Here is a 72,089-nt window from a genome sequence, read left to right as displayed (position 1 = left end):
CTATATACAGAAGAATGAAACTCGACCATTCTCTTACACCATACACAAAGATAAACTTAAAATGGATGAAAGACCTCATTGTGAGACAGGAATCCATCAATATCCTAGAGGGGAACATAGGCAATAACCTCTTCGATATTGGCCACAGCAACTTTTTCAAGACACGTCTCCAAAGGCAAGGGAAACAAAAACGAAAATGAACTTTTATTTTATAATTTTTAAAGAAGTATTGCCCTAAAAGACTTCAGAGTATCTTAAAATAGAGTGCACATTTTAAAGTGTCTGATCATTTGCTCAGTACCTAATTTATTCTGCAGAAGACATTTGGCATATGAAATTACAGAAAAATAGAATAGATATAAAAATCTTGTTGTAAATGGAACCATTAAACAGTGCTTGCTTTGTCACATTTCGTTGTGACTGGTTAGAGATGTGACATCAGGTAATATATTTCAGAGTGATGAGACAAGGAAATTAGATACTGAATGCTTTGTAGTTGTCTCAATATATAAAACTTTTAAATCTCATTTAAGGAACAACACATCCTAAAAGTGCAACCAACCAAAGCTTCTCAAATTGACAATAACCAGAAAATTTGATTTTTTTTTTTTAAGAAAAGTACTTTGTTCACTAGGATCTGAATCACTACAAAAAGCCTTTGTTAGAATTACTGCCAAGCATGACCTATGTATTTATTGAAGATTGCATAATTTGCATTACTGTATTTAAAAATTTAAGGTAATTAATTATGTGTATGTATTTATAATAAAGTCTTTTAAAGTGTTCAGTATCAGACCCAATGAGTTGCTGTGTGTGCGATGTGATATTTTAATTTTTTTGAGACTTTTACTTCACTCATTTTTAGAATTAAATTTTATGGATCCCAAGGTAAGCATAAGGATACTGTCCTATGGATAACAAATACTGAATTACTGATGAATTGGTGGTGTTTTGGGGAGTTTATATCCAGTAGCATCAGGAAATTCAGAGCTAGTAAAGATAGAAATACTTTCAAAAGAGAGTTATAAGGGTGCCTGGGTGGCTCAGATGGTTAAGCGTCTGCCTTCGGCTCAGGTCATGATCCTGGAGTCCCGGGATCGAGTCCCGCATCGGGCTCCCTGCTCGGCAGGGAGTCTGCTTCTCCCTCTGACCCTCCTCCCTCTCCTGCTCTCTGTCTCTCGTTCTCTCTCTCTCAAATAAATAAATAAAATCTTTAAAAAAAAAAAAAAAAGAGAGTTATAATTATAACTGAAACACAAAGAACTTAGGTGGACAAGTTCAATCAGCTCTGTTTCCTAAGGAGAATAATTAAAACAAACAAACTGGGGCACTTAGGTGGCTCAGTCGGTGAAGCATCCAGCTCTTGATTTCAGCTCAGGTCATGATCTCAGGGTCTTAAGAAGGAGCCCTGCGTTAGGCTCCATGCTAAGTGTGTATCCTGCTTAAGATTCTCTGTCTCTCTTCCTCTGCTGCTCCCCCCGCTCTCTCTCTCAAAAATTAAAATAAAATAATTTTAAAAGGGCAGATAAAATTTTAAGTAATTATTCTCTATTTGCCAATTTGTATACTTTATGAAATAATTCCTAAAATTAATAAATTGAAATTTTAGACTATACTAGTATTCTGAAATTTAAAACATGCGAATATCTATGCAATGTGTATTCATTGAGTACCTTTCAGTTAAAGACCTTATGTTAGATGAAGTGAGGGATTAAAAATATGTCCTGAGAGTTTATTCCTTCACTAATGAAGCTGGCAATCTTGTGTAGGGGCAAGAAGGTGGGCAACTGATATAAGACATTCACTTTATACTTTTTGGAAAAAATTTTTTGTGTATTTCACAGAGGAGAGACGTTAATTCTATTCAAATTGAGCAATATATATTTTTTAAAGCTATAGGATTTAAACTGAGCCTCACTAGCATATGTATGATTTTAGCTGGCAAGTGTTTGGAAATAGTCTGAATTTAGAAAGTAAGACATAAAAATCATGGATGACAAAACATATAGGATATGTTCAAGAGACAGACAAGTCCCATCTATCAAGCTATCTATGATAGCTTGGTTTCAGGGAAGAGGACTGGGGATTTATAAGGTACACTGCACCAGAGAGGCAAGCATGAGTCTAATCATGGAATGCCATATATGAACCTCATTCTTTGAGAAGAGGAGAGTCAATGCAGATTGTTTACAATGGAAGGGCCATGACCAGAGGGGTCATATCTGGAAGAATGCAGTCCAGGGTAGTTAGTGTTCCAAGGGAAATGGCAACAATACTCTGAGCTACTGTATGTTGAGAGGAACAATGAATGAAGATATTTCTGAATTAGAATATTCATTGACTGTTTTAAAAAAGTATTTAATGCCAAATACATGCCATGCTCTGTCCTAGGACCTAGTAACAGAGATTTTCAAGGAAAAGAGAAGTTTCCTACTCTTGGGGATCTTGTGTTTTAAATGGTACTGGTCAGGGAAAGGTTCTCTAGGAAGATGACATTGGAGATGGAATGTGATGGTAAATAAGCAGCCAGCTATGCAACAATAAAAGGAAAGAGCATTCCAGATAGAGGGTACCATTATTAAAGCCTTACTGAGGAAGAAATGCAGAAGCTTGGTGCTTTCAAAGGACAGAAAGAAGCTTTCTATGCTTGCAGCTTGAATGGCAAGGGATAGAAGGGTAAAAGAAAGTGAAACAAGGTAGAGTAGAAGTTCATAAGCCACCATAAAAAATTCTGGTCCATTTTTAGTTGGAATTGGTGGACATTAAGTAGGAAAGAGATAGATTTTAGTTAGTGTATATAAAATCTTAGTCAAGTCTTATAAAAAATGGATCAAATGAGGTGGAATGAATAGCAGATGATGTCTCCAGTGTTTTGAGGCTGTCTGACCTGGATTGTGAATCCATTATGAAAAAAGAAAAAGGAAGAAAAACTTGGGAATGAAAATGCTGATTTTTTTTGTATGTGTAGGAGTGTAAAATTGTAACATTATAGATGCCTGGACTGGAAAATGTCACAGAGGACAAGGGCTGTGCTGACAAATACTGTATAGAAGTCAAGAGCGATAAAGACAGAGAAGATGCAAATTGATTTACCAATTACAAGGTCATTGTAAATAATCCAGACAGCATTTTGCCAGAGTGATGAGAAGCCACATTATTAAGGTTGAGAGTGCCGAATCCTAACCACTAGACCACCAGGGAGGCTACATTATTAAGGTTGAAATAGGAGGTGAGAGATGGAGATATCAAGTGAATTCTGTTATTAAAAAAAAAAAAATTAGCTGTGAAATGAAGCAAAAGATTCAGCAATTTCAGTTATTTTATAGCACTGAAAAAGAACTCTTTTCTCTATAATATGAAGCAAACATCTAAAGTTGATCTCTGGTTATTTTGATCAGCTTTCTGCATTTTCAGTTTTGGAAGTAATATGTCACCTGTTTCACAGTTACACATATTTTTAATTTAGCAACTTGCTCTGCATATTGGTCTGATTTTGTTTGATTGCTTAATAATGACAAGGAGTGAAAAATACTTAAAATATGGAAAGTAGTTTAATAGATATGAATTTGATTTATATGGTTTAATTTTATTTTTTAATATGCAGAGGTTCATTTGAGGACACTATTATAATTTAGTGGGGAAATGAAGTGAATGAAAATAACCCAAACTATATAGCTTTAAATACTGTTTCTAAGCCTTTGTTTCATACCATATAAAACAAAGGCAGTTGAGCTCAATTTAAAAAGGCAAACTTCTGGTCTAAAACACTATGCTAAACATTCCGAAGACCTTTTTAGAGCTCACATGACAGAAATAGAATTACCTATGACTCTAAAGCTTTTTTTGGTGTATTGGCTCATTTGATCTCCATGACAACTTTATGTGTTTTTATCCGCAAAGTTGAGCAAATTGAATCTTAATGAGAGTGAGTCGAATTTTATGGTTTGACTATACTAGAATTAAAATATTGGCTCTGGTTTTCTGATACTTAAATCAGAGCTCTTGCCAATAAGCAGTGTCCAAAATAGTCCAAGAAAGCTTGTAATAATCCAGTGAATTTATGATTTTTCCTGCCATGGTTTCTAGAAAGTTCAGAGATCAATTTTCCAATTATATGGGGTCTTTTTAATCCAGTTCTATATTATTTTAGTACATTGTAATTTTGCATTGCTTTATCACTATATATCTAGGCATTCTTACTTGTCATTCTTTGATAAGAAAGTTTATATTATATTTGAAACCAGACAGCACGATTACAAAGGATGAATAAATGGATGAATGAAAGTATAAAATAATTCCTTGACTTTTTTGCATATATTTGAAAAGATACTTATTCAGCTTAGATTTGCATTTTAGTAGCGTATTTGAATACAATTTATTGAGTAAATATTCACTGAATGCCTATTAAACATATTAATGTTTATAGAAGATTTTAAAGAACAGTGTAGTGTACAATATGAGCAGAGGGTTGTTGCCAAGGAAAAGTCATTCATCAAGAGATCTCACAATATGATTTTTACCTAAGTAACTTCACCTTAATCCAATGAGTAAACATCTAAGTTTTAGAATTAGAATCATGACTTTTATGCCCAGTAGCAATAGCTCCTTCTGTCCAGGGTGAATGCACGTAATAGCCATGTTCAAACTTAGCATATTTTATATAAACCAGAATTGCAGTGTATTAATTTAAAATAAAAATTATTTGCTGAAGGAAATATATTTGTATCATCTGTCAAATGCTTCTTATTACAAAACAGCATGGGAAAGCCAAATTATAATCAGAAATTTGTTTGGTGATTTTTTTTTGATGAGTAAGAATAAGACCCTCAAGGAGTAAAAATATTCCCTGTGAAATAGACAATATAAATAAAGTTAAAAGGCACATGGTAGATTGAAAAAAAATATTTTCCTAGTATGTAACATACAATGGATTGATAGAGGGACAATATAAAGCATTCTCACAAATCAAAAAGAAGGCAAAACTAATAGAATTAAAGGAAACATAATTTCAGAATAATTTAGAAGAATGTGCTGAAGATATATAAAGAACCAATAGATTAGTAAATATATGAAAGTCTACTCAATCTCATTGTAAATCAAAATTAAAATAGATATGATTGCTTGCATCACAGTGGCAAAGCGAGGAACTTAAACATTTTTACAATCCTACTGTTGGTTAAAGTCCTTTATTTTTATAAGATGGCTTTGTGAACTATTTCGACAAGTCTGCCACATTCTTTAGGCTAAGAAGTATTTCTACTAAACTAGATTTGGAAATCCCTTGCCTCAGTTACAGTCCTCATATATACCAGCAGGAACAGTACACTCAGTGGATTAACATATTTTAATTGATGCTACTATTTTATTCACTCTTGTTCTTGTAGGTATCCATGGTCTGTGTGTCATTCTTGTTGTTTAAAGTGATTTTTATATAGTTCTGCTATGATTAATTATGGAATGACTTTATAGTATTGGTCAAAGATCAACCTCATTTTTCTTATTTTCAAATTATTAGAGAGCATGTCTGTTTCCACCTATGAAAATTAATGTATATTTAAATGTAATATTAGAATTTTTACATTTTCTAAAAGTCCTATACTTTTTTATATGTATAAAAAGTAAGTAATACATAGGCAAAACAAAGAAGACAAACCCCATATCCCACATAGACTCTAATTCCAGTTATTTAGAAATCATTTATCCATTTTATTAATAAGATTAAAGTATAATTTTATTCTACTACCTTTCCTGATACTTTTTTTCTGTATTTGACATCAGTTATTAGAATTCATTTAGATAATTGTAACTTTTAAAGTGAAAAAAATTACTTCTAATCTGCTTAGGCAAATGATAATGCACCTGCTGTTTAAAATACTCAGTGTTAAAGAATATTGTTTAAATTGTAGTGACATGTCTGTTTTACCAATAAAATGCTTTAAATTTAGATTTATTCAAAACAAAATCACAAATGGAATCACTAAACTGATTACTATTTAACATTTTGGCATGCTTTTTCAATCTTTCCACACCTCTTATCACAGAGCATAACTGAACATATGGCTTTGTAGGATTCTCTGAAGACTGCAGAAGGAAGTGATTTTTTTTTTAAAGACATTGATTCTAGTGTGTGTTGAGCTTGTATGTCTGTGTGGATATGTGAGTGCCAGAGTATGCTGCACAATATGAAGCTGAGGGTTTCTGCCAAAGGAAAGCATGTGGCTATTCATCACAGGGGCAATCATTTACAGAATGCTCTTTCCCCTTTCCACAATTAAGTTGCCAAATGTGGAAAAGTTAACTGAATAGCCTGTTTAACTGAAAGGCTACTTATACAATGACTACATGAGTACAACTGTGCAAAGAATATATATACACACAAATGTATGAAGAACTTATGCTCTCAAGAAATAGTTTGTTTTAAATGTACATAGTTTTTATTTTTTTAATTTTTTTGAAATTTTTAAAAAATTTTATGTTATGTTAGTCACCATACATTACATCATTAGTTTTTGATGTAGTGTCATAGTTTTTATTTTAAAGTATAAAAATATATTAAGATAAAATTCTTTGGAAAAGTAAAATAGAAATACAAAACCTACAACTATGATTTCAACCAGCAATTTGAAATTTCTAATTGTCTAAGAAGGTATTTACATGGATATTTAAATAAATGGTGGTAGATGTTAAGTGGTTATAGTGTTTGCAGTTCATTGTTTACATTTAAGTTGTGTTGCAGCAGTTTTGATTTTAAAATATCAATCTTTAGGGCGCCTGGGTGGCTCAGATGGATAAGCGTTTGCTTTCGGCTCAGGTCATGATCCCAGGGTCCTGGGATCAAGTCCCGCATCGGGCTCCCTGCTCAGCAGGGAGCCTGCTTCTCCCTCTGCCTCTGCCTCTCTCTCTCTCTCTCCCTGTCTCTCATGAATAAATAAATAAAATCTTTAAAAAATATATCAATCTTTATAATTCAGAATTGTTGAAACGAGATGAACAATTTCATCTTTAAACTATGTGAGTATATACATTGCTTTTCACATTCTTTAAGGGAGTTTTGAGTAAGCAAATTGGAAGAATACTGTTCAATTATACAAACTGAGGAGATAGCATAGGTAATAGAATGACAATAAAAGAGTGCATGGAAGCATTTCATATTTGAAGAGAGAATTCAGTAAGACAGAATAAGTGATTGCCAGAAATAGGTTGACACTGAGCAAAGGACAAAGGTGTTAAATACAAAGCTAGGTTTAGTCTGAGATTGGAAGACTGGAAATGTTCCATCATAGGAGTTTTAGACTTTTCCTTGATTTTTATTTGGCATAATCCATCTAAATAGATTTTGGGACATGAATCAGTTAGATCTTCCTAACTCTTTAACCATTCCCTTATTCAGGTTTACTTAAGTACCAAGATATATCACTACTTAAAGATAGTTATTGCAGTTAGGAAAATAAAACACTGTACTTTCAACTAAATGTTTGAATTATCTAAATTTTTAATTCACAAGAACATACACTATTGTCAGCTAACTTACTATTGTCTTTATTCCATCTTTTCTGTTTTATTTTCATTGAAACTTTGGCAAATCATACTGGTTCACCACCATCACCCCTCCAACCCCTCAGTTTTTAAACTGAAATTGCCCATTTCCTCCTGTTCGTGTAGTTATACCTAACTAACACTACACACCCATACACCTCTAAATTCAGCTTCAGCAACTAGATTTATGTGCTCAGATTTACTACATTAAGTGCTAAAGAAAAAAAAAAGTATATATAAATAAGACATTATCCTGTCCCCAAGTTGTTCACAGACTAGTAGAAAGATAGACCTAGAACATAATTCAATAATGGGGTGATATAAAAAAAAATGATTGAATAAAGTTCAATGTATGGTGGCAGAGTGATCCTAGTGTGCAAGAAAGACGTGAGGAAAGGCTTCAGGACACCATGAAATCAGAGGGAGATTTTGAAGACTGAATAGGAGATTTGCAAAGGAATCCAAAGGAGGAGTATTTTGAGTAGAAGAAATGTCACGAAAGAATATGATATGTTTATATTACTGCTTAAAATGGAAGAAGTAACTCTGGAAAATAAAATGTCGGTATAGATGGATATGGTTGGGAGGAGAGATTGAGGAAGCAGTACCAGATGGTAGTGAGAAATCCTGCAGCTCCAAAAGAATGGACCCATCTGAATATGCTGGCTTAGCCTCAAGGTCTCTGCAGTCCTTCCACGACCCCTCCTGTACCCATCCCCAGGCTGTAAATTGGCTAGTGTCTACAATGAAAGGGAATTTAGGTGTATGCATCTCTATTATGTGCCAGCCACATTGACTCATGTAATCCTCCTACAAGCCTCCTTCATTAAGGAAGGAAAGATAAGCAGAAACCAGCAGGTCCTGAAGGCATCTGTACACAACACTAAAAAGTTAAGATTTTGTCCTATTTATGGTAGCAATTCAATATTTATAATAATAAAACAAAATGTTAGACATGTGTTTTGGAACCATCACTTAAGTAGCAGTATGGAGAATGCATTGGAGGGGCTTTGGTGGAAAAATGGAAGTATATAATTCAGGTATCCGTTGTGATATAGTTTTAATTCACTTAGTTGTTAGCAGATGATAGTTTGTTTAATTTTGTCATCGTGAATAAGAGCTGGTCACATATTAAAATAAAATAAATCAATTCTATTTTATTATTTACTTCAGGTAAGCCAGATGTTAATGTCACATATATAAGCATGGATTTTATAAACTACAAGGAAGAAATCTTTTTTTTTTTTTAACAAGGAAGAAATCTCATTGAGGAAAGCAGAAGATTTGAAATGAAAGATTTTCTGAAAATGTTCAAACTCACTTGAGGATTCTACTTTTTGTTCTTTTAAAAGCTATTACTCTCCTGTTACCCTACATTATGCTCAAGGAAACCACTAATAAACAGAAATAATAATGACATAGTAATTTGTCCCTGGTGGATTCTTCCACATTTTGGTAATGGCTTGTATAACAAGCTTAAAGTAGATAGGAAAGAATAATAGGGAAATATGTGCACATACTATACACTTTATTGCCTCATGTCATATTATTAAATGTTCATCCATTATGGGTGTAATACAAATCTACTCAAGACAATGCTATTAAAAAGAAACCCGTAATTATAGCAGAGAGAAGAAGCTTTGCAAGTGGGATCAATAGGTGAACTTCAAAGTATCTGTTAAAAAACAAACAAAAGCGGGATCAGGGCGCCTGGGTGGCTCAGTTGGTTAAGCGACTGCCTTTGGCTCAGGTCATGATCCTGGAGTCCTGGGATCGAGTCCCCCATCGGGCTCCCTGCTCAGCAAGGAACCTGCTCCTCCCTCTGACCCTCCCCCCTCTCATGTGCTCTCTCTCTCTCGTTCTCTCTGTCTCAAATAAATAAATTAAAAAAAAAATCTTTAAAAAAAAAAGCGGGATCATTTGGGGAATTTTTGAATATTTGTGATTCTATGCCCATGCACCTTAATTATTATGACCTACAAAGCTCTGGCATAATTTCACCACAGCTTGGTTTCTTGCACATCTGGATTTAGTTGGTGGCTTCAGTAACATGGGTTTCAGTAACAATCCACATTTAGTTTCAGGATTTTGTATTAAGAGCATTGGAGAAAATTTGTAAGGTTGGGGAATAATTCCTCGAAATGGAAGTTTTGGCAGGAAAGGTGACCGTAGATAGCCTTTCATATTTCCACACAGGAAAAACTATCAAAACATGAATAGTCAGATATTCATAAAGTCAGGAATATAAAAGTCAAGATACTTATTTGACCTTACAATCTGAACTTTAAAGGAAAGTGTTGTGAAGGATCAACCAAAGGGTAGCACTATAGTTGGTCTACATGTGTAGTCAGAGTTTGGATTCAAGTTGGACCTTATCTTAAAGTTGGAGAGATGAAGAACAAGTTAATGTGTAAATTGCTGAGAAACATTCCTGTGGCATTCCCAGTGGCATACATTGAAAACAAAGCTATACTGAATAATTAATATGGGCCAATTAGCATCACAATTTGATGTTCTATTTATAGCCTGAAATAGATCCCATACTGTATTATCATTTCTATTTTACAAGGGGGAAGGTTGAAGTATGGTGAATGTTATTGTTCTTATCAGTAATGGCATTCAGTATGTTTTGATATTTTAAAATATGTGCTTTCTTTGTCTTCTCTTCTAGAATCCATTTTCCATGTGGATAGGAATTGTCAAACAAAAATTGCACTGGAAAAGGTTATACAGGTAAGAAAGACTTTATTCAAGGCTATTCTGATAGGAGACAGAGACCCAAAACTGGTCTGAACTCAACTCCATGGGAAAAAAAGAATGCAAGAGTTTTTAGGAGAGGGAATCGATGGTTCTGGGTCATCAGTGCTTGCTAATAGAGAAAGGATTCTGAAATGTGTATAAATTTTGACTTAGTAATTCACCTTCTAAAACTACTTCTCAAAAACCATCTAAGAAGCAGAGAAACATATTTTTACGTATCAGTATATAATGTAGCATTAATTGCAATAGTGAACACTGGAAACAACCCAGATGGGTAATACAAGGAAATTAGTAAACAAACTGTTCTATCCAAATGAGGGCACACTATGTAACCACTAGACAATGTTTGAGGTGTATATTTATAAATATAGAAAGATATTTATGGTATTAATCAAATAAACTATACAGATCATACATATTTATGTGGAATATATATTGTTTTTTTAACAATACTGTACGTAATAGAAAATGTAGACTAATATGGAGTTTAGATTTAGCAGTTTTTATTTATCAATTGTGAAATTAAGGTGATATATTTTACCATTTTTGTATTTTTTAATTTTACCCAGAATGAAAACATCACTTGTATAATTAAAGAAATAAGGAAAATGGGAGAGAGAATTTAAAAAAGGGAGAGAGAGAATGTAAAGGGAATTTAAAAATAAGAAATGCATGACTTCAGCAAAATGAAGTTAAAATGATCACTGAATTCATAGAAAATTAGTATCATGGGGCACCTGGGCGGCTCAGTCAGTTGGGTGTCTGCCTTTGGCTCAGATCATGATCAGGGTCCTGGGATCAAGCCCCACGTCTGGCTCCCTGCTTGGCAGGGAGTCTGCTTCTCCCTCTCCCACTGCCTGCGACTCCCCCTGCTTGTGCTCTCTCTCTCTCTCTCTTTCTGACAAATAAATAAATAATATCTTAAAAAGAAAAGAAAAAATTAGTATCGTATTAGTAATGGATTGTATTTCATTAGGGGTTTTTTACTTGTGACAAATAGAAAAACTCAACTCTAGTTTATACAGATCATAACAATAACCCAATCATAGTATGTATATGTATGATATACAATTATAAACTAATTGTGGATTTAATTATAGTATATATGTATGTTAATATTTATTAGATGACGACGTGTTTGTGGCTTAGTTATGTGAAACATATATGAAGACATCTGGCTTTAGTCATGACTGAAATGGGATCATCAGGCCCAGCCTTTCTTCATTGCTTTGCTGTTTGTTTTTGTGCTGTGTCTCTGGTAGGACCCAGGCTCGCTGTACATAAAGTTATATGTTTTTGTATTTGTTAACAAATTAACACCCAAGTAGCTAGAGATGTGCCCTGCCATGGGGTGTATATATATATATATATATATATATATATACTCAAGGCCAGGAGATAGGTGCTCTGTAATTGGGCAAGTTCAGGTAAAGTTCTCAGTACTTCAATTACATGGAGTGAATAGAGAAAAGATGGCTCCCCAGCTGAAAATCCAGGTACTATTATATATGTGAAAGAGTTATGCACCTGAAAAAGATCTGGTGACCACTGAGAGTATGAATTGTAAAAGTTTAATTTGGAAATTGTAACCAGATAACCAGATAGTAAACTAGTATAATGACTATTATAATTACTGTACTAATCAACGAACAAGTAATATGGATATGGATTAATGCAGAAGCAGTAACAATATTATATATTACAAATGATATAAAACAAACTATGCATTATATTATCATACTGTAATATATCATACTATAATATAATAAATACATATATCCTATATGATGGAAATACATTAATTGAAGGCGAGTGTGATAACAGCACAGTAATTCTGAAATTAAAACACATTTTAAAAGATGTTTTTACATTAATTCACAAGACTTATGTGAATTTTGTGAAAAATTCTTTATTCCTCTAAAATCTAACCTTATCTCTTTAGAAAAGGGCTATAGAAAACAATGAATAAGCACAAATGCATAGAACTAAAAGAGAAAATTTTTTTTAAAGATTTTATTTATTTAATTGACAGAGAGAGAGAGACAGCGAGAGAGGGAACACGAGCAGGGGGAGTGGGAGAGGGAGAAGCAGGCTTCCCTCTGAGCAGAGAGCCTGATGTGGGGCTCGATCCCAGGACCCTGGGATCATGACCTGAGCTGAAGGCAGTTGCTTGAACAACTGAACCACCCAGGCACCCCTAAAGGAGAAAATTTTAAAAGACATGAAGTATAAGGAAAATTTCTGAGTCAAACCATTTATAAAACCCATTTAATTCTTAGCACATCACGTATTTTCAGCACCCTCTTGATAATTTATTAGGAGAAGCAAAGAAGCGGGATGGTGCTACTTTTAAGAATCCAAGCTCAGAGCAAGACTGAGCTTCAATCTCAGCTTTGTCATTTACCATTGGTGATTTAATCTCTGTGTGCCTCAGCTTCTTCATCTGAAAGCGGGCCTTAATTCAGAATTTAATTCAGGGATCAAATGAATATGCATACACACACATATATACAAATTAACAGAACAGTATCTGGCATGTAAGAAACATCAAAATTAATAGATGTTAATATCTAATATGATTGGGCGCCTAGGTGGCTCAGTTGGTTAAGCGACTGCCATCGGCTCAGGTCATGATCCTGGAGTCCTGGGATCGAGTCCCGCATCGGGCTCCCTGCTCGGCGGGGAGTCTGCTTCTCCCTCTGACCCTCCCCCCTCTCATGCTCTCTCTCTCTCACTCTCTCTCTCAAATAAATAAATAAAATCTTTAAAAAAAATAATATGATTGATTTTTATTATTTGCATTTAGAAGTACAACTATTTTCTAACAAAATATATTATGTTATATAAAAAATATTATACATTGCTACCTGCATTCCAAGTTATTTGTTGTTTACATGGAATTTATAATGTGAACAATTAAAATTGTCTTTGTTGGGAAAAATTAAATTTCCTTCTAAAATAATTCAGAAGACCACTATCATACACTGTAATTGAGCTGCAATCACAACAAAATTCTAACAGTCATAGACCAATTTAAAGTGATTTCTTATCATTACCATTGTTTAGAACAGAAAATATCTTCTATTTTTTCTAGGACATTTATATTTTACATCTATTTTTCACTACCTTATAATCTTTAAAATTTTTCATGTCATTATTCAAAAATTATCTCCTCTTGCCTTGAAAAACCAAGAATTTGCCTCTAAAAGGAGAAATGGAACTATTTCAAGCTCTATAAACATGAGAGGAAGACATGTACACATAGACACATCAAATGTATGCTCACAAAAAATTTTGGGAAACTATGAGAATGAGCAGAGAGTTTGATGGGGAAGTGGGAGAGAATAGAATTTTGGATAGAAAAACAAAAAGAAATCTGAAAAACAACCTAAGATATATAATTTGTCAGTTTCTTTTTTTTCCCCCCAAGGTTTGAAATAATTTTATTTTTTATTTTTTTTATTATTATGTTGTTAATCACCATACATTACATCATTAGTTTTTGATGTAGTGTTCCATGATTCATTGTTTGCGTATAACACCCAGTGCTCCATGCAGAACATGCCCTCCTTAATATCCATCACCAGGTTAACCCATCCCCCCAGCCCCCTCCCCTCCAGAACCTTCAGTTTCTTTTTCAGAGTCCATAGTCTCTCATGGTTCATCTCCCCCTCCAATTAACCCCCCTTCATTCTTCCCCTCCTGCTATCTTCTTCCTTTTTTTTTTTTTTTAACATATAATGTATTATTTGTTTCAGAGGTACAGGTCTGTGATTCAACAGTCTTACACAATTCACAGCACTCACCATAGCACATACCCTCCCCACTGTCTGTCACCCAGCCACCCCATCCCTCCCACCCCCCACCACTCCAGCAACCCTCGGTTTTCTTCCTGAGATTAAGAATTCCTCCTATCAGTGAGGTCATATGATACATGTCTTTCTCTGATTGACTTATTTTGCTTAGCATAATACCCTCCAGTTCCATCCACGTCGTTGCAAATGGCAAGATTTCATTCCTTTTGATGGCTGCATAATATTCCAGTGTGTATGTGTGTGTGTGTGTATATATATATATATATATATATATATATATATATATATACACACACACACACACACACACACATACCACCTCTTCTTTATCCATTCATCTGTCGATGGACATCTTGACTCTTCTTGACTCTTTCCACAGTTTGGCTGTTGTGGACGTTGCTGCTATAAACATCGGGGTGCACGTACCCCTTCGCATCCCCACATTTGTATCTTTGGGGTAAATACCCAGTAGTGCAATTGCTAGGTCATATGGTAGCTCTATTTTCAACTTTTTGAGGAACCTCCATACTGTTTTCCAGAGTGGCTGCACCAGCTTGCATTCCCACCAACAGTGTAGGAGGGTTCCCCTTTCTCCGCATCCCCGCCAACATCTGTCGTTTTCTGAATTGTTAATTTTAGCCATTCTGACTGGTGGGAGGTGATGTCTCATTGAGATTTTGATTTGGATTTCCCTGATGCCGAGCGATGTTGAGCACTTTTTCATGTGTCTCTTGGCCATTTGGATGTCTTCTTTGGAAAAATGTCTGTACATGTCTTCTGCCTATTTCTTGATTGGATCATTTGTTCTTTGGGTGTTGAGTTTAATAAGTTCTTTATAGACTTTGGATACTAGCCCTTTATCTGATATGTCATTTGCAAATATCTTCTCGCATTCTATCGGTTGTCTTGTGGTTTTGTTGACTCTTTCTTTTGCTGTGCAAAAGCTTTTTATCTTGATGAAGTCCCAATAGTTCATTTTTACCGTTGCTTCCCTTGCCTTTGGGGATGTCTCTAGGAAGAAGTTGCTGTGGCTGAGGTCGAAGAGGTTGCTGCCTGTGTTCTCCTTTAGGAATTTAATGGACTCCTGTCTCACATTTAGGTCTTTCAACCATTTTGAGTCTATTTTTGTGTGTGGTGTAAGGAAATGGTCCAGAAATTGTCAGTTTCTTTTATCTGCCCAATGATCAACATCAGATATTGAACACACTCTTCCTAGAGTCTCTTTACCAGAATCTTTTACTGATTATCATGTAAATGCAAATTGATCACTTAATTTATTGGTAAGTAATCATACAGTAAAACTAAATTTAAAAAATGGTGTCAACAGACTTTTGATATCAGCAAATTTAGTAGACTCGGATCAAAACAGATATTTTTCAATAATTGCAATCAGGTTCTGAGGAGTAGGTGATATCACATAACCATATGATAAATTTGGAAGTACTCAAAGTAATTTGATTTCATAGGTTTAAGTATGTTGATTGCAGTAATGCGCCTCTTAAAAAGCATTCCTTGGAACAAAGTGTCTTTAACAGAGTAAGTAATCAAAAAATAATACTTAATCAAATATATGATTTATAAGTTTATAAAGAAGCTTATCATCTACTCTCATATTTAGGGATGGCTCCCTATGCTGGAAATGAGTTCTGATTAATCATTAGGGAGATATAATGAAGTTGGACAACAGAGTATCTGCATATTTTGTGTCTCACAGTGGTGTGCTGGAGCCAATGTGTATTTTCCTTTGACAGAGATTTTTGTCCCAACTCCATGTTCAGTAACAACACATTGATAACTTGAAATTGGCTATGGTGGGAGTATCACCACCATGAAAATCAACAAATACTTTAGCTCAGCATTTTATTTATCTATTTTTTCCTCCAGAGAGTCTGATGATAAAACATTTACCCTCATACTCCTCCTATTATCTCCTCTAGTTGAAAAACGGCCTCACTTCTTTGAGGAAATTCAAGACACTGAGTCATTTCTCTCAAAAATATGGGTGATTTGAAGTATAGAGAAAGTAATCCAACTTTTGGAGATGTGACTAATGCACCTTGTATATGTGGGTGCCATTAATCTCCCCCAAAACAAAACAAACTAATAATCAAAAAGACAAATGCTATCAGCACTATAGTTCCAGGTTTTTACACTCATAAGGGAGAAATCTAGGTTTTTCCAACCAAATTTAGAGACACTAAGAGTACTACTTCTCAGAGAAGAAAACTATACTGAAAATGAGAACAGTATTGAAGTGGATGACTTCAGAAAGAGTAGAGATGATATCAGACTACATCTAAGACCTGTTTAAAAAGTGTAATACTTTGGTGTGGGTCTTCATTTTGCCTAAATCTGACAATAGTCCCAAAATGTCATTGTAAATATTTATCATTTCCCTGCACAATAAAATATAGGGATTCTGTATCCCAGGTCAAAGCAGTATATGGCACACAGAAAAGTGAGCTCTTAAAAATCATGTTAGGGTGAGACTGGCAAGACAGAGTGAAGGCATCTTTTAGTCATGTCGTAAGTAAAATATCAGAAAGATAAGGAGTTTACTTCTTATGTGAAAAATATTACCTGCAACAGTAAAATTGGTGAGTGGTATCGAGTTCCTTCTGCAGGCCAAGCCATCTGGTGTTTGACATCTGGTATCAACAGTCAATAGGTGACTGCATGAATATATGGAAAATGAGGAAGAACAACACCTGCAATATTTGATCACTAATCTGTTTCTAATGTGATTGGCTCAACCAGAAACTTAACACCAATGGGGACTTTTTGTTGTGGCTATGATAATGCTGTGTTGAGTCCTAAACTCCTGGAGGCAAATAGGCTTGTATTTCTACTCTGCCTCCCTTGACTTCCTTTCCAAAGTAATTCAAATTCCAAAGTGATTTTTGTATAGGGAGCAATTATGGGAGGGAAATCTCAACAGCAGGTCAGTACTGTAAAGAGGAACAGTACCAGCAAGGTCCAGCAGAAGACAGTACCACACCAGTTATTTTATTTTTTTTATTTTTTTATTTTTTTAAGATTTTATTTATTTATTCATGAGAGACAGAGAGAGAGAGAGAAGCAGAGGGAGAAGCAGGCTCCCAAGGAGCAGGGAGCCCGATGCGGGACTCGATCCCAGGACCCTGGGATCACGACCTGAGCCGAAGGCAGACGCTTAACCGTCTGAGCCACCCAGGCACCCAACACACCAGTTATTTTAATAGAGGATATTTACTGCAAAAGATTTTGTATAATTACTGAAATAAAAAAGCAAAATGGAATCACAAAGGTAGCCCTGAGAGAGTAACTGCAAATACCCACTACCACACTGAGAGAAGGGTCTGGAGTTATTGCTTCGTAGAAGCCTAGATGACAGGCAGCCTTGGAGCTCAGACCTCTGAGAAGTATGCATGGTTCAACTTGTGCTGAATCTTCGGGGTTATCGGAAGAGGCAAGAAGAAGCTGGTTTCACAGTTTGGAGTAAGCTGTGGCTCCCAGGATGAAGTGTTGCAGTGATGATACTGTCAAGAACGAGAAGCAAGCAGGTGGGAACAGTCTCTTCTTCCTCCAGACTTCCAGACTCCCTCTAGCATCCATTGGTCAGAGCCTAACAAAGAGCCAGCTGACCAAGCAGAATGTGGTTCACAGAACCCCAACCTTCCTATCCCAGAGGAGGGAAAAAAGAATGGATCTGAAGCAGAGACAAAGCTGGAACTTGGAACTGATCAGCAAAACAACTACTTTATCTACTTTATTACAGATTAACGAGCAATTGTTTTTGGTTGATATTTTAAGTTAGTAAGCTTTATAGTGGCTTGTTATATAGCAATAGATAAAGTAATGGTAAAAATGCTATTCTCAAACCTAAAGTACTTGGATTTTTTTTTTCCCTTCCATGAAATCTAATTGAACAAATGATTCGAGGATAAACTTCTTTACTACTGTGTGATAAATGGAGAAGATACAAAAAGTTTTGACTCCCGTGTAAATCAAAAATCTGTGAATTGTTGTTACGGAATAGAACATAAATACTTTAAACCATAAATATGTAGAATAATTATGTCTACTGCAACAGTGGAGGTAGAAGAGACTGCAATATATGTCTGTTGAATTTGCACTTATCACATCTGGCAAGACTGTGCTCAATATTTTTTGCGTGTCACATCTCGCTCTTTCTCATGCCATGGGAGAATTAATTCTGCTCTCAACTTCAAGAGTAACCACTGGTAGATTTATAGCTATCAGCGTATTCTTTTTCCCTCTTTGCAGTTATTGACTCAGATATAAACACACCATTCATTTTAGCCTAGGGTTTCTCAATGTTGACACTATTGACATTCTGAGCCTGATAATTCTTTGTGGGGAGGGCTGTCCTGCACACTGTAGAATGTTCACCAACATGCCTAACCTCTATTCATTACATTCCAGTAGCATCTATCCATCGCATCCCAGTTGTAACAAGCAGAAATGTGTCCAAATATTGCTAGATATTCTTATGGGTGCAAAATTTTCTCCAGTTGAAAACCACTGATTAATACAAAAAGAGATGCCAAGATTTATTTCTTTTAATTGTGGGCATATAGAAACTCTTTTAAAAATGAGATTATATATAAGTTGCAGAGTGGCTACAGCCATTTGGAAACCACAAGTAAGTTGGGAGATATGAAAAGGTCAACCTAATAAAAGCAGAAAGAAGAAATTGAGAAAGAAAATCCTAATCACATTAATTGAGCTCCCAATACCAACAGTAGCTGAGCTCAATACATCTTCTTTGTGATTCAGATTTTCTGTTTCATGCAACAGAAAAAAAGACCCCCGTAAAGACGGTAGGTAGGACGTTGTATAATGTGCTGCTTTCTTACATTTCGTGATATTTAACATATATGCATATGTATATGTGTGTGCATGTGTATGTCTGTGTATGCCTGTGATATGGGAGAAATAAAATTACCTCAGAGAGGCGTCTCTCCTTAAGCTCATGGTATTATAGCATCTCTTCATGTTGAAGGATTAAAAAAATCTTAAATTCACTTGAGTTAGTCTTGTTACAGAAGTAACTTATACAGTAGTAAAGTTTTTAATTAATTAAAATGATTAGAAGCTCTAATTGTAAACTACCATCAGACTTTAAGAAATGAACAAATAGAACAAATTATTTATTTACCTTTGAATAGATAAAACTGGTAAAAACAAAAAAAAAATAGAAAAATGACATTGATGTTCTTACCAAAATGAAGTCCATCAGATCTTAAAAATCTGTAGGTAGGAAAGTCGTCTTTCTCTTTAAATAGCTTCTGCTTTCTAAGTCAAATTCATATTTGAACTTTCTCCAAACAAAGGGCATTAATATTTAAAGTGCTAGGGAATACAAACAATAGTGGTTTAGAATGTTGCTTTAAACAAAAATCCCATCTAATAAATTTAAAATACTTAGGCCACATAGTATATTCTTCATTCTTAAATAACTCCCAAAGTATCCATGATGCTAATTCAATTGAGGTTCTTCCAGTAAAGGGCAGCTCCTGTTAGCATACTAATGTTCATAAAAAAATGATGGCTTTTAGATGAGCATTGTAGAGTAAAATGGAAGAGTAGTATTTATAGACTTAAAGATAGTTATTGCTTTGATTTCTACAATAATTCTGAAACACTTTTCTTGGTTCTAAAAGAACACAAATATTGATGTGTTCTGTGACCTAGAAAAAGACTGCAAGGGGATAAAGAGAACAAACCAAAAACCCAAGAGAGTATTATCTCTAATGAAACCATGGATCTATTCTAAGCTATTGTGTTACATTCCATTCTTGTTTGTTAATTTGAAGTTTATAGAATGTGGAGAAACTGTTGTCTGTCCAGTGATTTATCTATACAGTTTTCTACTCTATTTTAAGTAGTTCTAGAACCTACAACTCTCTAGATACCATTCTAAAAGAATACAAGTATAGTCATTTTTACTTCATATTTTTAAAGACAAAGAACTTTAAATCTTCACTAAAAAAAAACTATTTCTGCTCTCTTGCCATCCTTCTCTTTCAAGATGCTTTTTTTCATTGGCCTTCTCTTGTGTATTTATAAGCTCTTCCTAATGACACTTTTTCTCAGGAAATAAATGTTCACCTGTCATTCTTATATTAAGTAAGGGTTTCAAATGGGTCAGAGAACTTTCCACTACCATAGAACCTACCATTTATCACCAATATTCTTAATACTAATAGTCAATGTTTATTGTCTCAATTTCTCACTTCTACCAGTCTCCTACAGTCTAGCTCCACCTCTATAATTCCATTCAAATTAGTGTTTCCATAGACAGCCAGTAACCAAATTGACATATTTTATTTCACCCCACTTCTTACTTTAAGGTATTTGTTAGGGTTTAATAGCCCTTTCTCAAAAAAAAAAAAAAAAGTCACTATATAATTCCTTATCACAGTTTCCTTTACTCTGCCTGATTTTTAACAGAAAATTGTCCCTACAACTTCTCTTTTCATTCTATATAGTATCTTTGGGTAGCCCACTCTATTCCCTTGATTTCAAGTGGCTGATATTGAAGCCATATCTTTTTATATGTGTCCTTTAAAAGCCTGAAGTATTTATCTTCTATTCCAAATTTTATGGAAGTTTTCTTTAACATAATATGTTTAATATACATTGCTGTTGAATTTTGACAAATGGATTTTCTGCATCTATTGAGATAATATCTTTTTTTCTTTTTCTTTTTTATTTTGTTAATACTGACAATTTTCAAAGTATCTACCTTACATACACATCTTACACCTTGTTTTTCACAACTTAAGTCCATCTTGCAAACTGTGATAAACTCAACTTGGTCATGATGTATTGGATTAGATTTGCAAAAACCATATTAATAATTTTTGTAACTATGTTCATGAGAATATGGTTCTGTAGTTTACTGTTATTGTAATTTCTTTGTTTTTAGCATTACTAGGGTAATGCTGGCCTCATAGAATTAGTTTTGAAGTATTCTCTCTTTTTCAATTTCATTTTAACTTGTCTCTCTACCTCTCTTGATACGCTTTGGCCCTTTACTCTGACAGCAGCCAGCGATATCCAGTTAAAAATGTAAATCAGGCCATGTCTCATCTTTTAATGCTAGATGAGGGTTCACTACATTTATATCTAAAAAAAGTATCATTTTTTTTAGATGCCATTCCCAAAGACTCATTTTGTGTGAGAATGATATACATAACCATTCCTGGCAGCAATTGGGTAATACTATGGTTCAGTTGCAGACAAGAGAAAGCGCTTTTGTAGGAATAACTATAACCAGGTCCTATGAGGCTTACAAATCATCGGGAGACCAAGAGTGGCAGGTTCCAGGCCAAGCTTCCTGGTATTGACCAAACTGCTAATGAGGCCTCAGGAAGCTGCCACCTCAGAAAGCTTGCTGCAGTGTGTATCAATAAATGGATCCCTTATACTATGCTTCGCTCCCCTACTTAATTCAGTTCTAAATTAAGAATCACAGATTTTTAGACTCTAATTCACTCAGAAATAGTTGAGCTGCAAAGGAGTTTAAAAATGTGTAGATTTTCATTTTTCTATTTGTATGTTTGTTAGTGGATTTTTTTTTTTAAGATTTTATTTATTTATTAGAGTGTGTGCACAAGTGGTGGGGAGGGGCAAAGGGAGAGGGAGAAGCAGACTCCCCGCTGAGCAGGGAGCCCCATGCAGGACTCAATACCAGGACCCTGGGGTCATGACCTGAGCCTAAGGCAGACACTTAACCGACTGAGCCACCCAGGTACCCCTGTTCGTGGAGTTTTATATTGTTGTTTGGTTGTTTTTTGTTTGTTTGTTTAGTTTTTTAGCTCAGAAGGGTTTATAAAGAGATTAGAATGGGCAATGAATAACCAGCCTCCAAATGATGACTCCATCAAATGGTAGCCTTGGATTTGTGCATTGTAAAAACTCTGGTCAATTAAAAAATAATTATTTCTGACTTTACCTTCAGATTTGTTCTATTCTTAAAAGACATAATAATAGAAACAGAAAATAATAAAGTTTCATATTCTCTTTGAACATCATGATATTTCTATGTGATTCAAATACTTTAATCAAATATTTAAATTATTTTATGGTATAGAATATAGGGATGTATTTACAGGATGAAATAGTGGCCTTTTTAAATGTAACTTCTTCATGCTTAAAACGGCCTCAGTTTTTGAACCTTCTTAGCTTCTAAGAATGGTATTGATATTGGGATTAATCACGTTGCAGTGTGCAGTGTAAACATACACTTACACACTCAGAGCAGTTCATGCAGTATGTATTGCTCTACCACCCAGTCAATATCAGAAATGATACAATCAAGTAATCTTACTACAAGAGAAAAAGGGAACACTGCAAAATTGTTAAGTAATAAGCATTCCATTACTTAGACTAAGGCTTACACGATATGTTTTGGACATCCTGACATTAGCTTAGACTCCTCTATTTTTTTATATGCAAAATATTTCAGGACAGTATTTTTTTTTTTTTTACTCAGTTTTGGTATGTTCACCCACACACAAACACATATGCATATGCATATACATATACATATACATATACATACACACTGCCTATCATGATTCTCTGAAGACTACAGCAAACTAATATTTCATAGTTCTACTCTGGAGGATTCTGTGAAGACTACAGCAAACTAATATTTCATAGTTCTACTCTGGAGGCAAGACTGAAAAAAAGATGTCACCATGTGAAAACCTTCATCAAAACTATTCTATATTTAGATTCCAAACCATGCTCTCATTGTTACATTTATACATGTAGTTCCTTTCAATGGAAGTATTTTACCTGACTCACTAGACCACAGTATTTAACCTATTGTTTTCATTTCTCTGTTTTTAAAAATTTCTCATTATTTTTAAGAGGTACTGCTTGATACTCATGTGCCTTTATAAATATAACTGCCTTATTTTAACTCCCATGTGACATTTTGGGACCCAGCCATATTTTGTTCATGCTAAATTCAGTAAACAAAACATAAGACACTTGTCTAACAACAGTGAGTGTTAAGGCTTATGAGACAAGGTAGTGCCTTTAAAATATTTTCTTTCTTGTCTCAAACTGAATGTTTCATAAGTTATTTTAAATGTTCCATCAACATTTACAATGTTATCTTAAATATTCCACAACAAAGATAAGCAATTATGAAAAGTGTTTGTGGCCAATTAAAAAAATTCCAAATGTTCAAATAAAAATTCCAAATTTTTGATACTTTGACCCTTAGTAGCTCTTGTGGCTTTCTAGGAAGCAATGATTCCTTTAAGATAAAAACATCTATTTAAGAGTATTTACTTTACTTTGTGTTTGAATTTGGAAATAACCCCAGGCAGATTTTAACAGCATGTTAAATTATCATTAAATACAAGTTAAGAGATTGCTGAATTGTGTGAACAAGTCAGATTCAAAAATGTTTTTTAGGCAACATTTTCTGTTAGTATTTAAAACTGCTCACTTTAGTCAACACTCCATCTGTCTGTAGTCTTACTCATCAGGAGGAAAATTCTATTTGTTTTAAAAATGTATATGAGGAGAATGTTCCCATAAACTGGTAGAGCTCTTTCCTGAGTAAGTTATGCAGGAAAAATTTCTGTCAGTATGCTTAGAATTCATCATGTAGTAATTATGAAATTGTTTGGTTACTATAGATAAAATTATTGGATAACAATAACTCCTTTTCTTCTTGGCTTCAAATAAATGAAAAGACCTCTTGGATTTTAAAAAGCAAATTGGTTCAATATTTGTAAACTTACCTGTGATGAGGAGCAAATCTTTAAGACAAAGGGAGCAGTTGTTCAACTATTCTAAACCCATGTGCACCTGTTCATCTATGCATCATTCGGCTTAGGGTTTATATCAAAAGTATTTAATAAATATATGTCATAGAACTCAGCAGAGGATGTTTATATAAAGGCAGTCAACAAAATCATTTTTATTTGCAGAACTGTCGCGAGAGAGAGGAGAGGAAGAGAGAGAGTGTGTTGTGTGTGTGTGTGTGTCTATAGAGTGTCCAGTGAATGTTTCTAAAGATGATAAGGTCCTGCTCTCAAGAGATGCATTGCTTACTGGGGAAGTGGAAAATTATCACAATACATCAATTCTAAGGTATATATGTTTCACATTGTAACATCTCTAAAATTAGGATGTGTTTTACGATCGATAGCTAATAACAATTTTAGTTTGTCAAGCTGTATTTCTCATATAGTTGTCCTTGTTTTCACATGCATGAAACCTTGCTGTATGATGAAGAAAATGCCGATATCAAAAATTACAGAAGTGGGGGGCACCTGGCTGGCTCAGTCAGTAGAGCACATGAATCTTGATCTCAGGGTTGTGAGTTCAAGCCCCACACTGGTTATAGAGATTACTTAAAAATAAAATCTTTAAAAAAAATACGGAAGGGGAGGCCATGGCTTGGAAGAATATCCCAGAGGCAGTACTAAAGCTCTCTCTTAAGAATTTTCCGGGGCGCCTGGGTGGCTCAGTCGTTAAGCGTCTGCCTTCGGCTCAGGTCATGATCTCAGGGTCCTGGGATCGAGCCCCGCATTGGGCTCCCTGCTCGGCAGGAGGCCTGCTTCTCCCTCTCCACTCCCCCTGCTTGTGTTCCCTCTCTCGCTGTATCTCTCTCTGTCAAATAAATAAAAATCTTAAAAAAAAAAAAAAAAGAATTTTCCAATGCTCTTGATGATAGGGAACGATACTATAGAGTAAATATTGACAATCCTGAGTAAAAAAAGCAATTTAACAAAAGTTGAAGTCGGAATTTGTAATAGTTTTAGAAATACTTTACTCTCTTTATTTCACTTATATTTTCCTTCTTATGTGTGTCCAACAGTGTCACATGATAAAATATGGTTAAATAAGTCTAGAAGACCTATACCTATTAGTATAAGATAATTCTAAGGAGAATGAAACATCATATATTAATTATATATAAAAACTCAACAGTGAGTTTTTATTGCTTAAAGGGTTGAAAATCTCAATACACTTCAGTACACTCAATGATGCCTTAGATTTGATAAAATACAGCAATGGTGATATAATATGAAAAATACTAAAATAGGGGGAGAAAGAGTTCTATGCAAGATAGAGTAAGAGTAGTGAATTAGAATAGTTTGCAGAAGTCAAGGGAATTTTTGAAAGAGACGTGACAGTGAAACTTAGTCTTGAAGGATACGCAATGTTTTACTAGCAGGAGAAATAACAAGGTTTACCATGCAACACATAGAGAGACATGACAGCACGTTGTGTTAAAAATAAAAGCCATAAGTGCAGTTAAAGCATTTTGCAGAATGTGTTCCTTAAAGTGTTACTCCAAGGAAATGCTCAGCAATGAAATTTGTCTGTGGCCAAATAAGCTTAAGAAAAACTGCATATTATAGTTTCTTCTCCTTGGAAATTTTATAAAAATGCATTAATATATTAGGAGTTTGCTTTAATTTTTTTGACCTAAATATATTTTAACCCAGGACACATGCTTGGAAAATGCCAGTTAAAAAATGAATTAAAAAGGAAAGAGTACACAGAGATGAGACTGGTTATATAAAACAAGCCTTTTGCATATTGAGCAAGATTCTTCAAAGGGTTTTGGGCCTTATTCTTGGAAAAATTAATAGCCATATGGGGATGAGCAGAGAGTCCTTGTTTGAAATTCAAAAACAGTTTCTTTAAAAAAATAAATTTAAGTTAAAATTTATTTAATAAAGTTAAATGTCAGATTTTTAAGAAGAATAGTGCTCTTTTTTCCCTAAATAATTGATATTCACTATGAATGCTTATAATATAGCCTTGCTAAGTATAGTTCTAAAATTACTTAAAATAGAAAAAAATGTGTATTGGCATATTTTATTGATTTTCTGTTAAGCATCTTCCAACTAATTGCTTTTTAAAATATTTATAAATTTATTGAAATATAGATAAACATAATTCAGTAGAATTTAAATTACTGAAGAATAATTTTTATGATAAAAACATTCATTTTAAGGAACAGTAAAATGAAATTTGTTTATGTAGGGTAAGAATGTTTATAGCATTATGTGTAAATTTCATATGTATATAAATCTACATTTACATATGAAATTTGAAAATTGATTTAGTTTGCAACCTATTTTTCCAAAACCAGTATAAATTAACCATCTTTATTAAAACATACACTAGAATTAATTCCTACCTTCTTGAATGTGATTTGGCAAAATAGTACTCTGGAATAAAACTCCAGGCAAAATTTGGTGTCTGTTTAATATTCATAATTGAGAATCTTATCACCAGTTTTTTAAGCAGCTCACAATAGGTAAAACACATTCTAACAAACTCTTATGATAAATTACTTTATTCACTTGTACTAATGAGGATTGAAACTTGAGTGTGTTAACATCATGTACAGCAAGGGGATTTATTGTTTTGATGTGGCCAGATGTATTAGGCATGTCTTTGCATATCATTAGGTATGAAGTTAGATAATGCTGGTAAGGCCACAGGAGAAGAAACATGACTTCCACAACAATGAATGAGTATCACGCACACTAGTCAAATACACTGAACACTAGCAAGGGATTAATGTGTTGTTTTGAGCTAGAAACGCAATTGGTTAGTCACTGCACTTTTTAATTCCCAATATTTTCCACATGATGTATGATACTTTGGCTTTTTTTATTCCAACTTTTCTGTAGAAATAAAATGAAAAGTACAATGGATGTAGAGGGAATAGTATAGCTTCAGGTCCCAGTTACTTGTTTGACACACATTTTTTTTCAGCAAGAGTAAACAGCAACAGAAGCGACATCTGGATCTTTGGCTGACTGCACTATGTAAAGTGACTGGCCAAACATTGCTTACTTATATTGGGGTCCATTAACTTGCCTGAAGATCAGTCAGTTGGGGGGCTATCTGGGAGAACCTGCCCAGATGCATGCCATATTCCGTTGATAGCCCTGTCATTGTCAAGAATTTGTTCAAGTTTACATGTCTAAGAATAAAATCTTGTTTGAGTTTCTGGTGATTTCTTCCACATGTTAAGACCCTTTTTATGGTGCAGAACAAAGGCCAAAAGAATTCCAGTGAAGGCAAAAGGGAGGGTTCAAAAGATCTATTGGTTGACTCACATTTGATGAATTATTAAACTACAGATTTCACCATGTGATAGAGAATTCATTTTTCCCAAAGTTTTAGATGAAATACAAATTCTACCAAAATAAAAGAACCCTTCTGGGATGACAGATTTACAACAAAGCTAAAAAGATTAACGACTTTACCCTAAAGAAACTTTATTTGCAAGTAATGCAAAGAAAGAAACAAGCTGATTCCATAATTTGACACCAGTGAATGAGTAGAACATTTATAGAGTGAGAATATAGCTTTCTTTTAGATGTCTAGACCTAATTTGCAGAGGTTAACCACAAATTAAGATTTATAGTATATCAGGGTTAGATGAGATCCTAAAAAATATTAACTTTCTAATCTTTAATTCCTCTGCAAATGTCTGTTTTTGTCAGGCCTTGCTTTGAGACCACCAATGATAGTTCACTGCTTTCTCAGGCAGACAGCTAGAATATATATATCTTTGTCTTACATGGAAATCGTTAACCCTCTTGCTTAGGTCTAGTTATATCTGTAGTGATCATTGTATCTGGTCTCACTCCTACTAGTCTATTTTTAACTCTTTGAAGCAACCATGGTATCCTTCCGCTCCTTCCATTTTGAGTTATTTCATCTTCAGACTAGCAGACTCAGCTTTCCAACAGTTGTTTTTCAAACATTTTTCAGAACCATTTATTTTCCTTGTATACCTTTCAATGTGAATAATACCACTCTTATTGTGATCCTCATAACTAAGAATAAATGTGGTATCAACATTGTGGAATATAAGTCATTGAGTAATAACAAGCTAAAATTTCATTAGATAATTCAAATATTGCACGTGGTAGATACAAGGAGACAGAAACTTCACAGGGCATCCCAGAGATATGAAAATTGAGAAGGTCACTATTTGCTCTTCCTGGCATGGCAGTGAGACTGCCTTGCTTCTCTTTACCTTCCTGAGTGGTAATAACATTCTCTAGACTCCTTATTCCCCATGTTGGCTAACATAGAAAACAATGTGTACCCATTTTTACCTTCACCTTTTGATTGTCTATCTTAAGTATTATTAAGCTCTACAGCCTAATGAGATAAAATACTGATAATCACATGATAAAAATAGATTGTAGTAATTACTCCAGTTGAAACTGAACACATTCAATCTTTTCTATTATGGCCATTGTGAAGTCTCCAAGGCCTCCCAATTCCCTTTTTTTTTTTTTTTTTCCAATTCCCTTTGTTCATCATCATTTATGAATTGGATAGTTAACCTAAAGAAATCACACCTATTATCTTTAAACTTTCTTTTTTTGTTGTTTCTTTATCCTTTACAGATATTATTTGCTCCTTAAGATAATGAAAATCTCTTGTTCTGTCTTTGTAATGTTCTTTTTCCTGATTGCTTTTCCTTCTTTCAATCCATTTGCATAAGACTGGAGTTCTTATAACTTACCTATCATAACTAAAGCTTAATGTACATGATAAAAAATCACTAATTATATGTTTTTTAGCAAATAAAAAAACATTTTCTTTAAAATGAAATGATAAAAATCAAGGTAATTTTTCTAATTTTGAAAGTGCTCAGACGATCTCTTAAGGAATCCTAAATCATGTTTTCATTCTGTACCCTCATTTTTTGCTGAAAAAATCTGAAACATCAATGCTCAAGATATTTTTTTTTTTTTTAAGATTTTATTTATTTATTTTGGAGAGAGAGCAGCATGGAGGGGCAGAGGGAGAGCGAGAGAGAGTCTTAAGCAGACTCCACACTGAGCACAGAGCCCTATTCAGGGTTCCATCTTAAGACCTTGAGATCATGACCTGAGATCACACCTGAACCGAAACCAAGAGTCAGATGCTTAACCAACAGCACCATCCAGGCACCCCTCAAGATATTTTGAAAAAGTCATAACACTTGGGTGCCTGAGTGGCTCAGTTGGTTAAGCGTCGGACTCTTGATTTTGGCTGAGGTCATGATCTCAGGGTTGTGAAATCGAGCCCCATGTCGGTTTGGCGCTCAGCAGGGAGTCTACTTGAGATTCTCTCTGCCACTCCCACTCTCTCTCTCTCTCTCTCTCTCTGGAATAAATTTAAGAATCTTAAAAAAAATGTAACACTTAGGTTTTTTTTTCTACTTTTGCTTAATTTTATTGTAAAAGCAATATATAGATGCATAAAGTTTTAACTATATCATGTTTAAAAGGAACAGTTTTCTGGAATATCCTAATCAAAAGATTTATGTGCAAATACAAAAATGTCTGCTTGTTTCCAAATAATCCATGTATATGTTAGTGAACCCAACATACATTTGTTGAACATATCTTTTGCTGTTTCTTGAGATATGCACGAGTGAGCCCTTGATTCTTTCTTTCTTTTTTTTTTTTTTAAGATTTTATTTATTTGTCAGAGAGAGAGAGGAAGAGAGTGCACAAGTAGTGGGAGAAACAGGCTCCCTGCTGAGCAAGGAGCCGGATGTGGACCTAGGTCCCAGGACCCTGGGATCATGACCTGAACCAAAGGCAGACACTTAACCAACTGAGCCACCCAGGCATCTCCCTTGATTCTTAATGTGATAATCGAGCCCAAGATTTTTTTTATTATTTTAACTATGACTACTTTAGATAGCCTTGTATTCAATTTGATTGTCTATCTTAAAAATTAAGAACTTTTGGCCTGGGAATATGTGTTAGGGTAATTGCAGTAATGAGATTATTATGTGGGACATTGTTTCTACAGTTTAATAGCTATTCTCCCTCAAAATAGGTTGCTTGGAGTAGAATTGTCAAATAAGAACAACAATGATATAATGGTGACCTTGAAGATATCATTGTTCAGTGTTTTACAAGTACCTTTTCAAAATGTTGGATCAAACGGTCAAAATTTCTTTACAGTAGGAATTCTCAGATCTTATATAACATATTCAGGTGTATTGTAAGTCTGTAAGGGATGATATGGTAGGCAGCAATTCCAGGGAAAAAAAATGTATGTGTGTGTGTACTTTTTGTGTGACTACACACGTGCATATATATGTGTGTGTGTGTGTGTGTGAATTTTATATATGTATATATATACACATATATATACATACATATATATAATTATCCATCTATCTGCACATATACACATTTTTTTGAGGAATATTTTATGGGACTGCTGTTCCAAAGAACACACTTTAAGAAATGTTGGTATAAGTCAACTCTAAATCCCATACCAGTGGAAAAAAGGACTAGGAGATAACCTATTTGGTGTTTTGTTCAGAATCAAACAAATAATTAATGACAGAAATTTGTTTGAAATATACCTCTTTATATCTATTTAGTACCCTTTTCATTGCCCCCACATTCAGAGAAGAGCTATTGAATTGTGAACTCTTTTTTTTTTCCTTTTAGTGGACAAATGGCAATAGTAGAAAATCAATATAATAGAAAATCAAATTTTCCCAAAATCATTTCAAACAATATCCAATATCCACTAAATATTCTTCTACTCTTTATCTTTTTGTCTTGGTCATTATCTTAAGCTATTTTTAAAACATTTTATTCCTACTTTTGTTCCTTTCTCTCAAATACATAACTTTCTATGTGTGTGCCTCTCCCCATTTACATATTCTATTACTATTTCTGTTCTCTTTTAATCAACCCAATGCAATGTTTTGTTTTGTTGTTTCTTTTTTTAAGATCTTATTTATTTATTTGACAGAGAGAGAGCATGCACAAGCAGCAGAGGGAGGAGAAGCAGGCTCCACTGAGCAGGGAGCCCGATGTGGGGCTGGATCCCTTGACCCTAGGATCATGACCTGAGCTGAAGGCAGAGGCTTAACCAACTGAGCCACCCAGGCACCCCAGTGCAATGTTTATTATCCAACTTACACCACAGTAGGCTAGAAATGGAAGAGATGCATAGGAATCTAAGACAAGGTTTGTTCCTTCAAGCAGTTTATTTTAAATTTAACGAAGAGGTTATCTATATAAGTTAAGTTATGATGTAATGATTATAAAGGCAACATCAATTAAGAAAACCTGGCATTGGCATGGATTCTAAAGGTCTGAGAAGAAATTTTATAATTGAGGTGAAGTGATATAATCTTATAAGTTTTTAGAGGAGGAAAAAAATAAATTCCATGCAATGATAGAAACTCAGAAGTATGAATGAGACTCACACACAATGAAGGTGCATATGTTTTGAGGAACCAGGAAAGAGAGGAATATTTAACGCTAGAATCTTTATTCTAGTAGTAAAATTTATCTTATTATCAAATTAAAATATAAAAATTTGATAATTTTTAAGCATGTGCAAAAAATCATTTGGTAAATATTGCATACTTATTATCAAATTCATAATTTTTACAAAGAAGGAATAAAAGTAAATCTCCCTAATTAGTTTAACAAAACGAAACAAAATCTGAACACATTTTATTGATTTATTTACTTTTTTTTTGTTTAAGTTATTATTTTGGGACACCTGGGTGGCTCAGTCGGTCAAGCCTCTGCCTTCAGCTCAGGTCATGATCGCAGGATCCTGGGATCAAGTCCCACATCGGGCTCCTTGCTCAGCAGGGACTCTGCTTCTCCCTCACCCTCTACTGTTCCCCTGCTTGTGTTCTCTCTCTGACAAATAAATAAATAAAATCTTAAAAAAAAGTTGTTTATTTTTATTTAAGTAATCTCTACACTAAACATGAGGCCCAAACTCACAACCCCAAGATCAAGGGTCCCATCCTCCACCAAATGAGCAAGCCAGGTACCCTACTGCACACATTTTAGTAAATGGAGAGCTATTAGAAATATTTCCCTTATTATCAATAAAAATAAAAATATCAATGCTTTTACTTCTTTAGTTATTACATGGGCAACCCTAGATACGTCATTGTTGTCATCGTCGTCATAGTAGTAGTAATAATAACAACAACAACAACAACAACTATACACATATTAGGAATGATTAATTTTCTTCATTTGTAGATAATATACTTATTTCCAATAAAAAATCTAACAAAATTTTTGATTACTGAACACAGCAAGTTGATGGATATACACTTGTATAAAAATATTTTACAAATTAGAAAGTATAATTTAAAAATATCTCATTCATCCATAGTAATAGCATTTTTCACTACATAGGAATAAACCAAAAAAGGCAGGATATGTATGGGTATATATAATCTTTTAATGAATGCTTTAAAATAAGACAATTATATGGGAAAATGTGTTCATGAATGGGGATGCTCAATATTCCAAAGATGTCAATTCTCTATATATTAGCCTATAAATTCAAAGCAATGAAATCAAAACTCCAAAGTTTGTTTTTCTTCATTAAAATTTAAAACCTTCTTTAAGTTCATGTGAAATTTTAAAGGCCATGGATAGCCCAGACACTAGTTATAGAGCCTAAGGAGAAAATATATGACCTATAAAGGTTTAAGACACAAATTTAATCTATAAAATTCAAGACTTTTGATGTTGGACCAGGGATAGGCAAATAGATTAATACAATAAAATAGAAAGTTCAGAAACAGAGCTTAAACATTCTGGGAAATGAGTATATGACACAAGTATCATTATAATCAAATGCAAGCAGGAAAGTCTTAGAAGATACTCATATCCAAAGACCGAGAAAAATCCCTGATACCAATATATCCTAGAAAAACTTTGTTATACTTGTATAATGAAAGGAGTACAGTGTTACTCATTTCAACTTTATTTGTGATAGAAAAGAAAACAAATGAAATAGACTTCAAGATTGGAAACTATAAATCAGTTATGAAATATTTATACAATGGAACATCATACAGCAACAAAGTGAATACACATCATTTATATTTACCAAAATGGATAAATCTTAAAAGCAATTTTGTGTAAAAAAATGTTGCAAACATATATTATGACAACGAGTTTTGTTATATACACAAAAAATGTTTTATCGTTGTTTGTACATGCATGCATGTACATATATGTATTCAGATATGTGCATATATGGACATGAGCATAAGCAATAAATAATAAAAAACAGATGCAGTAATATTTAGCTTTGAAGGGGAAAGAAAAATGTGCGACTGAGGAGGAATTACAAATATAGCTTCAACTCTATTGATCAAGAATTATTAAAAAGATCTCCAAATTTGTTCTCTAACATTTTTTCATTGGACTGGAGTTGGTGGAAATAATCCATATATTATGTACTACACTAACAGCTCTTTTATGAAGAAGCTTCACTCTCTAGTTTCATCAAATACCCCATGATTTTTTTTGCCTTTCCTGTACGTGGTGGAGGATGGAAGACTAATGCTAGCAAAACCATTTCATACTGTTTAAGCATATCCTGCCTAGGTGGTTTGGCAGCTTACTTAGAATGTGGGGGTATTTGGATTTATAGTTTAGTCTTGACCTTTTTATTTTAAACTATCTCTGAGATAGAATTACATTTTGACATGTTTCACTAATGGTCTCTTCCTCTACATATTTCTCCCCTCAAGCCTGCAGATTCCTCATGTAATTAACCTGTGAAAATATAATTCAACCCATGATCTTACTTTGCTTCGAAAATCATTACTATTTTCCCTTGCTGTCTGAATAGGTAGAGATTCTTCAATCTCCTTTCAAAAGCTTGTGTAGCTAACTGTATTTCTGACTTTCCCACCATCCTTATTTCCATAACAAAGGGAAAGAAATGGATTTCTTATCCAGTGTTGCTTTTCTTCAGTAGTAGAATGAGGGACTGGTAGGAGAGGGCCTTGTTATGAACCTAGAATTTTGTCCTTTTCCATATCTGATCATCGAAATTTTAGGGTTTTATTCATTTTTTTTTTCAGATTTCATATCCTCTAAAAGATTTGTCTTTCATCTCTTGGGGAAACAATTTATTAAAAAAAAAAATCAGTGTCCATTATGTGCTAGGTATTCTTCTAACCAGTGAGAAAAATAAAGGAATTTTTAAAAATCATACAAAAAGAACAATGAGCAAAATTTTTAAAAATATCATTTCTTCCTGATCTTATATTGTGTGGAATATAAACTTATTCCAGTTTCTCCTACCACCAATCTCCTTTCTAATCTATATCCAACTTTATCCAAGTTAGTGCTAATTTCCTTAAAATATACATATTCTCTGTATTGTTATGTTAACTTCTCCATAGTCTTGACTCAGTTATCCTTATTTTAGTTGTAACACACACCACAAGCAGAGCACATAACAGGGGCTCAATGCACTTCTTGATTTGACTTCATTCAATAATACATATTTGGTGTCATACTATATGACAACTGTTTCTAGAGTAGAAATTGGATCTGAACAAATGTAAAATGAAAGATGAGAGAAGCAGGTGTTATACATGAATTAAAGATCCTTTTTTTGGTGTTTGATATACAATATTAGTTCCTAATGTGGCAAGAAAGAAGAGGTCTGCATAGGCATTAAATGACTCGATGGTCCTGGATTCTGAACAGTTAAAATAATGTGTTGTTAGGTTGCTAACACAATAGCAGGGGACTGACAGGGAGAAAATGTGAAACAGCTGTTGTTATATTCTAGGAAGTCTTAAATAATCCTGAACAGTGATTTTTAAAAAGATTATTTAAAGATTTAGGGAGAGAATCAGGTTTTAATTACCGCAAAGAGTAGGGATAGAAGAAACAAGGAAACCATAACCATAATGAGTTAGTGTAAGAGGATAGAGAAAAGTGATGTGGATAAAAATGACATTTATGTTTGAAACTATTTATATAGAGTGCAAAATGCTTTTACCTTTTCATATTCTATTTTTATAGCAATGCTTTGAAACAAGAACATGATTAAAGTTTTCACTGGATTCTTTATACCTCCAACCCAGTTCCCATTGCATTACATTAAAACTATTTGCAGTTTTGATAGAAATTGCTTTGTGACACAAGATATGTTCTAGGATCATTGGGGAATTTTATTTCTATCTACTTGCCTAGTTTTCATATAAAATCTGTTAATTTGACATAGTTATTTATGTAATATCTATGGTAATATGTTCTTCCTAAAATTTTCTAGTTTATTTTGTGTTATTATTGATCCTTTCATCAACAAAGAACTATGAAAGGGAATGATATGATCATATTGGTAGAAAGAAGATTGGGACAACAATGTATAGAATGGAGAAGAATGGACAAAAGGAACATATAGGAAAAACCCACAAACAGAAAGAATAGTTAGAGGCTGTGGAATTAATCTGGTGAGAGGTGACTGTCTTGTAAGATGAGTGTCAAGGGATTCAAGGAAATTGGAGAGGACTTCCCTCATTGGATGCAGGGATGAAAGGGAGAGTATAATTACAACTGAAATTAGATTTCTGGCTTTAGACACTGGCTAGTACACAATGTCCTTTACCATTAATACCAGAAAAGGAAGAGATTCTGGGGTAAATGAGGTAATAAGTTGGGGTGCCTGGGTGGCTCAGTCAGTTAAGCATCTTACTCCTGATTTTGGCCCATGTCTTGATTTCAGGGTCATGAGATGAAGCCCCACATCAGGCACTGTGCTTGGCGGGGAGGCTCTCTCCTTCTCCCTCTGCCGCTCCCCCCACTCACTACACTATGTATGTAGGGGAAATGTGGGAAGATGTTATTCCAAATTTCAAGGCAAAAAAGCACATGAAGAGGGAAAAGTGGTTGATAGTGTTTAATCAAAGAGAAACAAGAAAGATAGCAACTGAAAAGTCAATTTTCCTACAGAGTGATCATTCACAACTTTAACCAGACTTGTTTCAGTTTAAAACTTGAGTGTAGACACCAGGTTGCAAGAATTTGAGAAATGAATTGATGAATAGTTGGAAACAAGATTTAATGGGAATGAAAGAGATGATTGGTCTCCTAGGTGTGAATGAAAGAGACAATTACAGATCTCCCTTGACTTAGGGGTAATTCATCATAAGTTGAAAATGCATTTAAGATACCTAAGCTACCGAACATCATAGCTTAGCCTAGCCTTTATACATGCTCAGAACACTCACATTAACCCACAGTTGGGCAAACTCATCTAACATGAAACCTATAATACAGTGTTGAATCTCATGTAATTATTGAATTGTGTACTGAAATTGAAAAACAAAATGGTTATATGGGTCCAGAGCAGTTGTATTAGTTGTGATTACGTGACTGACAGGGAGCTGTGGCTTGACAGCCACTGCCCAGTATTGTGAAGGAATACTTGTACCACTTATCACTAGCCTGGGAAAAGATCAAAATTCAAAATTTAAAGTATAGTTCTTTCTGAATGAGTATTGCTTTTGCACCATTGTAATGTTGAAAAATTGTAATTCGAGCCATCATAAATTGAACCAACCATACAGTCAGGGACTGTTTTTATATCCAACAGACATGTGGATTTAAGGGAGAGTTTTTTTTTTTCCTTCAAAATTTAGGGTATGATTAAATAATAATGAGAAAGACTTAGTATAAAGCATAGGAAGGAAGTGATAAGATACAGTGTAGAGATGGTGGGATTTTTTACTGTGGGGTTGGATATTTCTACTTTTACTTGAGAGAAAGAAGCAAAGATGCTGAGTCAGTTTAATCTATTTTGCAACACCTCATACAACTAAACAAGAAAATAGTATAGGTTTTTGATCATGATAGCCACATTCTGCTCAAACCAGAACCAATGTAGATCTTAAGGTTTATCTTTAATGGAAGACAAATATGAAAATAAAAAAGAATGAATTTAAATGATCAGATGGTTAAAAACATTTAGAGCTGTAATTTAAAAGAAAATAATGTGGATCAAGAGAGTCTAGTTAACCTTTCATAGATCGTAGGTATTTGTGTGCTTAATTGCAGATGGTGTGTATGAATCTGTACCAGAACATGCTTCCTCTAAATAGAAACACCTCAAATCAATTTCAGTCCTCTTCTTAAGATGCCAAATGCACTTTTAACCCAATGTCCCCGTTAAAACTAGGGGTTTTTTAAAGATGTTCTTTGGAAAACTCATTGTCATAAACTATGTATGCATTTTATTGTCTCCTTTCCCTGTATCAGTATCCTCAGAGTTCAGTATTTTACATAAATAAATATATTTAAAACACATTGATTTTAACAGATATGAGTGATAAATTGGTCTCCTATGGAATCTATATATGATCCCTTCCCATTTCCATTATTCCTAAAAATATGTTTGAACAATCACTCAAACAAAACCCCTTACTTTTCCTAACATTTTTTTCCCCCCATGGATAATATTTTTCCCACACCAGCAAATAGCTTTGGCATCCTTTGTGTTTCCTGATGACTTATCTGAGTCACTTGTCATATTTTGTTAACAGACCTGTATGGTTATTGATAGCTAGTTCATTGTTTGTGACATTTTTAATTGTCCCCTAAATACTTTGAACTTTCTTTTCTGACGTCTCTCCACACCCCTTCAACTTTCCTGTCATTTTGGTTCCTTTTAAATTAATAAAATACACTCATAGTTCATATAAATAAATACAGATAGAAAAATAGAGGATAATTCCATTTAGAATTATTACTGGGGTTATTTTTAAATGTTAGCAATCATATTTGTGGACCTACAAATAATGTGGGGTTAGAACAATTAGGGAACAAGAGAGTAATGGCAGGGGTAGAGAAAGAAAATGCTAATAACACTGAACAATTATGATTAATATTACATTATATTTATCAGGAATATTGTCCTCTTATTTAATTAAGCTTCATAATCTTGTGAAATAGATGCAATAATAATGACCATGTCAAAGTAGAGATAGGAGCTTGAGGTTTAGAAAGGTTAAATGACTTGTCAAAGATTATACAACTAGTAATAGTAGAGCCAAAATTTGAACTCCAGTTGTCTGAATCTAGGAAGGAGTTTTAAGCACTAATCGTATTTCTGATTACGGCTTGTTCTACAATTTGAATTTGAGCACAAGTTCTATTGATTACTAGTGACGGAAACTTGAAAATTAATTTCTGAATTTGGTTACCTCTGCTTTTATATTAGGGTAGTATTTATATAAGGCATTAGAGCATTGGTGTTTTTTGTTTGTTTGTTTTTTGTTTTGTTTTTGTATTAGATAGCTTTAATTGCTATTACAAAGAGACTCCAAGATCTCTGCCCCAAATAAGATAGAAACTTAATTGTCTCTCAAATAACAGTCTAGAGATGGGCAGTTGATTTAGGAATGGGCAGTTAAACTAGCATGGCAATAGCCCACCTGAAGGTCTTAAAGAGATTCTAGTTTCTTATATCATTTTGATTTATCATCAATTAAGGTCTTACTTTATTTCACATATCATCCAAATTTTAACCTTTATAATGAGGGAATTGAGGAAATGGGAAGCAAGAAATTGCCTTATAAAATGCTGTACTTAAGTTGTATAAATCACTTCTTTTATTCCATTGACCAAATCAGTCATGGCCAATCCTAGCTTCAAGAGAGACTGATGATGGTAGTTTGTAGTTAAGTAATGTGTCAGTTATGGAAATACATGACTCAGATCTCCCTTTAAGAGACAATGCCATGAGGAATGTAATTGGCTGACAGCATCTAAGTTGATGTACTTGGATTCACCATAGCAATCTAGTCAATGTCATGCTTTCCTTGGCCTGTACCAAGCCAGTTATTATACTTGTGGGGTTACTGTAGGTAGACCATTTCTGCTTAACTTGGAATTTCTCTAATGGGAAATAGTTTTTTTTTGGGGGGGGGAGGGTGCTCCTTATTGGTTTGGCATATACTTTCTCAAAGGCTCACTCAGCTCTGAGACTCTTATTACCCAAGTCATTTTACCTTCCATTCTTCCCTTCACAGACACACTGTATTATAATCTAAAGGTGCTCTTTGCAATCTTTTAAACCATTTCCAATTATGTGGGAGCCATATCTCCTTCACATCTAATTCTGCCCTATCATATGCATCTCAGAGGACCCGTAATAGCATAGGTGGTCATGTACTTAACTAAAATCTTAGGGGTTCAGTCAAACAGGAGGAAGGTTGCATTTAGCTTTTTCTGTAAATGTCTTCAATTTTCCTCCAATGAGGAAAATATAAAATCCTATGCAGTTACTTCATCCACTTCAAAATCCGGGATCTCTGAACCATGTGATTATCTCTTCCATCACTTTGCATATAATTCTGAAACTGATCTAGGAAGAAGGAAAAATGGAAACACATTTGGTTAGCAATTCCTTATAGGCAGGAATTAAGGAGAATCCTGTTGTATCAATAGAGCAAATTCTTCTGTTAGCCCATCTGGCTCTATCTGATTCTTGTCTCTGGAAATCTTTGTATCTTGTTCTCTATGTCTTTTGGTTTTGCTCCTGAAGAGAGATTTTCTTATTTATTCAGGGTAGATATTATTAATATACAATACTAATGAGCATACTTCTACTTATAGGCAGAAAGAAAATTGTTCTTCCATGCCTTTTTGAAATAGCCACATAACTTTCTTGGGTCAGTGAAATATGTGGAAGCATCTTTATGATGGTGGAAACATCTATTGACATGGGAGCTATCTGCCCTGGAGAGATGTCTAATTTCACATCAAACATTTTAAGTCCAAAAAATAAAAACTTGTTGTTGTTGTTGTTGGTGGTGGTGGTGGTGGTGGTGTATGCTACAGAGATTTTGATTTTGCAACAAAACTCAATCTACACTGACTGATGCATCATTTTTCTGTGTAGCCAAATTTAAGTTAGTATTAGATTGTGTGTCTTTTCCAGGGGATGGTGAACTTTTGGAGTTTAGTTCCTGCTAGGGCAGGTTTGGGAGTCTGGGGGCTTTTATAGGAATGAAACAATCACAGATAATTTGTAATTCAGGCTTGTTTCTTTGGCAGTAAAATTATAGAGCAGGTTTAAAGTCTGATTATTTAGAAAAACTTCCACTGTTGAGTAACAAAACCTAAAGTCTATTCTTGACATCATCTTAAGCCTACTAATTCTCTTCTTTTGTTTACTGAATTCTGTGCTTAGATCATCTACCTATCATGGATTTAATGATGCTATGTGAAGCAGTAAGCCATTTGAAACACCTCCCTTAGACTAATCTTTGCCATGGGTCTGACTCACAATATCTGGCTGAAATTCTTAATAAGAGGTCTCAGAGTAAATATCTGAATAAGAATAATACCTACTGCTAATCACATTTGAATAACTTTTCCCAACCAATGAAAGACTTCAAGTTATTGAATTTTCATTCATTTCCTCTATAGCTATAGTCTAATCTCAGTGGGCATGTGGTCTGCCTTCAAGGTTAACAAACAGCAGTGTAACCAAGTGTTTACAATAACATAATGAGGATCACCAGCTCTTCGATCTGCAACACTCCCTGCCCTCCCAAGTTCTAAGCCAGTACTACATATTTCAGAGATTAAAAAAAAAAAAAAATGGCAAGGGATTAGTTTTTTGAATAACTAATAATATAAACCATACTATTAAGAAAAAAATCCAAAAATTAAGTGTTTTAAACCAGGTTAGTTTATTTTTGTCTCGTAGTACATATTCATAAATGGACAAGTGGTTGACAGTGGATCTGTACTTTGTTCTACAGGTATTCAGGACTCAGCTGTTCAACCTCCTTCTCTTATTTTTCTTTGTTAGCCTTCATTCATTCATTTCCTATTTTCTATTGTTGTCACCTACATCGTTATTGCTGCTCACAACACAATGACTTCATTTCACCACATGGGAAGAAATAAAGAGGTGTAAGGCAAGTGATTTTCTTATACAAAAACATGATATGGAAATTGTGAACATTGCATAAGCTCGGATGCTAATGACTAAATGGCCACATCTAGCTGTAAGAAATGTTATTAGTAGCGTGATGCGTTTTAATCTCTAGTTATACCCTTGGCAGGGAAGGGGAGCATTCTTTCTAAAAGGAGAATCTTTAGAGGGAGAGAATTAACAGCTATATCAATATTTGTAAAACACCTGGCATAGTAGCTGACAAATAATGTTTGCTTAATCAATGTCTCTTTCATTGTTTACCATGCAGTGCCTTAATAATTTGGATTGAAACCAAGAATAAGACCACTTACCCCTGGTTTAGCAGCTTTGTTATGGCTCTATGATTGCATAACTTCTTACTCTATTTACACTGTACATAGTACTTAAGGTATATAGACCAAAGAATGGCCTAACTTGAAACTGGCACAAGTGAAGAATTAATGACATTTGCTAGTGGTATAGTACCCCTAATGCTTTTAATTAATACTCTACTGATGTTCCTGGGATCTTTAGCAAATGATGCATCCTCCGATGCACAAAGTGTTCAATTACATGCCTTCATGCTAAGAATAAGAGTCATGTTTCAGTTATTTCATACAAGGATAAGAAAGATATTTTGATATTTCCTAAAGTTTTCGGGTCCATCAATCTGGGAATGAATCAGCATTCAATGGGACAATAAAATCTGCCATCGGTGTCAAATACAATCTTTTCCCAAGGAGTATTATGACACATATATTACAGTGTGCTTTCAGGAGAAATATTTAAGTGCCTAATTAAGGAAAAAATGAAAATTGTAAAATATTGCAGGTGGATATATTTTAATTTTTGTTAAAGATGCCATCATCAGTAGATAGATCACGTTATATGCACTTATTTTAATCCCCTTCCCCCCCTTTTATGATGCAGCAGAATGAGTATTCTCAAACATTTTGATGAAGTAGGATGATTACTATATTTCTGAATAAAATTTAGCAATTCAAATTAAAGACCTTAAAAATATGAGTATCTTTTAAAGCTTCAGTTTAGATTGTTGGAATGTAAACTTAGCAATGAAACAAGAAATACACAAAAAGATAAGTCTACGAAGAGTGTCACTACAACATTCTATATAATAATTGCATTGGTCAACTTGGTAATACAAAAATTCAAAATCTCATTTGTAAAAACAAGCATTTATATATTGCACATGAGGCTATAGCCCAGCTGTGTGTCTATGAGCCGCTTCTGGATTCAATGTGTCTTCCATCTGATTTTAGTCTGAAGAAACTCTAATATCAATGACAGAGAAGTGAGCTTAAAACTAGACACCACTTAAAGTATTTTCTGGAAACGGAAGCATTATCACACTTTTGCCTATATTCCATTGTTCAAAATAAGTCCCAAAGCTGTAGCCCAAGTTAATGGGAGGAAGGGGCAAGGGGCTTATATTCAACTTTCTTTACTGAGAGCCACTGCATGGCAACAGGCTTTTATCAGTAATCCTATTAGAAGAAGATAGCAAGGATTTGAGAATAACAGTCTAATTGACAGCAATTGCTCCCAAATAGAAATAAAGGAAAAGATATTAGTTAGATAAGTTATTTTGCAGACATATGATTAAATACTACAAAATCATTAAAAATGGTGTTCTAGAAGAGAATTTAACTAAGATACAATTCATAATACATATTTAGAGTGAAAAAAACAGATTAAAAGTTATATGTAATTTTCTCAATTTTTTTAAAAGAATATATATGTAAGTAATTTCAGAGGAAAAAATATATAAAATACACACATATATATACACACATATTGAAAACATTGACATTTTAATCTTTTTTGCAACATGTCATTATAGGTGATTTTCATCTTCTCCTTTGTGTTCTTTTCCTCTCATGTTCAAGATTTTATAGTTTTTAAATTTTCAACAATAAAAATACATAGCTTTTCATTCATTGTAACTAATGTACCACTCTCGTGGGGGATGTTGGTAATGGGAGGGGCTGTGCGTGTATGCGGCAGGAGGTATGTGGGGTCTTGGTACCTTCTCTCAATTTTTCTGTAAACCTAAAACTGCTCCAAAAATCAAATACATAGCTTTTATAAATAAAAACAACACCATTACATTAAAATTCAACTTTATTTTATTTATTTGATTTTTTTTTAAGATTTTATTTATTTATTTGACAGAGAGAGACAGCGAGAGAGGGAACACAAGCAGTGGAAGTGGGAGAGGGAGAAGCAGCCTTCCCGCCGAGCAGGGAGCCCGATGCGGGGCTCGATCCCAGGACCCCGGGATCATGACCTGAGCTGAAGGCAGACGCTTAACAGCTGAGCCATCCAGGTGCCCCTATTCTCTTACTTTAATTCCCTATTTTCTAGTTCTGTTTGGATTCAGTAACAGAAAATGCATCTTTAAATAGCACAATTTTACTATTTTACTGAAAATAAGGTACTATCAGTTCCTACTTTGCATACCCTCACCTGTGAGTTGTTTCATCATCTAGCTTTGCCCAGTTCTGAAGCGAATCACAGGATCATACCTGTGGGAAATAGTCCAAGCTTTATTAATGGCTTTATTAATTCATTCAATGAAACTGGGCTTCTGACAGTATTTCCTAATGTACAGCCTGAGTTTCTTTAGAAACAGAAACTAGGAACATAGATTCAATAACTCAGAGAATTATTATGTATCTTCATTCTCAACGGGTAAATCTTCCAAAAACATAAAATCTGCTATTTGTTCTGACATTTTGTGGTTTGCCTGCTCCTAGGACTTCATCTGCTATGATTTTTTTTATCCTTTTATCAGTTATTGAGTGCAACATAGTGATAATGATAGGAATTGACACCTCTCTTCCTCCTTCCCTCCCCCTCTGTAAATGTATATATAAGTGTATGGACAGATTATATACATATTATATATAATATACATATTTATACATAAAATGTTTAGATAGATTTTATATATACACACACACACACACACATATATATATATATATCTCCCTATAGTCACACATTACAAATGTTAAGCAACTTGCTCAGTTTCTCCAGTTAGAGAAACCAAGGTCTCTACAATGGAGCAAAGGTTATTTCTCAGTTATCCTTGGTTATGTAATTAGTTTACAGCAAGTCCTTTGGAAAGTCTTAATGACTAGCTTTCTCAGGAGCTAACTCCAAAACCAAGATATTTCCTGATTTCCTTGCATTCAAGATTATTTTCCCACAGTTTTAAACCTGTGAGAGCTCAGCCTACCTAGAGGGCTGACTTCCTTCAGTTATGGTAAAGGAAGTAGAGTTTTAAGTGGCAAATACATTATGGGTTCCTTGGTTGTTTGCATTACAAAATGTCTTTTTGACAGGAAATAATTCCCTACTTGAGCAGAGATAATGAGTATTCAAACAAGGGGTTTTTTTGTTTTGTTTTTTGTTTTTTGTTTTTTTTTATGCTGCCTTTACATATTCTGGAGAGAAATAGCATGTATTATGTGCCTAGTATGCCAATCACTGTGCTAAATACTCTACTATCATTCAGTCATCACATAAGCCCTTCACAAAGTGGAAACTAAATCTCAAAGGTGTTAAGTAAATTTTCCAGGATAACAGAAATTGTGGAGCCAGGGTTGAAATCCAGGACAGTCTGCTTCATAAACTATATTCCTTCTGTTATCCAACAAGGTTTAATGTAACTCAGTATAATTGAAAGAAAATTAATGGAAAAGTCTATCTTAAAATACTCCTGGATATGCACTGGATGTTCACCATTGAACATCTCGTATTAAATGCTATTGCTCAGTTGGCCCACAAACTCCTGATTCTGCTGAAAGGGGCTGAGATAGTTGATCCCTCCCAAGGAACACAGATGAATATAGTCTTGGCATTCTATCAAAATGGAAGAAATTTAATAGAGAAAATGTTAATCCTTATAGTAGGAGAGAACAGTACAGTAAGCAGCAAATTTTAGGACAAGTATCACCAAATACTAAATAGCTATAACTAAATGACCAGCAAAGATTATACTACTAAAAAATATTATTTGGGGACAAAAGCAAAATAGTCACCTCTGTAGTATAAAGCTGTTGCTGTGCTATTGTTCTTAAGGTTCATTTTACTTTGAATTTGCTTATCAGTTTTACTTTTAATAACTTCTAAGGGTAATTCAGGACATTTTGGAACTTTGTAGCTTTGCAGTTTGGAACTTCAGCTTAATCTTAGACAAGCTTATGAGTGCTTGTTTCTATGACCATTTTAACTTTGCAAGAACTACCTTTTGTGAATAGCAGATTCTCAATTGTCTTTGATATATCTTTAATTATTTTTATAATATAAATACAAATTCAAGCCTCCTCCTGAACTATTTGATCACCATAAATGATGTTCACTACAATTCTGTTTTCAAAAATATGTTACAAGAACGTGTGTGTGTGTGTATATATATATATATGTTTAGAGTACATATATATATTATATATTTATATATATATTTATATATTTAGAATATATATATACTCTAAACATATATATATATGTTTAGAGTTTAGAATAAATTAAGGAAAATACACTAATATATGATTTTAGCACAAATATAAGTTGTACTAATGATTTTTGCCCTAAATTTAATTTTGATCTGTTCGTTTTCACCCACAATTGCCCAATTCCTTCTAAACCTCTTTCAAAGGGCACTTGGGTGGCTCAGTCAGTTAAGCAGCTGCCTTTGGCTTAGGTCATGATCCCAGAGTCCTGAGACCGAGCTCCCTGCTCAGTGGGGATTCTGCTTCTCCCTCTCCCTCTGCTGCTCCCCCTGCTTCTGCACATGTGCTTACTCTCTCTCTCTCTGTCAAATAAATAAATGAAATCTTTAAAAAACCTCTTTCAAATTCAAATTATTTGAATTCTAAATCTATAGATTTCTTGATCACTTCCATGATTCATTTGGGAACATTTAAAATAATTCAGTCACACTAAAAATACTTTCGTTTTGGTATTCATAATTTACTCCCCTTCCAAAGTCCATGATGTGATATGTGTTCTACCAAAATTGGGATGAATTAGAGGAAGTTTAGTGGCATTTTCTTGAATGCCCTGTTAGGGAATTATAGAAGAACAGGAATTCATATAGCTAGCTAGCTAGAGACTCTCTTTCTTTCATGGTCTTAAGAGCAGTAAGAATGTAAAGGAGCATTTTGCAGATAAACGTTAATTCCTCAAATGAATATCATTGAGTGCCAGCTCAATGAGAGCCAAACACTATGCCAAATACTGAGAAAGAAAAGATAAGTAGGATTCTCTTGCCAAGGAGTCAGACAATGAAAACAAGTATTAAATAGGTAATTGGGGATTCTGGTTCAAGATTACAAACTCAGTTTATCTACTTGCCCTCCTGGAACCTCATTAAAATTATTTTAAGAGCCATGTAAGTCCACATCAACAAAAAACATCAGTGCGGGGCGGGGGGCATTGATAGAAAAATGGTTGCAACAAATACCTGGAAGAACAAAGTATGCTGACTGATAAAGCAGGGCAGTGGAAGCCATAGTTAATGATATGCTCAGTAAAGGCTGACGGAAGAGAGAGCTGATCCTTTTTTATTTTTTTTTTAAAGATCTTATTTATTTATTTGACAGAGACACAGCGAGAGAGGGAACCCAAGCAGGGGGAGTGGGAGAGGGAGAAGCAGGCTTCCCGCTGAGCAGGGAACCCGATGCGGGGCTCGATCCCAGGACCCTGGGATCATGACCTGAGCTGAAGGCAGACATTTAATGAATGAGCCACCCAGGCGCCCCTGATTTGCCAGTTTTAAATGCCAGGGGATCTCTGGACTGAGATGGAGGGTACCCTGATATATATAATAAAGCACTTCCCTTCCCCCATTCCTGAAACTAAGAGGATTAGAAGGCAAGCATCTACGTCCGAGGTAAATACATATCAACAAATGTAATTATGTGACTGGGAAGGACAAGAATAGCTGGAATGGTAGCTCAGAAGAAATCATTTGCACTTTGGCATTTGGGAATGCTCAGTAAAATGGAAGACTGGTTGCCAACTCTTCCTAGAATGGAGAGTATTGATTGTCAAGTGTTACTTATGAATGAAGAGTGTATAGTAGTCATTCTCTTTTGCTTCCTTAATATAATCAAATAATTTCTTTTTTTTATTTATGGTTTTTTAAAAGATTTTATTTACTTATTTATTTGAGAGAGTGTGTGCAAGTGCGAGCGGGGGGGTGGGGCAGAGGGAGAGAGAGAATCCCAAACAGACTCTGTGTTGAGCACGGAGCCCAACAAGGGGCTCTATCTCAGGACCCTGAGATCATGACCTGAGCTGAAATCAAGAGTCAGTCACGTAACCAACTGAGCCACCGAGGTGCCCCATATTCAAATAATTTCTAAACAAAGCAAAAATTGTCCCTTGAGGAAAAATATGATATTCCAGAAATTGAAGAGAACACATATTAAATAGAGAACAGAAAGATCACAACCCATTCACCCCCTGCCCCAGAAATTAGAAGTTAGTTTAGCAGATATTTAAGCAATCTATGACAACCAAATTCCAAATAAAAGTATATGTAAGAAAAGACTAAAAGAAATTGAATAGAAGATAGTGTCAAAAGCAATTTAAAATATTATTCTTAAAATCCAAGACCTTAAACAAAAACAACATATATACATATATAAAATGAATAAAAATAATTTGAGCTTAGATACATTAGTATTGCATTTAAGAACATTAAGTATTAATAGAGTCTAAAAGCCTTTTGATATTTCATCAGTTCGAATTTCATTCATTTGAAATAAAAAAAATTTAATTTGAAATAATGACTTGGGAGGTCAAGGAAATTAGGTCAATTATGGCAATAAAGGTAATATTTTATTTTGAATTTTGTTGAACTATTTCAGATTCCATTTACTGTTTATGTATCACCAAATTAATTCCAGATTACATAAGACAAAAGAGTCTGTTAATTTCAAGGAATCACTGATTAGTTAGGTAAATTAGTGAATTAGTAAAGTTAACTTCTGATTAGTTTGGACAGCCAGTGAATACACTGATGCAACAGATAAAGAGGAAGTCTGTTTAATCTGAGAAGAAACTGAAAAAAAAAAAATTTGAACAAATTATGGAGTACTCCTGAAGATTGTGTACCTGAACCTTGCTGTGGGTTTGTCTTTATAAAATTCAAATGAGAAATGTTGTTTCTTATGCATTTTCAATTTAAAATTATATGCATGACTATAAGCCTCAAGCCTAACATTTTCCATTGTAAATTGTGAATTTCTTGAAATGCTCAATTTCTCATTTTTCACAAAATATAAAAGCTTAAATAACTATATATCTAATGCTTGATTTTGGCTAGATACTGAGTTAGATTTGAATGGATACAAATATGAATAAGCCATTATATAAAAGGTGATAGAAAACATACCATTTTAAACTTGGTTTTGGATCTGTTGAAATTTAATTAAAAATAATTAAAATGCAATTCTATTTGGACCCTTCATATTGCAATTTAATAAAATTGTAAAAGCTTCTGGGCTGAAATTTACAGCTATCTCAAAATGAAATGAGTTGTTTTGAGAGATAATAGTCTGTACAATAAAGTGAGAGATAGTGAATTCTATACTCATATTACGGGCTTCTGATAAAATAACCACACATACAAACAAGAAAAGACTCTGCTTAAATTGATGTATTTTTCATTTGAAAAATCTGACATGAAAATGATTGAAAACAGCAGCTTTTTCATTTAGTTAGTGTTTTTTGTTTCCTGAACACCAACACAAAGCAATGATACTTCATCTATCCACGATTGTATAATTTTACAAGTCTACTTAATAATATCAAAGTTGTTATTAAACCAAAAAAATAAGATTGTAGGTTTTTTAGGATTTTAGGGTGGTTTAGAATTTTTCTGGAAAAGCAAGATTGTTTATTCTGTATTTGTAGAGTCTTTCCTTTCCCACACAGCCAAAATTAAATATACTCTTTTATTGTGCTCACAGAATATTTTATATATATATATGTTTTGTTTTAACATTATGTTGTAGTTGTTGCTTTTGGTGTTTCCTACAAGAGTATAATCTCTCTAAGGGCAGACATATTGTACTGTTTGTCTCTTCATCTTCTGTTCTGACCACATCCACAGGCAATTTTGTGGATGCTCACTAAATAGTTACTTGATCTCTTGATTAAGGCAAATGTAGGATGATATGTAGATTATCACTGTGTGTTTGTTGTACAAGAAGTATTTGTTTTTTCATAGACTACTCAAAGATTAGATATGAATTTAAAAATAACTTAAAAAGGATCATGTTAATTTTTTTCAAAATTAAAAAATCATAAGCAGACAAACCATATTAAAGATTATCAATGTATTTTAGGGTATTTGAGATATGTGTAGAGCATATCCTATTATAAGTAGAAGAAAATATATGATCAGTGATCAAATAACACTAATGTGGTTGTTAGAACAACAGTAAATGTTTGGAAAAATTAGGTAAATGCATTTTGAAAAATGTGTAGAAATAGAGATTTAAAAAATCATCAAAGATTAATTTTTTTTTTTTCTTGCCAGGGATTTTTTCCCTTGGGAAGATATAGGAAAGAGAGTTGGGAAAATGGCTTGTTGGTAGATGTTGGATTATTTTGCCAAATAATACTTGCCTTTGGGCATTGTCTTCTAGCATTAGTACTAAGGTACCATTCATAATGCTAACAGATGGGAATTCAGTTTTCTCAATCACAGCAGCCTGGAGGGACAAGTTTGAGTAGAGCAAATTCAAGAGCTGTGACTCTGAGCCCAAACCTTCTTCTGGATAATTGCTATTACTCCCTGCATCAGAGTGGCTACCTTTCTTATGGCGAGATCCTTGTATTTTCCTCACAGCACGTTACACTTCTCGTATTAGGTGCCAGATAGCCTCCACCTCGGCTGCTTTTTGTTCTCACTTTTGTTGCCAGCATTGGGAAAAAAAAAATCTTCCTGGACATGACTGTGGCTGAGCTAAATCAGGGAGAAGGATTTAGAGGGCAGGTGGGGGGTAAGAGTGAGGGGAACACAGACTAGTTGGAAATACCTGAAGAGTTACATCGATCTTCAAAAGCAATTTTTATTAAACAAAATAGATATTTTACAAGAAATTTTGGACTGTATTTTCAAAAATATAAAAATATTTTAATGCATCTTTCAGTCTCCATGAACAAAATGTTAAATGCTGATGAGTAAGAAATATATTTATGATAATTTTAAAGCTTTGGCATATGTGTGTACAAACAGAATGCAAACTTGGTGGAGAAGGTATGATTAAAGAGTCACTATGAGTTGACTCTACCAAACTTCTAATGGATTTTCTATTAATAAAAAAATCTATTTTTTACATTACACTGCAAACCAAAATAGAATGGTAGCTTATGTTTCACAATTTGCGTTTCTTATTTTGAGTTTATCCCATAGCTTTATCCTACAGATATTTCCATACCCTCTAGAAATTGAAGCTGACACATGTCCCACTTTTGCCTTCAATGCTTCTTTACTATCACAGATAATATCAGTGACATTTAACTGCACCTAGCTCTTCTGCTCCAACTGTTACTTTGCTGAGTTATTACAAAAGAAAAAAAGATTCCTTACTTGTTGTTAAAGAAAAGTTAACAGTTATGAATATAAATTGACCATAGGCCTATAGAATTATACCCTACTTCTTGTGCAAATTTGTAACAAGTGATCTATTAAATACATATATAAAGGAATGGTGCATTAATACTTAAAACAAAGAATGAACATTTGCTAGACACAGACTTAAGTAAATACAGGAGACTCAAAGTTTTCACTCCTCATTTCCCTCCTCCCACCCAAAAGAAGGGAAGATATGCAGAAGAAGTCATTGACAGACATGATATAAAGTAGAAAAGCAAGGAAATATTGAATTATTTTTAGCAATAATTATAAGTAGAATAGTTAGGTAGATATCCTAAAGCTAGAGAGGTAAAAACATGGTAAAGGTTTTCCAAAATTCTTCTGGTTTGGTTGACTATCTTGGAACTGATTACCAACAAGGAGAATCATGATTTAGTCCTGAATTCATGATAGCTTTGGCATGAGACACAAGCATTGTCTTACATACCAATGAATAAAGCAGATGAAGCATTGGCTATGAATCCAGGAAATCTGGGTTCAATGGGGGGATATTTTCTAGCTCTATGACACTCCTCAAATCATTTTCCTGTTTCTTAATACACTCTCATAAATGTAGAAAATAATATGACTTCAATTTAAAAGTATATATGTTAAAATAATTAGATTAATTCTGTGTTGCCTTCAATCACTGTGTCTCAACCTTGAAACAATTGACAGTTTGAGTCAGGAAATTATTTGTTATGGGGCCATGCTGTTTACTGTAAGATGTTCATCAGTATCACTGGCTTCTATCCACTGGATGCCAGTAGCATTCATTATCCTCAGTTATGGCAACCAAAAATATCTCCAGACATTGCAAAATGTCCCCTCAGCAGCAAAATTGTCCTCCCCCCACCCCAAGTGATAGTCATTGATTTAGAGTAAAGACCTGAATTCAGTGCTTAGGAAATGCAAAAGACAGATATCACGTAAAAAGATTGGAAATGTTATTTTTCAGAAACATTCAGTGTTATAGGATGACGAGATCACAGCTGAAAGTTATTATAAGTTTATTCCATAAAACTTCTAATTTGATTAAAAAAAAGTCACCTGTACCTAGAGCCCATAGATGTTACGGGCTCTTTGTAACTTTGGCAGATAGGCTAGTTTTTTCCTACTTTTTTTTTTTAAAAAATCTAGAATTAAAAATTTAAGAAAGAGCCAACAATTTGAACAGCTAAACAATGGAAGTGTTTGACTAATGTAGCCTTGTATAGAAAACATTCAGAGTCTGAATGGACATCTCAGTGGAAGGTTAGATGGAAAGCATTCCCATATTAAATAAAATGACCAAAAATCCCTAACAACTAAAATTTTGTACATCTAATAAAAGTGATTTTATTGCTTACATATGCAATTGTGAAATTGCAAAGCTGTTGCCTACCAGCCACTTAGTACAAAGATGTTGAGTCCCTTTGCAGACTTCAGCCAGGCTGGATGGCACCTTTCACTTGACAGGCAGCTTGCCATGACTCACTCAGCACTTCTGTAAGTTCAATAAATAGAACCAAGTGAAAATTGGTAAGAAAGAAAGTGTGCGTATGGTCTCCAGATGCAATTTTGCTACTATAGAACCACTAATATAATCCAGGCTCAGCCAATTTAACCTGGAAGACACCCAGACAATATGGAAACATAGACTCTGTTAACAGGTAGAATCAGCCCAGAGTCTCTGAGTCCATACCACACACAGAACGTTTCTACTCGACAGAAATCATTGATTTTACTATTATGTTCTTAGAGATTTTGAGATCATATGAGTACTAGTTTTCTTGCCAATATTATTTTCAGCAAGTTCTACGATCCACCACGGTTAAACAATAGGAAATTTAGCAAGTAGCTGCCATAAGCCTGTCAAAATCTAATTCATCAACTGTTCCATGTGTCACTCATTCAGTCAAATATTCACTTATTGTACTTAAGATTTTGCCTTCCTCTTTGGTGTATAAATTTTCCTGTAATCTGACAGCTTCACAATTATATGAAGATATAGATACAAATATATAAATATAGCTGCATAAACACAGATATAGGTATCTATATATACTTATAGGTATAGATAGATAATAGATAATAGATGGATAATTGATTTAGAAAAAATGATAGGGAAATATGTTTTGGAAAAATTTTAAAATATAGATGGTTTTGTTTTACTGTGTTTTAAATGAGAGCTATTCAGCAATAAAAGATGTCATGAAAATTAATGAGCTGCCCACTAAGAAATACTCAAGTGGGATGAATTGCTCCAAGATGTGATAAAAGGGATGCTTTGGAAAAAATGGACTCTAAGTTTTCCTCAATAGAAACCAACTAATGAAAAACAACCAAATAGCTAGGGTTGTTTTGGCAAATACACACAAATTATTGGTGCTTATTATCTTTGACCCAGGTAATTAAGACAGGAGTTTTTCTAAATATATGACTATATGGCAGCAAAGAAACATGTAACTTTTTATTTTTTTTTAAATTCTCCTGTAATGTAAATAAATAGGAGAGCATACAAATCATAGGGATTGTCATTTCTGATTTTGCAACATCAGGATATATTAATTATTCTTTTGGTTAATTTTTAGAAATTTATTTATATTTTTTCCATCAAACTACCTTATAAACAGCATCATGTCTTCTAATTACAGGGGCTTTTACATAAATCCATCTGTAAAGAATTCTTATTTTCCCTCAATTTTCCACAGTGAAAAAAAGACCAAAAACAAAAAAGAATTTGTTTGTCTAATAGACATTTTCATGAGAGTGCACTCTGTTTCAATAAAACATGTGCACACACTATAAACTGGATTAATGAAAGGAAACCCCTTTTTAAAATAAGAACAAGGGAAGCTTTCAAACAGCTTGACTCATAGGAAAAACTGAAAGCCCTTTTCTCTGTTTTATGTACTGTGGTCACTTGTTGAAAGTTTATTCCCAGATATGAATGTTTCTGGGTACAAGAGGCATCAGGTGTGTGGATGGTGCTGAATAAATAAATTATCATTATAGGTAGGCAGTTCAAAATGCCTGTGGTGACTATGGATGTTGCATCTTCTTAAATGAACATCACATCATTTTCTTAGTAAGATAGGGGACTCACCACCTGAATACACTTAATTGAGTAGCATAAAACCGCCTACTACTGGTTAATCCACATGAAAACTGTGGGATATTTCCAGAGTTGTCATGGAGAAGCTGAGAGTCAGACAAAAAATCAATGCCAGAGTAAAAATTGCACCTTTAATGTTTTGTATTCCTGAATATGTTCAGAACACTCCTCTGGTTTTTCTAACACAATTATTTATATTAAAAAGGTAATTAATACACCAGTCATATTGCATGCATATCTCATGTATATTTCCTAATACTGAAAAATAATGTTTATTATCCATATTTTAAATAAGACAAGTTATCACAAGCTAGTGTAGGGCTGGATTTCAAATTAAACTTCCTTAAACCTCAAATTTCAGGTTCTCTCCAAAATACTAGATACATTTCATTGTGTATTAGAAAAATATGGTTTTGTGTGTGGAGATTACATAAAATATATCGATAGGATTAAAGTTTGATAATTTTTTTAAAACCACAGTATCTTGTACATATTGGAATATATGTTTATATCTATCCCTCTGTATATGCATTTATGTATTTTTTTTTGAATCATAGAAATAGGAAGTGGAAATAAGAGGGCTGAAGACTTTGTCATTAGTGCTATTTCTGTCCTTAACTGAAGATATACATGTTTATGTACATATACACTTTATATAATTATAATCATACTGTTTTAACAGCTTTGCAGCTCATAAGGTTCTTCAAAATATATTTGGGTAAATAGCAATAATAAGAAAATATGTAAAATGACTTTTTGAAAAATATAAAATAATAATTGATAAAGTCAATGAGAATAATATTAACCACATGACTGGCATGATTAGTTTTCCAAATAAGTTTTCTCTTCAAACAGAATTTTAGGGTTCATGAACCTTTAAGGTTTATTATTTTATGTGAGAAACCAAATGTTGTTCAAGGGTAAAAAAAAAAAAAAAAAAACAGGACAAGCTTACTGGCAGAAAGAAAGTACCATGACTGAACTGGATTTCAGATAAGAACTTAACTTGCAAGTTCTGAGAAGAGGAGAAATTAAGGACAAAAAAAAAGTGGCAAAGATTTTCCCCTTAATCAGTGAAAATATGAATTATTATTTTCTAGGGGAATGTAAAAAGTTATTGCCCCTTATAAAACGAAGAATGTTTGGGAAAACACAATTTCACTCTATAACATTTTGTTAAATTAGAGGAATATCTATAACTCATATTCATCTAACTCTATAATTTTAATTACAAAGTACCACTTTACCCTGATAACTGCTATTCAAAAATGATTTTTACATAGAGATTTTGTTACAGTTAAGGATAACTTTAATTTTTAAAAATTGTTTTAGGAGTTTTCACCAGCTAAATCTTTATGCAATACCCCAATCTTTTCCATTTTCCACTTCTTTGGTTTGTTCAGTGAAGTTGAGACTGCAACTCAGAAAGGTTATGATAGTATTTGTGTATTGCAAAAGTCTCTGAAACTAGAGCCATTACTAATGAATTTGCAGGCAAATACCAGCCCAACCCCTGGACTCAACATTGATATGATCAAATACACTGGATCTGGCAGCTCTGGCAACATCATAGCAGGTGTGCTCAATTATCAAAACCTATGGCCCACTTCCAAATCAACCTGCACTTGGTAAAATGTGAATGATCATCTCCTAAGTTCAGTCAGTAGACATAAGAAGGAACAGGCTTTCAAGCACAAGAAAACTATGAACTTTAAGAAAAATAATGGTATGTATCAATTCCTACTGTTAATCTATTCCTAATTTATGGTAAACATTACATACTTAAACAAGTGAAAAGCAAGCAAATGGAACTCATAAACACATGAATACAGGACCACTTATGACCTAGATATTGGAATTAGCTGATTATGACCTGGAAGAAAAGATGAAAATAATGAATGAGAAGATGGAGAATATCTTCAAAGAAATGAAGCCTATAAAAAAACAATTATATTAGAGCAGTGAAACTACTCTGCATGATATAATGATGGATATATGTCATACATTTGTCCAAACCTATAGAATGTATAGCACCAACAGTGAACCCTAAGGTTGAGTTATTTTTTTAAATCTATTTTGTCAATCTCTCTTTTTTGAATGATATTTAGATCAAATGGCAGATTTTAAGGTTAAGACATAATGTTATTTTTCTAATTTGGCAGATAAAAATTTATATTCAAAGAAATTCATTAACTTGCCCAAAATGATTCAGACAAAATCAAAATTAGAATACGATCAATAACTTCTGACTTGACTCTAAGTAAAATAATTTCTAGTTTCTTCTTCAGAATTTGCATGTTATGTTTAACACTAATATGAATAACATTAATATAAAGTTCATTAATCCTAAGGATTTTACGAAAATTTGCAGTTAATATACAACTATTTACACACTAATGTGTAAGTATAGTTTTTCAAAAGATGAGAAAAACAGCTTTTGAGTCATTGTCAGTAGATAAAAATTGATGCTTTTGTGTAATTCTAGGCATTACTTCTATATCTGTCTTACAGAAGTTCACATCTTCTTTGAGTCCCATTGCTTTCTAAGAGTCACTTCGTATTTCCGAAAACTTCTATTTGTAAGACATAGGTTATTTCATTTTCATCTTCTAGAAGTAGGTCATTGTAATTTTAATACCCTTTTCAAGAATATACTTTTATCATTATTTTAATAGACTTTTTAATCCTATGGAAATTACAATAAGACTTTGAAAACCAACCATATTTTTAACTTGAGCTTTCAGAGTTTACTACTACAAGGTGACAGCAGATATCAGATATGTAAGAGCAATAACTCTAGTCACACAACCATAAGAAAGCATAGCTCAGACAAAAATAACACAAATCAAATCCTGGGGAGTAAACATAAAGCAAAGTATATAAAAGAATCCTACCAGAAACGTGCATGTAATGACAAATGATAAACCACAATGTGTTAATATTCGAGATAAAACATTTTGAAATGGGCCTGCATTCCTTGAAATGGGCCTGCATTCCTCTATTTATTTTCTAAGTTAAAACCAACTTAATAAAATTAATATAAAATATATAGGCCCTCTAAGTTAAATGTGGTCTTTATTGGAAAAAAAATCTTCCATTTATCCTTGAAAGTAGCACAATTTAAAAAATAAATCATAACATTAAATTTTGAAAGTTAAGTTTTATGAAATTTATTTAACTACATAAACTCACTTGACACAAACATTTTAACTGAAGAGTTTGAACATTTAAATAAAAAAATACTTATTTTTGTAAAAAAAGAAACAACCTTCCTTAGAATGCATAAGGAAAATTAATAATTATACATCTGTAGCTAGGCCATACATCTCCTGTTTAGAAAGGATATAGAATGTTTTGAAAGTAAATAGAATAAGTACCTGTGAGTTACCATAATCAGACATCAGAATCATTGACATTTGTGATTTTTTTCTTAAAATACATAAATTATTTTGTTAACAAATGGCTTCATGGATTAGAAAAGGGAGGCTGAATAATATAGTTGTTAAAAGTATAGTTTCTGAAATCAGACTACCCAAGTTCATATAACTGCTCTTCTATGTCTTTGACCTTGGCTTATTTAAAAATTTAAGTAACTTTTTGTTTTATTTATCTCTTATTTAACTCTTTGTTTTATTTATCTATGATATACATTTACAATGATATAATAATTTATATATTATTATTAATTTTATTTATAAATTGAAAATTTATAGTCCAGTAATTTCTAACATACCTCACAAGGCTATGGGAGCATTTCATGAAAGAATACACATTCACTTAGCATGCTCTTCGCACATTGTAAACTATATAGTTAGCTGCTGTGGCCATTTTTAAAGCAATTTCAAATGTCTGTCCCTGCATATTGCCAAAATACTACACAGGTTATTGCTTTCCATGTTGATGATTCAGAAATTCGCACTATGTTACTTTGGGTGTGTGTGTAGTGTGTATGCACACTTTAACACTTCAAAGGTTTGAGAAATCTTTGAGATCTTATTGAAACCAGAGCATATGAAACACCGAGGGGCCTGATGACCCAAAACACCAGTTTTTTTTCTTTTTTCAGGTATCAACCAACCCTTTGGTGAATTTTAAAGGTTTGAGTGCAGCCAGGCAGTTCTAAATGCACCAAGAGTTTTGTCAGTGTTCTTACTCATAGGTTTCTGGATTATGGCCAGCTATAAAAATAGTTTAGTCATGAGTGAAGTGATGGAGTCACTCATGGGAAATAGCCCTGTTATCCTCCTTTCTTAAAATAGGAGGTTGCAAAATCAGTCAAATAATTCAGAGGGGAAAATCTTGGCCCCCTCTTCATTAAAAGAAAGATAAATCAGAAGAAAGGTAGTCTGACTTCTGAGGATGTTAGCCATGTGTATTTGCAGTTAGATATAAATAGTGGAACTTCTGATATCCTAGTACTTGGGTGTTTTAAGCTGAGTCAAGAACCATTAAAAAATCAGAGCATAAAAATTAACAAAAGTAAATCTCTGTTAAATTCTGCTTTTGGATTCTTGCCGATGAATACACTGTTGCATTCACTTTGTTTCTCTTTAAGTTTGATCCATTCATTAAGAAATCAAAAAAATATACTCTTAATTAGAAAGAACAAAATGGTAGTTTTGCTACCAGAGGAGTGGTAGGTGGGGGGATGGGTGAAATAGGCGAAGGGGATTAAGAGTACACTTAAATCATGATGAGCACTGAGTAATGTATAGAATTGTTGAATCACTATATTGTACACCTGAAACTAACACTTTACATTAACTATACTGGAATTAAAATTAAATAAATAAATAAAAACAAGGCATCACCTCAAAAAAAAAAAAACCCACACAAAATAATTTTTTGTGTGTGTGTGTCTTTCTGTGATTTTTGCAACTGATGTGAAATGTTTTTTAAGTAGAATATTTTAATATGAATTAAAGTATTTGTCAACATAGCTGCTTTTACAACTATGGTTAAGTCCATTGAAGTATATTTATATGGGAATTATTTTATTTTAAATAAGTGACTGATAAGTGCCCTATTTCTAAAAGCAACAGAATTTGAAGCTATTATTTTAAATGCACAATATAAATGCATCATTTACAGAGAACTACAACAATTCTCATGTCAAGATCACATAGAGAAAATTTAATTATGTATAATGAGTCAGTGTCACTTCATCCTTGATAGGGATATCACAGCCTTTAATTAAGTTGGCCTTTACCCTTCTGTGCCGTAATATCTTTGGAGTAAGAAATTACTGAGTGTACTATGCTTATCTATACCAATTGATAGTATAACCTAACTATTCTAATAATTAGGCTTATACGTATTACATTTTTACGTAAATCATACAGTTTTAAAAAGATAAGACATGTAGACACATACAGGAAAAATTCCTTAATTTCAGTTAAAAATGGCACTCACAGGTTAGAGTTATTATATAGCAATTTTCTCTATCGGACTTAACAAAAAATATTATAAATATTTAAATAAATTTATGTCTTTGTTTTCCAAATACTGTTACCATTTTCTCTTTATTCAGTAGTCAACAAATGCCATTACATCTTGCAATAATAAGATTATAATTATAATTATATAATAAGATTGTAATCTTACATCTTAAATGGCTAATCTCCAAGAAACCACTGACAACTCCCATAGGTCTATTTTGATGCCCCTGATTTTTTTCCCCCTGCCTTATATTTCAAGAGGTTGTTATGGACATTTGCTTTATAACACCTGAGGGAGTTCTTCACAGCTCTGTTTGCCTGCCTTCCATTTAAAATGTTTAAAGAATTTCGTGCTGAAAAAGTATTCTCTTTTATCAGGACCTAAGTAGCTTTCTCTTCATATAAACTGTAGTTGCTCAAAAAAGTTGATGGAATTGAAATGAAAAGCCTTATCAAAATGCATTCTGGGAGTCTAGAAAACAATTAGCAAAACAAGATAATTATCAAATTTAATTTCATCCCTTTGTATGAGTCAACTAATTGAATGCTTGTGAATAATCGCATAGAGTATTGACAGTAAACCACTTTTATTAATTGTACAGTGCCTATCAAGAAAGAATAAAAGCCAATGAGTCTCCAAAGAATCACACGATCAAAATGATAGCTGCCATATAATTACGAATTATAACAACAGTGATTTTGAAGTAATTTATTTAAATATCTTTTGTCCCATTGGACTGAAAATAATATTTTAACAAAAATTAAGAAATAAATTACATTGTATCAAAATATGGTTAATAGATATTTTAGGTCTTTATATTACATTATTTTAGAGCTTGAGAGTGGTCTCAAGTTATATACCAGAGGACAGACAGGTCAAGGGTGTGAAGGTAATTGTAACAACAACAATAAGATCTAATATTTTATCAAAGGACTATGCTTATGTCATAGACGTTGGCTTTTCTCTTAATTAAGTTTTTAGGCAAAAATTAAGTCACTTTTCCCCTTCTCCCTCTCGCTCTCCTTCTTTACTTACTGTCTCTGGCTTATTCTGTATTTGTGTATGTGTTTATATAAAGCTTAGGTCCTAAACTACAATATATCCTGTGTTGACACATTATAAAATGATAGATTTTTTACAAAGTGCTAGATGAGCAATTTACTCTTCAATTGATTATGTTGACATTTTATTCATTTGCCAAACATAAATCCTATATTTGAATATAAGGATTAATAGATAATAAAGAAATAATATTTAACAATAAAATAGTGTTTAGTTTATTTCTCACCTATTATGAAGATAATGAGTTGATATATATTTTGATTATTCCAAACCCATATTTTTTTCAACTTGTTTCTTTTTTTTAAGATTTTATTTATTTATTTGAGAGAGAGAGAGAGCACACACAAGCAGATGGAGGGGGAGGAAGAGGGAGAGAGAGAATCTCAAGCAAACTCCACAGAGTGTAACTGTGGACTCCAAGAATGTAACTGTCTTCTCATTGAATTTTAGTTTTAATCAAACTGAACAAAATCCCCCACATATGCCTTTCATAATCCTGATTTAATGTTTTGGGTTTACACAATCCTGTTCCCCCAGAATATTAATCCTCCTTAAATCCATATTTTCCAACATGGAAATCCCAACTCAAATTTCTCTGCTGCCATGAAAATTTTCCTTTAGCCAGAGTTAATCTAGTCTTCTTCTCAATTCCCATAACACTTTGGAGCAATATCTGTATCCTGTCATACATTATTTTGTATCCTTTCTTATTGTACTGGGTATGTCTGCTCTTATTTTCAGTTTGTATATTCTTCAAGAACAGAGAAAATGTGTTTTGTGTATATATTTACATGTCCTTCACCCAGCATAGTCCTTCAACATATTATGTATGTGCTTCCTAAAGGAATTGGTATTTGGGTCGCTGTCAGATTGAGGTATCTATAAAAATAGAGATTAAATTAGAAAGCCCCCATAAGATTTGTCTTTTCCAAAGAGATGGCACTGACTTTTAGTGAAGGAATGTGTTAATTTCTCACAAAACACCATTGATAATTCTTAAGTACAAATGTATAAGACAATTTCCTATTTAAAAAATACTTAACACCAACCCCCCCCCCAAATAATTTGATTAAAAAATGTTGTCAGAATGGCTAGAATCGAAAATACAAGAAATAAATGTTTGCAAGGATGAGAAAAAAGAACCCTTGTGCACTGTTAGTAGGAATGTAAATTGGTGCAATCACTGTGGAAAACAGTATGGTGGTTCCTCAAAAATTTAAAAATAGAAATACCACATGATCCAGTAATTCCATTACTAGGTATTTACCCAAAGAAAATGAAAAAACTAATTCAAAAAGGTATATGCACCCCTATGTTTAGTGCAGCATTATTTATAATAGGTTAGATAATGAAAGCAATCCAGGTGTCCATCAATAGATGAATGATTAAAGAACATGAGGTATGTGTATAATATATACGCACACATACAATGGACATATTACCCATAAAAAAGAATGAGATCTTGCCACTTGCAACAACATGGATGGAGCTAGAGGGTATGATGCTAAGTGAAATAAGTCATCCAGAAACACAAATACCAGATGATTTCACTTATACGTAGAATCAAAAAACAAAGCAAACAGACAAGCAAAAAAGCAGACTTTTAAATACAGAGAACAAACTGGTGGTTTCCAGAGAGGAGGTGGGTAGGGGGGTTGGGTGAAACAGATAAAGGGGAGTAAGAGGTATAAAATTCCATTTATAAAATAAATAAGTCAAGATGAAGAGTACAGCATAAATGAATATAGTCAATAATATTGTAATAATGTTTGATTAAAAAATACGTAAGTGTGGTTTAGATCACTGTTCTTAGTATGTTTTATCTATAACTATTCAAATATTAAGCAATCAACCCTCCTACTCATTTAAGGTCACCTTCCTCTTTGGATATCATGATGTTCTGAAGGTCCTTTAGTTTAGAAAACTTATATACATTTGAAGTGTCATGAGACAAATCTCTAGTAGGTTGTGTTTTCCTATCCACCTGAAAAAACACATATGAGAAATTAATATAATGTTTTTCTCTGATTTATATGCATTTGCTTTATTATAAGGTTTAGAAAACACATGGTATTTCGTTCATGAATACTACAGCATAATGAACATTTGAGGAAAAACCTCAGATACATAGACACATTGATACATAGATAAATAAGCCATAGGAGAAAAGGAGCCTGTCAGGATGAGAGCTAGATGTGTTGTCAATGATCAACATTCACAGCTTTATATACAGTCTCCTACCCTAATTACATTCACATCTCAGTTATCTTAATGTTTTCTCATGAAGGGTGAGGGGAAGAACATAAGCAGCTTTCTGCCCATCTGCTTTATAGGTAAATGTAATGGGCTCAATGTTTATGATCCCTCCATTCTTATGTTGAAATCCTAATCCCTAAGGTGGGACCTTTAGCAATTGATGAGGTCATGAGGGTAGAGTTCTCATGAGTGGGAGTGTGCTCTTATAGAAGAAACCCCAGAGAGTTCTCTTGCTCTTTTGCCATGTGAGGACACAGCAAAAAGATAGCTGTCTATGAACCAGGAAGCAGGCTCTCACCAGACAATGAATCTGCCAGCACATTGATCTTAAACTTTCTAGCCTTCAGAGCCATGAGAAATAAATTTCTGTTGTTTATAAGCCACCCAACGTATGGTGTTCCAGCAGCCCAAACAGACTAAAACAATTAAGTGTATGTAAGAAGCATAAATGTGACACTGTGCTGTCCATTATGATACAAGAATCTTTTATTTCCATTATCCTTTAACACTTTATAGACACTTTTCTATTTTTCTAGTAGTCATTGTTTCCCTGCATAACAGATTCAAATAATTTATTACTAAAGTGAAAATGTATTTTTTTATATTCTTATTGGACTCCACAACAATCTGCACATAATTTTGATCATTTAATCAGGAGCTTGGAAAAGTCACTGGGAAGACTAGAAAGTGTATTCCCACATAGGAGCAGGAGATAATTAATTTTACTTTTTAATACATTAGATAATATTTATATAAAATGATATCCATTGAAGATATGCTTATTTTTATTTCATACTTCATTGGCTTGTTTTCCATGTTTAAAGGTGTTATTCTTTTCTTTCATAGTAATCATTAAACGTCCCATTCTCCAGGTAATAAGAAATTGTTCTCTGTTATGTATTGAACCTTGCTGTCAAGTAATGATAAAAGACCACCTTGAAAAAGAAAAAGGAAAACCAAAAGCAGATCAAAAGTGAGGATGAGCACAGGAGAAAGATAGTGCTTTAAGGACATCATAATTTACTAATTTAGACCTAGAAGTCAATAAAAGCTTAATGTCCTGGAAAGAGTGTTCAAACCTCTGTTTTACAGGCCATGGTGTGCTATTTTTCAGAAGATGACAAAACATTAGTTCTTTTTTTTTTTAAGATTTTTATTTATTTATTTGAGAGAGAGAATGAGAGAGAGAGAGCACGAGAGGGAGGAGGGTCAGAGGGAGAAGCAGACTCCCTGCTCCGCAGGGAACCCGCTTCTCCCTCTCCCTCTGCCTGCTGCTCCCCCCTGCTTGTGCTCTCTCTCTCTCTCTCTGTCGAATAAATAAATAAAATCTTAAAAAAAATTATTGTAACTTTTCTATGCCGAATGCTGTGCTAATTGCTTAAAAATAAATTAAAAAGATACATTAAAATCTGAATTCTCAACAAATTCAAAATGTAATAGAGGAAATTGATAATTTTTATATTAATAATAATAAAATAAGGCATTTTATACAGTAGGTACTAGAGCAAAAGATTATAGGAATGTCTTTAAAAAGAGTACCAAAATGAACATGTGATTTATTATTTCCATTTACACTTAAATATACCACCACATTTACAAGGACAAAGCTTGGGTTTAAGGTAATCATAAATAACTAGAATAGACATAGAAGTCAATACAAATTTAATGGCCTGGAGAGAGTCTTCTCACTTGTGAGTATGAAGCCATAGTGCTATTTTAGAAGAGGAGACAAAGTGGCAGAGTATTACTTTTTAATAATTAGAAAAGAATCTAAACTTTCATAATTAGGAAAATTCAAAATTCTTGGGATGTTTATATTGTGCTTTTGAGATGTGTTTGTACGTATGTGTACACACTCATATGACAGAAAATATGGATTATAAAGTAGACAGAAATGATCTATCTTTTGGTTTTATAATATCTCTTGACTATATTTTTGTAAAAAAAGTGTAAAAAGTAGACTTTTAGAATCACATCATTTTCATGTATATTTTATTAGAGCATGTTTTGAACATGAACAAGATGTAGGGAATTTAACAGTAAACTACCATGAATCAGTCACCTCCCTCAAATCTTATTTATATACCTAATCACTTTCTCATCCCAAATATTATATTAACAAGAGTCGTGTTATTTCATTTCATCTGTGATTATTTAAATAGAGCATTTTAGCTTCCATAAAATCATTATTTACATCCCTTAATTTTACAGATGACAAAATTCAACCCAAGAGACATAAAGTGTTTTGTCTATATATATAAATATTTATATAATATATATATATATTTTTTTTCTATATCATATGGCTAGGTAATGATAGAGTTAGGATTAGTCTCTGACACCAGTGTCTCATCTTGTCCTTGTATAACTGGATTTTAGGAAGTTATAAGAAGAATGGAAGTTTCTCAGTAGGGAATGGCAGAGGAAAAGATGACATATGAATGGAAACATGAAGGTCTCACTATTTTCAGTGCTCAGCTCTGAAGACACCATGCAGCCCCAGAGTATTCACTAGTATAATTTCTGCATGCAAATCTCAGTCTCAGAATCTACTTTCTGGAGAAATCAACCTGTGACAAAGCTGAACATTAGAAGTATTGTCATCATTATAAGCCTGTATTATGTTGAAGGCTATGAATTTGTCCTGAAAACAATTTGCTTGGTTCTATGAGTTTTCCCCTTCAATGGCCAGTGGCACAACTGTAAGATAAGAAGGTAAAATACTGAGTTAAGTCAAAAATGTGATATAAACTTGATTGCAGAATATTAAGTAACACAGATGTTCAGATTTGTTAGGAAATATGTGGCTTTTGCAAATATCTTTATTCTTGCCATAACAAGGACTTTATCCCTATAACACTGGCTCAGCAAAATCCATTATAGGTTAGGCTGCCATCTCCACTGAGTTCTCGTTAAGTGGTGATACTTGCCAGGATATTATACAAACACTGGCAAAAGGAAGACATGAAAATTAAAAAACTAAACTTTAAAAAAAAATAATACAGTGGGGACAAAAGTCAGAAGAACCAAACCAAAGAACTAAATAAATGGAAAATTATTCCATGTTCAAGGTTAAGACTCATCATTGTCAAGATGTAAGTTATTAACAAATTGATCTATAGATTTAATGCATTTCAAATCAAAATCCTGGCAAGTAATTTGTGGATATTGAAAAATTGATTCTAAATCTTACATGGTGAGGCCAAAGATGCAGAAAACCAATACAATATTGAAGAAGAACCAAGTTAAAAAATTGACACTACTTGACTTTAAGTTTTGCTACAAAGATATAGGAATTAAAGCAATGTGGTATTGATGAAAGAATAGACAAATAGATCAATTGAACAGAAAGAGAGCCCAGAAATAGTCCACTCATCTTTGACAAAGGATCGAAGATAATCTTTTCTCTTTTTTTAAGATCTTATTTATTTATTTAACAGAGAGAGAGACAGCGAGAGAGGGAACACAAGCAGTGGGAGTGGGAGAAGGAGAATCAGGCTTCCCGCCTAGCAGGGAGCCCGATGTGGGGCTCTATCCCAGGACCCTGGGATCATGACCTGAGCCAAAGGCTGACGCTTAATGACTGAGCCACCCAGGCGCCCCGAAGATAATCTTTTCAACAAATGATGCTGGAACAACTTGATATCCAAATGTAAAAGAATAAAAAAGAATCTAGACATAGACTTTACACCCTTCACAAACATTGTCAAAATGTTTCATAAATCTAAATGTAAAACGTAAGACTATAAAACTTCTAGAAGACAGGAAAAAGCTAGATGGCCTTGGGTTTGGAATTGACTATTCAAATACAACACCAAAGGCATGATCCATGAAAGAAATAATTGAAATGTTGGATTTCATCAAAATTAAAAACTTTTGCTCTGTGAAAGACATTGTTAAGAGAATGAGAAGACTAGCCACAGATTGAAAGACATTATTTGCAAAAAAGTATCTGATAAAATATTGTATTCCAAAATATACAAAGAACACTTAAAACTCAACAGTAATAAAACTATTTGATTTAAAAATAAAGAAGATATGCTAATGAAACATAAGCAGATGAAAAGATGTTATACATCATATTTCATTAGGGAATTATAAATTAAAATAATGAGATAACACCACACACCTATTAGAATAGCTGAAATATATATATTTTAAAGAATTTATTTACTTGAGAGAGAGTACAGAGGGAGAGGGAGAAGCAGACTCCCCGCTGAGCAGGAAGCCTGATATGGGGCCCTATCCTAGCACCCTGAGATCATGACCTAAGATGAAGGCAGCTGCTTAACCAAATGAGCCACCCAGGTGCTCCTAGAATCTTAAATACTAATATCAAATACTGGTGAGGATGTACAGCAATAGGAACTCTCATTCATTGCTTATGGGAATGCAAAATGGTCTATCACTTTGAAAAACAATGTGACAGTTTCTTTAATTTTTCTTTTAAGAGAGATAGAGTGTGGGGGAAGGGACAGAGGGAGAGGGAGAGAGAGAATCTTAAGCAGATTCCACGCCCAGGGCAGAGCCTGACCCGGGGTCAATCTCTTGACCCTCAGATCATGACCTGAGCCAAATTAAGAGTTGGGTGCTTAACCAACTGAGCCACCCAGGCAACCTGCAATGTTGCGGTTTCCTAAGTTAAACATGCTCTTATGACATGATCCGACAATTGTGCTTCCAAGTAATTTGAAAACTAATGTCCACACAAAAGCCTGCACATGGATGTTTATAGCAGCTTTATTCATAATTTCAAACACTTGGAAGCAACCATGATGTCCTTCAGTAGGTGAATATCTGGGTAAACTGTGGCATATCCAGGCAGTGGGATAGTATTAAACACTAAAAAGAAATGAGCTGTGAAGCCATAACAATAACAACAACAACAACAACAACAACAACAACAAAAACAGGGAGGAAACTTAAATTCATACTAAGTGAAAGAAGCTAGTGAAAAGGATACATGCTATATAATTTCAACTACACGACATTTTGGGAAAGGCAAAATAATGGAAAGAATTAAAAAATCAATGGTTTCCAGAGGGTGAGAGGAAAGAAAGATGAAATGACAGAACACAGAGGATTTTTAGGGCAATGAGACTGTTCTGTATGGTACTATAATGGTGGATACATGCCATGATATTCGTCAAAAACCACTGAATGTACACCAAAGGAGAACCCTGTATAAACTGTGGACTTTGGGTGATAATGATGTGTCACTCTAGGTTTATTGATTTTAACAAAGGTATCTCTCTGTGACAAGCGGTTGACAGTGGGGAGGATATGTATGTGTGGGGCAGATGGCCTATGGGAACTGTACTTTCTGCACAATTTTGCTGTGAACCTGAAACTGTCTATTAAAAACATAAAAATTGGGAATTAAGAAATTAATTACTTAAATATCATTTATTCTGGCATAGCTCCTTCTATACCCTCAGAACCAAATACTGACAATATAACTGACAACAATTTGAGAAGTCAAAACACCAATTAAATTCAGCTGCAAACATCTGAATCATACTCAATGCTATTAACAAGCAAAAAATGTCAACGGATTAAAATCATTTAAGTACAAAGTGGTAGACCATGCATAGCTTTTAGTGTCTTGCAACAGGTTACAAGTCAGCAGAACTATCTAGTTTTACAAGTGGTGAGAGTTGGTCCACTTTGTGATCAGCACATTTGTGAAGAGGTAACATGGTGTGATGGATTAGCAGGTGTGGTGTATGGTTGGACTAATAGTGTTTGAATACTTGATCTGCTGCTTCCTGCCTAAGGGACAGTTTACTTCCCTGTACAGTGAAGAAAAACCTATTTTTTTGAATTAATACATATTGTAAAATGTTTTGAATGTGCTTTGAACATAGATGATATAGAGTGAATACAAGTAATTTTTATTAGGATTATGGCAATGGTGGTGGAAGTGCAGGCAGACTATGAAAAATAGGGTATAGGATGGACTGCACTTCCTAAACCACAGTTTGAAAATGAGCAACACACAGGTTCAGTGATGTTTGACCCCTCACAGAAAGTGTTGATTTAGCTTGAAAAACTGGAGATTTGGCAACACTAGGTGTGAAGTCTCTCATAGTCGCAATTAACCAGAACCTGGTGGCAACCATTCCCTTTAGATAAGCTGTGACTTTTCTGCCTACTTCAATCTCCATGTGGTCGTCTTCACTCTTGTACATCACCTGCCCAGTCTTTGCAGCCATTTGTTTTTTTAAATCCCCAATCTAGAACAAACTAAACTGTATTGAATAAATCTACTTTTAAGTAACAAACTATATTTTTGTAACAATATTAAATGATAGTCATATTTAATGCCTTTATTTACAATATAGTAAGCTGATAATTCAACATGAAGTGAGTCACTAAAACTTGGTATCCACTTATATATGGAATTAAATTTTAGTTTTGAGGGTTTGTCTCATCCTTTTAGATCAAAGTAAGTAACATGGATAACCCTTCTGGAAAATTTCTTTTTTTTTTTTTAAAGATTTTATTTATTCATTTGAGACACAGAGACAGAGAGAGGGAGAGCATGAGCAGGGGGAGAGGCAGAGGCAGAGGGAGAAGCAGGCTCCCCGCTGAGCCAGGAGCCCAATGCGGGGCTCGATCCTAGGACTGGGATCATGACCTGAGCTGAAGGCAGACGCTTAACCATCTGAGCCATCCAGGCGCCCCTGGAAAATTTCTTGTTTGTCTAACCAGCTGATAAAATGCACATGAGCCAAGAGGAAGCAAATTGAATGGTTTCCAGTTAAAGCCCTTGAGTATTATTGCAGTCACTTATAGTATTAGTGTATTCAGCTATGCCCTGGGTCCTTTCCTACCATGTTTTTTGCTGAACCTTGTCCTGGAGATCAGCAGTAGCTGTTTATGTAAGCCTATAACCATACCACTGCCAATTATATGAATCCATATGAGTACATCAGGCTGATTTTCTCCTTAAAGAAACTTTGTAGTTAAAGAAATTGATAAGCTTACCCTTTAGGATTTATGTATTAAACTTAATTGAAATTGAATTGAAACTAGAAAAATTTTGTTTTTAATAAATATATTTGTGATAATTTAGCTTTTCGGACCCCAACCCACAAAGAAAACTTGTTTCGTATGTATGTGTGTATGTGTGTGTATAGCCTTTCCCAAGAGAAACATTTCTTATATAGAATGGTAAAGTACTACCTGTATAAAGGTTCAAACAAATAAAAATTTTTTATAAAACCCAAAAAATATACATAGATCAGAAAGACAAAGAATCCCATCTGTATTGAGCTCAAAGGAAACAACTAAATAGACAACTGTTGCAAAACTGCTTTCTGAATATGAATGTGAATCACAGTGAAATTTAAGTCATATCTACAATAATCTCTTTACTTTGTCCAGATATATTTTGAACATATTCTTTCTGCATTTTATTACAAAGTCTGTTGCTTCTGCAATTTATTCAATGAGAAAAAATACTGAGATATTGTTCAAGAATAAGTTCTATTATAATTTCAATAACCTCAGCATGCCTCTAACAAACATTTTATTTGAATAATACTAATTCTGTACTATAATGGGTAAAAAAACAAAAAAATTATAAAAATGATACTGTTTTCAAAAGAAAAAGAGTTGGATGAAATTGGATAAATGTACCCCACTTAGCAATAAATAATCTCAGAGGAAAATTACCAAGGTTATTCTTACTGAGGGAAAAAAACAACCTCAATTCAAGTTCAGTATAATTCAATACTTTGACGTAATATACTAAAATTTTGTAACACAAACTTAATTTCGTAAATACAATTTAAGAGTTGAAATATTAAACAGAATAGACCTAACCTACCCTGTCTTGGTCATATAAATTTGGCATTTATAATTTGTTTTAGCTGTCACATTTTGAGAAAAATGTAGTATGGAAATGTAGTTAAGAGGCTGAGCTCTCACCAAAAAACTTCCTAACTTCTCCATCCTCCAGTTTCCTCATTTATATGGGGATTTTAAAAGAATATAACATACTGAGCTATTGAGATAATTAAATAATAGAATTAAAGTGCTTAGAACTGTATTTGGTACACATGAGTTAGTTCAAAAAAATAAAAATAAAACAAACGCACAATATGCCAAGTATCTATAAACATTGGAGACTGATCAGATAGTTAACATGTTAAGACAATTATATTTCAGTGGAACACACACACACACCCCTCATTCTAAGAATGGTAGATTATGTCAAAGAAATATCCTCTTATTTAGCTGAGTGACTAGATGAGTGTTTAATATACAGTATGGTCCCAGGTCTAGTTCCAGAAGTGGGAACTAGAGCAATGCATGAAGAAGAGAAGAGTGATGGAGGAAAAGAGAAAAGACAGGAGTGAAAAGAATGGGAAACAATGAGGTGGCCAAGGCTGGTTAGTATGCTGGGTGTTACTAACAGTGAGACATCCCTTCTAGGGTTGAGAACAAAGATGCTTCCTTATACAATGTCTCTTCAGGAGTAGGACTCTTATTGGAGGCTCAAAAATCTTCAAACATATTTCATATGCAGATACCATGAATTTATATTTGAAGTTGACAAAGTTTTGGAGAGTCTGTGTCGTAAGTTTGAATGGATGCAAGGTCAGTGTTAAAGAAAGTACTGTAAGACATGGCATAAAGATTAAAATTGTATCTGAGATGGTGCCTGGGAAATCACTGAAATGTGTAACTTTATGACATGTGCTTTCCTCAGCCAGTGACTTGAACTAGTCCTAGGAAAAAATGAGAGGACGTTTAACTTATAGAAAAGACAATTTAGAAAAGACAAGAGAGAATGTGTCTTCATTGTTTGAAAGCATACCCTGGGATAGAGGGATTTGATTTATGTAGCTGGAGAGTACAGAACCCAGACAATTTGGAAAAAGTTTGTGAGGCATGTTTTTAGTCAGTGAGGTAGAATTTTATAAATACAATATATCTACCTCTAAATATGCTACCTACTTCATGAAGTACTGAATCCCTTATCCTAGACATGCCTGAGAGAAGAACAAACTGACAACTTCTCATAGTTACCGGAAAAAATGATGCTAGAGTTGGTAGGAAATTTAGGCTAGAAGATCTCCAAGGACCATCCTTTCAACACTAATAAAATTGCGACAGGTAAAATATTTTGATTACATTTTTGGTATACACATACACACATACACACACACATATAATGGCATTCAAATTTTGACGTTCTTTTTTGTTGTTCTTTTTCTCTAGAGACATAATTTTATGGATGAAACAATAATCTGATAGTTTAGAAACAATACAGTAAGAAACAGATGGCTTGAATGTATTATGTGGTTAAGGAGATGTTTCACTGTAGCTTTTTGGCATAGTATAAAGTCATACTAATTCTACCTAGCTAAAGCAGATCTTTAATTGGAAAACAAACCTCTAAAAGAGGCTGAGCAAGGTACTATTTTAACACCAGCACAAGTAGACGGATTTATGACTAATTGTATCACATATACTAAGGAAAGAAAAACTTTAAGACTCTGCAACTCCAAAAATATTTTCAGATTCTACCTGTAGTTTTATAATGATTGTATTGGTCATTTTCTTGACAACATAGAGTGTGATATGTCACAGTGGTCAAGAAATTTTAATGCAAGAGAAGGGTACTTTTTGCATGCATAGAATATGATGAAGTGATGATTTAATTATACAT

This window comes from Neomonachus schauinslandi, chromosome 5 (assembly GCF_002201575.2).
Source record: "Neomonachus schauinslandi chromosome 5, ASM220157v2, whole genome shotgun sequence".
NCBI classification, from domain to species: Eukaryota; Metazoa; Chordata; class Mammalia; order Carnivora; family Phocidae; genus Neomonachus; species Neomonachus schauinslandi.
This window is presented reverse-complemented; position numbering follows the sequence as displayed.